Genomic DNA, 72,089 nt, shown 5'->3' with positions numbered 1-72,089 from the left:
TAGGCAAGTGGGCTGATGGCACTTGTACTGTGTGGTTATGTGTATGTTCAAAGTAATAACTTTGTTTCTTTACAAAAACAGAGAGGTTTTAGGTGATCTGATAGAGACAATTTTTTTTAGCTTTTGGTGAATGACAGTGAAGTACAGTAAACATGTCAGAATGAATACAATTAAAGGCTGTATAACCCTCTTAACCGCCTGGTTCCCATCCTGTCCCTTCCTCCAGACCAGCGGAGGGCCCTACTCCATGCGCATCTATGAGCGCCCCAACTTCCAAGGCCAGATGATGGAGTTCAGTGACGACTGCGAGTCTGTCCAGGACCGTTTCCGCAGCCGCGACATCTACTCCGCAAACGTCATGGAGGGCTACTGGACCTTCTACGAGCACCCCAACTACCGCGGCCGCCAGTACTTCATGAGGCCCGGCGAATACAGGAAGTTCAGTGACTGGGGGGCCACCTGCGCCACCACCGGCTCCTTCAAAAGAATCACCGATTTCTAAGAAACACCTTCTGCCTCTGAAGCATCTCCACGTGGCACTGGCTTGTCGATGGAAGAGTATGCCTAAAACACAAGGACTACAAGTGTCTAACTTGCTCACGCTCAAGAATTTGAAATAGACCTTGGGTCATTAAGTTGCAATGGTTTAAAGTGACTGAATAAATGAATCTATTGTGAATGTTTCCTCTTTCCTGTTGTTTTTGATGCATATTTTGGGGAATATTTAAATCTAATGATGCATATATTTTTGGGACTTTGAGCCTCAGGAGGTATTGAAGTATTAGGGCATTTTGTATTTCTATACCATCTGAAACAGCTTTTTCTTCCAATCTAGAGCCATAGTCCCTATGCCTAATAGCATGTCTAAAATAAGTATATTTTTATGCATCGGTTATCTAAGCATACCTCTTTGTTCAATGGTAATTTTAATTAATGATACATATTGATTCTTTAAGAACTTTTATGCCTTATGCATTTAATTGTTCCATTTATAATATCGTAACCCAAGAATTAAAGCTATTTTAGTCAATATGACCAGATGTTTTTCTAAATAATTATGATCATGAGCATAAACTTTAACATTAGAAACATGAAAAACAGGATAAATCTGAGGGGGGCATGATGCCTCTGTGATGTACAATATATTTAATACTGTAATGGTAAACAAATGCAGTTCCATGATCAGCCAGTAGAGCTGGGGACCAGTTTAGAACATGTTTGTTTAAATTGAGTTCACATAAAAAAAGGAAATAAAGAGCAAAACAAATATAGAGTACTTTGAATTTTTTTTTTTTTAACTTTATTATGAAAACTGACATGAGCTAGAGAATGCAGCCTACCATTATTTTCCATGCCAGTATCAAGTCTGTGTATTATATGATTATCTAATGACACAACATTACCACACAGAGATACAGAGTGGAGGATACAGGTCTCTGGGTGTGGCTATTGGACGCCTCGCTCCTATAGGTGAGGTCAGGTAGGGTTCGACATGATAGGACATTTGTATGGTAAGCTCAACAGCGCCACACAAAGCTTCATGGTAAAAACATGCCATAATGGCAATGTTCCCAATCAGAAAAGAGGCCACAAACAAATCCTGGCATTTCAGGTTTCAGTCGGAATTCTCTTATGAGTCTCTCTCTCACACACACACACACACACACACACACACACACACACACACACACACACACACACACACTATCGGTAGATTTCCATACAGAAAACTGTTTGCCATCTTATGCTCAGACTCATCAATCAGCCACAGACCCAATCAAACATGTAATATTGCAGACATACAAAAGATCTAGATGGTTGTAAAGCTTGAAATTAGGCTGTTAGTCGATTAAAAAAAGAAAAGAAAAGTTGATTAATTAACAGATTTATTTGATGGGGAAAACCTTATTTTTGACCTTGCTATTTAGGTAGTCAGCGGTTTTCTAAAGATTTCTTGATAAGAAACCAAAGTTATGGCTAAACAATGAGTGGGGGAGTAATAGGGCAATTAACTTAACAATGAAATGATGGCCTCCAAATGAAAAATGTGAATTGCCATTCCCATAGATTAAGACAAAAGGGTGCCAGTTGCTTGAACAAAGCTTCCTTGGTACAGCACTTTTGTTTACTCTGCTACATGTCACTCACTTTTGTCCTTGGTCTGATAAATAGAAATCTGGTTAATTGTTTTCAAAAAATTGTTGTCAACTAAAGCATTACTTGTTAATTAATTAATCTGTTCGATGAATCTACTATCTGTACAGCCCTACTTTAAATGGCTATAAAGAAACATACACTATGCTTAAGTTAAACACTATTTGACTTGGCATAATAACATTCAGTCGATCAATCAACTTATCGATGCCTCATATCAAGTGATTATGTCAAAGCTGTCCTACTGTATGTGTTCAACATAGAGGACACTCTATGATTAGAAATAACTTTGCTTCATGTACTTGTTTGCAAACAGGAGCCCAGTGAATGTGATATGTTCTTTGGTAATGACACTCATTCATTGTGTTTTCTAGTGCCCATCAATGCTGTATCTGGCTCTTGCTGGAAGCCATCACAGTGGGCATAAAAACAAGAGCTGCAAGACTCCTGTTGAGTTTCTGCTGACACGAGGCATGCAGATTTGAATAACAAAACATACGGTTGTACCTATCCCACCACGGAAATGTATATAAAGATGACCCCGTTTGCTAGCCAAAACACAGCGAGCAGCTCAACAAACAGCCAACATGGGCAAGGTTGGTCATTCATGCTTTTTCATGTATTCAAAACTAAATATATACAAACATTTCATATTTAATGATATGTCACATTTTCATCGATCTGCTGTACTGTGCTTGTCTTCTCTAAATGCCAACTGTCGCGTTTCTTCCATCAGATCATCTTCTACGAGGATAAGAACTTCGGTGGCCGTCACCATGAGTGCATGAGTGACTGTGCCGACCTGCACTCCATGTTCAACCGCTGTCAGTCCATCAGGGTGGAGAGTGGCATGTTCCAGATCTACGACAGGTCCAACTTCATGGGACACCAGCACTTCCTGAGGAGGGGAGAGTACTCTGACTACATGCGCCAGATGGGAATGAACGAGTGTGTCAGGTCCTGCCGTATGATCCCCATGGTAAAGGCCTATCACTAAGCCATTCAAAATCCTCCTACCGCATGCACATCTCAGACACATGCACACTTACATTATGACCATTTACTGAATGGTCATAATGTACTTATTAATGATGAGTACATTCATGGATCATGCAAGGGTTTACAAGTGGGAAATAAATTGATGTCTATGTAACCAATCATCACTTATATCGTTAGGTTGACCTTTTGCACCTAGCTGGCCCTACTGTGAGCAACAATGCATCTACTTTAAAGCTATAATGAGAGGAGAAGGGCATAGATGGGAGTTGTTTTGAGAAGACCGCAGACGATCATGAACGATGACTCAGTGTTCTCTTCTTCCGTCCCCTCCAGCACCGCGGCCAGTACAGGATGAGGCTGTACGAGCGTTCCGACATGGGAGGTCAGATGATGGAGCTGGACAACGACTGCCCCAACTGCATGGACCGCTTCCGCATGTCTGACTTCAACTCCTGCAACGTGATGGACGGCCACTGGCTGATGTACGACCAGCCCAACTACAAGGGAAAGCACTACTACGTGAGGCCCGGCGAGTACAGGAGGTTCAGCGACTGGGGTGGCATGAGCCCCAGGATCGGCTCCATCAGGCGCATCATGGACCTCTAATGAAGAAAGGATCCTCGTGAAATGTCTCCTCTATGCCTTGTTTCATACACTGAATAAAATGGTGTCAGTGCTCAAGTGTTTTCAGTTTAGTTCTTGCTCTCTGCGTCTGGTGGGAATGCTCCCCAGCGTGGTAGTCGGTGGTTCATGGCGTGACATCCTCGCTCTGATCAGAGGGCTAAATAAAGCAATAGCAGCACTGACCAAGCGTTATTCTATTACTGGTCCTCGCTGGACATTACAAACACAGCATAAGTACACAACTAAGATGCAAAACAAAAAACAGCCATGCAACTAAGTTTGCAAAGTTTATCTTTCCTAATCAACTTGACATAGTGTGCTACTGCGTTTACATGCATATAGCATGGACATAAAGTATGTATTGTACTGATGTAACAACATCAGTTGCATTTCAACTCAGTGAAATGAAATACCAATTACATGATTGCAGACAGGACATTTATTTTCAATGATTTCTCAAATCAATGGAAAAATTAGAAGCTTCTTAGATTAAATGTTTTTCAATTTTAATTTAATTCCGTTTGAATGTTCATTCAAATTACTTCCTGAGTTGACTGAATTGAATTTGAATTGACTCCAACTTTGATATGGAGTAACTTTGATTTGGCCTTACAGGCTGCAGAGGTCCTCCACCTCCACTAGAGGGCACATCCACTTGTGCGTAAATAACTGTGCTGTATGACTGTGGTCAGAGACAAAATGTTTTACAAAAGAGCCAGTCTAAATTCCCTAAAAACTGTCTGATTACATAATAGTTAGTTGTAAGCAGTGTTTCTGTTTGAAACATTGCATAATGTTCCCATTGCAGTAATATGACCAAATTATACTCAGAACATATGCAGTCAAGTGCCACTTTAGGGAATCTTTACAGTAAGGTTAAAACAAATTAAACAAAAATATAATTTTGTATAAACATTTTAAAGTGACAATTTGAATACAGACTATATAATTTCTAGTAGCAAATATAACTTAACTTAATGTCCTCCACCTCTCTCTTTAGGAAGAATTTGCAAGCTCACATAGTTAACAAAACACATGAAAACAATAAGGATTCAAGGATTCACATTACTTTGGGCAATTCACTTCATGTTCTGCTATTTTGTAAAAGAGATTCTTAATCTCAATGAGACTAACCTGGTAAGAACCATAGGGGGGTTCCTTAAATGGTTCTAAATAGGGCCATGTATGGTGCCATTTATGAATCATGGTATAGAACTTTTTTTATTTCTTAATAACCGTGGTTCTATTTTATAGTCTAAAGAACCTTAAATGGTTTTATTTTATAGTCCAAGGAACCTTAAGTGGTTCTATTTAGTTTTTAACTAGTATAAGTAGTAGCTTTAAGAAGCGTACAGGCAATTTCAAATTGGCAGACCACAACATATTTTAAATTATAAACTTCAAAATACCGCAAAGGTGAAAGGCCTCATGCAACACTTTTAATTATAACAAGTGAAGGGCTGGACTTCACCCTAATGGGTGCCGAACCAACCACCCAACAAAACACATGCATGAACATGATCACAGATGTAATACAGTTAGAATCAAACAAGAACCTTGGTTAGTGAGATAATGCAACACAATGAATGGAAATTCACAGTTACCCACAATTCCCTAGCAACAGGGGGAAGCCATGTAACAAGTTTGCTGGGGAATTGTGGGTAATTTTTAATTTATGTTATTTATGTTGTAATATCGAACTAACTGATGTAACTGTGATGTGTAGTTTTCTATATATTGAATGGTAAAGAATGACATTACACCAATGGACATTACTGAGTGAGACCAAGAAAGGAAATTAGGTCTTTTGTGAGTATCCCTTATTGTATTAAGCTCTAGCGATATTTCAGTCAATTATAGAATTAAATCCTTTAGTCTATTGTGGTTATATCTAATATTTAGAGAAATAAGTGTTAGAATCCTACGTTTTCTCAGTGTATTGTTTGTGATTGCAGGAAGGTGATAGGATTTTTTTTTTTTAACATATTTATAGATAAATTGAATATACTAACTTCAATTACATAACATTAGGCATTGCCATATGAGAAACTGTCTGGCACAAATCCAAATAAATCATACACAGATCTCTTTTAACCAAACCAACATTGTAACAAATGGAAACTCTTTGCCATGCTTGATTATGTTTGAGTTTATAAAAAGAGTGATTACACATAGGGAAATGAGATGTTCTTCAGAGCAAAGAAGCTCTACAACCTGTTACGAAGTGTCTCCAAACATTTTCTCAGCCCACCTTTAAAAACTTAACACATAGTTACCTCTTCAGGTGGTCACAATGACACAAGTGCAAAAGACCATTGGGTATTACAATATGAATGACACATGCAGAGTCTGCAGTTCACATCCCCTATATATGTCACAGGTGGAGTCTTCAAAGGGCTGGGCAGAGGGAGACCACGGGGAAGGCACCACCTCCCTGGCTACCATGGGGAAGGTAAACCTGAGCAAAACAGCTATGAATGAATGGAATAGGGACAAAGATGCTAATGGTGTTCCTTCAGGCATCTGTGTAAACCTATTCTTCCTTTGAATTCTTGGGAGCTTTAGATATTCTGGTATTCTGGTCAATATGATTCAATTGTATATGATTGAAAGGAACGTGTATACCTGCGTAATATATATAACTGTAGTAACAACATGTTGACATTGCTCGGCCTACATAATTAGGCAATTACATGGTACATGGAGCTGAGCGGAATTTTGTAGTAACACAAACCACTAAACTCCACTACTATGTAATTACAAATGTACAATGATAAATACAGTGTTGTTACTAGAGTAATTACAGAGTTAATAAACAGGTATAGTGGCAATTTAGTGTAAAATGCTCCCAAAATGCTGGTACTAGCATTGTTGAAATAACTACAGTACTGTTGCCATTGTTAAAGGTATTGTTTTTTCATGTGGAAAATCAGTTTCCCGTGAAAAAGGTAAGGGTTTTGCATAGCACCATGACAAGCACTAAAATGTGTCTATTTATTAATGTCTACAATATGATATAAACATTTCTAGATCACCTTCTACGAGGACAATAACTATGGCGGCCGCCATTTTGAATGCATCGGTGACTGCACAGACTTGCACTGCTACTTTGACCGCTGCAACTCCATCAGGGTGGAGAGCGGCTGCTTCATGGTCTACGAGCACTCCAACTACACCGGATACCAGTACTTCCTGAGTCGAGGGGAGTACCCTGACTACCATTGCTGGATGGGCATGAATGACTCCATCACCTCCTGCCACGTCATCCCCATTGTGAGCTCTGCTTACTCTATATGAGTGCTGTGATGCATCATAACTGAATAGATAAACATAATCAACATGAATGTTATTTTAATTATATGATATACTGTAGAAGGAAACTGACTTGAGACTTGGAGCAGGGGAGGCTAGTTGAGGGAGAAATCGGAGGATGGGCTCATTGTAATGCATGGAACGGAATGAGGAATGGCACATGTTTGATATTCATCCCATTCCATGCATTACAATAAGCCCCTCCCGTCCTCCTTTCTACCTCTACCAGCCTCCCCTGAGAGAAAGTACAAGACTGAGAAGGAAGGAACGATGACACTGCATAAGTGTCCCAGTTTACATAGAATCAGATTTGTGTATTTTACAGAAGTCGTAAGAAACCTTGTAATTTTTCCTTGATTTTTCTCTCATCCAAAACAGGTACCTGGCTCCTTCAACGTGCGTCTCTATGGGAGGTTAGAGTTTGGTGGTCAGATGATGGACCTGGTCAGTGACTGTCCCAGTGTAATGGACTGTTTCCACATGAATGACATCTTCTCCTGCAACGTCAAGGATGGCAATTGGCTGTTCTACGAACACCCCAACTACAGGGGCAGGATGTACCTTATAAGGCCTGGAGATTACACCAGATTCAGCGAATGGGGAGGCAGGAGCGCCCGAGTGGGTTCCATAAGACGCATCTTGGACTGCTAAATGGACAGCTCCCTTGTGGACAGCTCCTTTGCTCGGACCTGATGGTGGGACATTAACTCTTTGAATATCGCTATTCAATATGCGGTACCTCAAGCTCAATGATAAGAGAGACAGCTTAAGACAAGCAACGCTTTAGTTGTAAAACATGATTAGACATTCTAAGCTCTGTGAAATGCAACTGACAAAAATCTGAGAACAGTTACTGCTGTTCGGATCAAGAGAATGAACAATTAATTATGAGATGGAATAGCTTATGGAGGACAATTGATGATTTCACATTGACAAAATGTAACCTTTAAAAGTACAGTCTCTCTATCAACCTATCAACTCTGAGTACACAGCAAGGACTTATCACACTTAGATTTGGCACCTAAAAATTGTCTCTTGCAAACCATTCAGAATACAAACAGTAGCAATTCTCTGGCACGTTAAGTGAACGACTCATTACTACAATAAATTATTTGAAAAATTGATATGATACCATATGATATTCTACCAAATAAGAATTCCGCTGTGAGGGACCCTCCACAGTAATCAGATGGTATCAACCACAAATACAGCATCTGCCAGTTATAGTAGTAGAATTCTGAATTGACCTTTCTGTTGCAGTATAACCTCTAAGCAGTATAACCTTTCCTTTATGACACAGTGATTTCAATGGATGGGTTCCCAATATCAAGAAAAGGCAATGTCATGGTTACAAAGGTGGAGTTAATTAATGTAAAAGTGTGGGCCAGGTTCATTACTAGATGGCTGAAATTATTAGACCAGGGGTGGCTGGTGGAGGTTGAAATCAGAAGACGGGCTCATTGCATGGAATGGAATGAGCGTGTTTGATACCATTCCTCATTCCATTCCATGAATTACAATGAGCCCGTTCTCCGATTTCTACCTCCACCAGCCTCCTCTGGATTAGACATATCTATGATTCGATAAACTCGTGTTGGGTATCTAATTATACAACAGAGATTGGGTTAGGGTTAGGTCCTACTCTCACTGTAATGTAATCTAAAAAGGTAAACTAATCATATGATTTGTTCATTTTATGGCCTATGTGGTTACTACTGTACAGTATAATGAATATTGTGTCGATCAGTTCTGCTGATGCTGTGCAGTGTGTGTGTGTGTGTGTGTGTGTGTGTGTGTGTGTGTGTGTGTGTGTGTGTGTGTATGTGTGTGTGCGTGCGTGTGCGTGTGCATGTGTGTGTGTGTGTGTGTGTGTGTGTGTGTGTGTGTGGGTGTGTGCGCGCTATCAGTCTGGTGTACAGTAGCGTTTTCTGTAAATTGTGATGAACATGGGGGAAAGAACAATTACTCGTTACACATCAAGGGCCATCTATACATAAACAGATTTTTTCCACCCACCCCCCACCCCTGAAACATCATCACTATGAGAGGGATATATTTGAATGACAATACTTTATGCTGCGCAATCAAACTGCTGCCCTTTTTTTTCTTTTTATAAAAGACAGTGCTTGACTGAGGGACAGCATTGAGCAGTTACCCAGCCTGATGCCAACATGACTATGGGAAAGGTAAGGAATAAGGCCTTGCTAATTCTAATTCAACTTTCCCCACTTTTGGTACATTCAACAACTGTAAGCTATCGTATTTATTGATAGTTATAGCTAGTATTCATGATTAATCTTCCCCACTGGCTTTCCAAGATAGTTTCAACAAATTAAGTGATTTTAATCACCCTGTTTAATAGATAGATTAGACTACGATATGCAAGCAGTTGTACTGTAGTAGTACTAGATGGATGGAATGATGGTCTGTGATGTGTTTGTAGATCATCTTCTACGAGGACAGGAACTTCCAGGGTCGCTCTCATGAGTGCAGCAGCGACTCCCCAGACCTGCACTCCTACTTCAACCGCTGCAACTCCATCAGGGTGGAGAGCGGGTGCTTTATGGTCTACGAGCGCCCCAACTACATGGGAAACCAGTACTTTGTGAGGAGGGGCGAGTACCCTGACAACCAGCGCATGATTGGCATCAATGACTGTATCAGATCCTGCCGTATGATCCCCATGGTGAGTGACTAAGATTCCACACACACATACATACAATATAGATGCATTCCATGTACAGTGAATGGAAAGTAGTGATTTTCATAAGGAACGGTAGAGTACTGCAACCATATTGAGAATGGACTCATGATAGATTAGGTTGTACATAAATAAATGAGCTACCCACAATCCTCTTTATAACTTCTATTGCAGCTGCAGCATCAGATCATTCGGACATTTTGTTTAGTGACAGATAAATAATGGAGCTGTTTTATAATATGCATCTATGCAACAACAAATAAAGGTCCTGCAATATTGTTCTCCACATCGACCCATTTAGTATTTTGTTAGATATAAACAATACAGTGTATCGGAATATTAGTACTGTAACCTGAGGCCATGTAGTAACCGTGTAGTAACCATGTAGTGACCATGTAGTAAATGTGTAGTAACCATGTAGTAAATATGTAATAACCATGTAGTAACTGTGTAGTAACCATGTAGTAACTGTGAATTTGATCCTCTGCCACCAGCACCATGGCCAGTACAGGATGAGGCTGTACGATCGCTCTGACATGGGCGGCCAGATGCAGGAGCTGAGTGATGACTGCCCCAATGTCCAGGACCGCTTCCGTATGAACGACGTCAACTCCTGCAACGTGATGGACGGCCACTGGCTGATGTACGACCAGCCCAACTACAAGGGCAGGCAGTTCTACCTGAGGCCTGGCGAGTACAGGAGGCCCAGTGACTGGGGTGGCATGAGCCCCAGGGTCGGCTCTCTCAGGAGGATCACCGACTTCAACTAGAGCTCGGTTCTACACCAACTTGTCACCCTTGTCCCCAATAAACCATGATTAGTAATCAAAACAAACAAGATTCTCTGGTTATGATTTTTTTTATTTGGGAGGGCTTCTCGGTTCCTTCTTCCAGGAATAGACTCCTTAGTGTCGTATCTCCTTTAAGATTCATTATTCAACTTGCTCTATGATGTAGAAACCTACACGATATATTCTATCAGCACCGCACCACCAACTTACTGTCTATTCCTGACTACTATCCATCTTCAATTCTAGTTTGCGCTGTCAAAGCAGACATTAAAATGACCACTAAATTCCTCTGTACTCTACAGTATATTGGACATTGGCTAAAGAATGCCCGCAGTTATCTCTCCTGTACTATGAAGCAAACAAAGCATGAGCTGCTATGCCCCATTTAGTGCCCCTGGTGGAATTAACTGGCCCGATGTGTCTGATTTTATCCATACCATGATGGTCAAAGAAGTACACCGTATACAATACTGCAGTGCTGACTGGAGGACTTACTGAATTTCAGCCTTCACATTGACAATAATGGTGAATGCAGTGTTAATCCCACTATTACATTATTATTTGTAAAGTATGTAGAGTCAGTCACATTGGCCCACTATGACTAAGACTGACCCAAAGGATTCCAACAAATTCACGTTGCACTGATAAGTCACTTGCCTGTCCATTCCTTTGATTTTTCTTTTTAATTGATAAATAACAGAGTAGATGTTTCTAGGGGATATTGAATGAGTTTACATATGGCATATTGAAATGTAGAGTCACTTTTTCTAGAAAGCCCATATTAACTAAATAACAAACTGATAACACCAAGGGGAAGGAATTTTAGGCATACAGTACAAATAGTATATTAGGCAACTATAATCATCAATATTTCAAGGGGATGAGTTTGATAAAGCAAATGGTCAACCGTCTTAAGTCACATTTTCTGTTGGTCCAATTCACCCCACTGACTCTCAGCTCTCCCCCTGTCCTAATGCTTAACTGCTAGATGTTACAATTGATCACAATTGACCACTTACACTTCCAAACAAAAACATGTGTTACAAGTCATAGTCATCTTGAACTAACAGACAAATAATAAAGGAAAAAAAAGAAGTGTGTCAGCCCCCCCCCCCCCCCGCCCAAAAAAAAAAATGGCACGTTAAGTGACTTCTATCTAGAAGCTCAAAACTAGAAACTCTAGTGAAGTAATGGACAGGAAATGCAGATCACATGATCTGTGTAGGGTGTACTCCTCGTGTCCTGATGGGACCCTTTGGGAAATCTGTATTATGACACATAACTATACTGTACACCAGTTCTCTATAGATCTGTGGACTTAGAGCAGCTCTGGGCTCAAACCATGCATGGCCAATAAGTAGACATTACTACAGTCCATGGTGGCTGTGAAGTACAACTGGCCTCTTTACACTGAAACCACAAACATGTTGATATCCTAATGATATCCTATAACCTTTCACATAACAAGAGAGAGAGAGAGAGAGAGAAAGAGAGAAAGAGAGAGGGGGAAAGATTCTATAACAAAATGATAAGATACTAGGCTTTTTCTTTGGAGCAATAATGGACACCACAGACAATGAAATACCAGAGATGATTTAATGTTTCACGGGAACGTCACAGATGTTTTTCCTTGACCACCTGACCTGACCAGGAGAAAACCCCTACTAGAAAATAGCCTATAGGGTCCAGATTATTCATGGCCAGGTCACATGGTCAGGAAACACTCTAGGGCCTTATTATAAGGGAAATGCTTTCATTTAGTTTCCATCTGCCTACTTACAAAATGTATACATAGGAGCTAGTACATTCCATGATAGAATAATTTTGTTATAAAAATCACAAACAGTTTTACAGTAACATCAACCTCAGATGTAATAATACATGTAGGCTTACATGTACTGTTCTGTAGCTAACTACATTAGACTAAAACAATAATGTTATTTTCATGAAATGATCTTTGTCATCAACGTGGCGATGACATTTTGGGGGGTAAAGAAGTGAGAGAAGCTGATTCATTTATAAAAACTAATATTGGCCATGGATAGCCATGAGCAGAGCAAGACTAGGACTTGGACTGTCCTTCATAATTTATATACAGTAGATATCAGGACCTCAGATTCTGTGAAGAAGTGAGGAACAGCAAGAATGTGTCCAGAATGACTCAAAAGACACCTTTAAGTCTTAGTAGTAGTAGTAGTAGTAGTAGCAGTGGAAGTAGTAGTAGTAGTAGTAGTAGTAGTAGTAGTAGTAGTAGTAGTGGAAGTAGTAGTAGTAGTAGTAGTAGTAGTAGTATTAGTAATGGTTGTAGTAGTTGTGGTAGAGATTACAGGTGGGTGTGTGCTCACCACGAATTGTGGTGTTGTGATGCGTGTACAGTGTGACACATACTGTATATTCATATATCATGTAAAAAATCCAGTAAAATTCCATACGTTCAATGTACAGTACCATACAGTTTTCTGGCCTTCCCTATTTGCATAAAGTGGTTTGCTAATGCAGATGAGAGGGGAGGATGAAAGGCTGTTACGCAACATATTTAATGCTAAAGGGCTGTTCCATATTGTTCTGCACCTATTGTCCATTGGACCTGTGGATACCATACTAGTCTTTTCCTTTGTCCATGCATGTCAAAACACCAAACCGGTAATTATTTATCCTTTTTCAAATACAAATCCATATTTCTGACCCAATGTTGTGCTCCAACAAAAAGGTAAACATGTGCCACTACACCCTCAATTATAACTGTGGTGAGCATTTGAATAACAATACTTTGTTTGTCAAGAGGTAGTATAAAAAGCTCTGAAAACATGTGGAATCTCTCCAACGGAGACCATGGGCAAGGTAGGACTTTTTTTCTCTCTGGTAAAATGAACTGTATACTCTGCTTCCACACTGATCATGTACCCCCTCTGTGCAGAGACAATCACTCTCTAATCTGTTGAGTATTTCCCCCCTATATGTTTGCTCAATATTCTTAATTTTCCGCAGCTTATTTTTTACGAGGACAGGAACTTCCAAGGTCGCAGTTATGAGTGCAGCAATGACTGCACAGACCTACACTCCTACTTTAGCCGCTGCAACTCCATCAGGGTGGAGAGCGGGTGCTTCATGATCTACGAGCGGCCCAACTACATGGGCCACCAGTACTTCATGAGGAGGGGCGAGTATCCTGACTACCAGCGCTGGATGGGCTTCAGCAGCTGTATCCGGTCATGCCGTATGATCCCTATGGTAAGCACCAATCGTTTATCAATCTTCTAAAGAGCCAAAACTGAAGTGAGTATCAACATGAGACAACTTTGTATCTCTTCTGTAGACCGAGCAGCACCACACAATGCATAACATGAATTGTGACGTCTAATGACCGTGCCGTTAAAGAGTCTACATGGTCTATATGGTACTTGGAAGCCATTTTGATCTCTCTCTCTGTTGTCCCCCCAGTACCGAGGTTCATATAGGATGAGGATCTACGAGAAGGCCGACTTCAGTGGTCACATGATGGAGTTCATGGACGACTGCCCCTGTGTGTCTGACCGTTTCCATCACCGCCATGTCTACTCTTGTAATGTGATGAATGGCTTCTGGATCTTCTACGAGTACCCCAACTTCCGAGGCAGACAGTACTTCCTGAGACCTGGGGAGTACAGGAGATACCGGGAGTGGTGTGCCACCTGTGCCATCGTAGGCTCCTTTAGACGGGTCACTGATTTTTAGCCATCCTGCTAGCACTTGCTGTAAATACATGCTTAGTTATTAAAATGGTTGAATTTTTACCCCTTTGTGTATGAATTATCTTTGACTCGAAATATTAATTGGTTCCTTGTCTAGTTTTTCGTCTGCCTCTCGAATTACATCAAGATAGAATATATTTAGGGCATTGTTCAATAATGATCAAATAAGTAAGTTCAGGTCATTACTTGCGCAAACATTTTAAGCATTATATACAATATCATTATTTTTTCTTTGCACCCAGTATCTAATGTATTGACCAATCATAACACTTACTGTAGTGAACCAATCATTCCTCAGACTAAAAAAACACCACCTTATATTTTCAACATCACTATCTTCAGATATCCAGCGCAGTATGAAGCACACTACACATTAAAATACATGAACAGATGTTGTAGGTCCCAATAAACCACAGATTACTAGACTTGATACAAAAATCAAATGCCAGTCAGTGATTGCTGTTAACCGAGGAGGCTAGAATGACACTATAATACTCACATTGATCTTCAGATTTTGGGGGGTTTTGCTCATCAACTTAAACAGAGAAGCTGCTTAAAGTGTGTAGGTAGAATGGATCACTAAAATACTGTATTGCTATTTTAACATAGTTTTAACAACACTGTACATAATAATAAAAAACAAACATAAAAAAGAACATTACATCCATCAAGAAGAATCATAACTATTTTATTAATTCATAAGAAAATGTTGTCACATTTAGAAAAGTACCATGTTTATGGTACCTGTTATTACACCTATGATATAGTATGACTTTGTAAATTATTTGTGAATAATTATGTAGGCCCTATAAAGGATTTATGAAGGCTTCACTAAGTCTTTAATTATAATAATAATAATATAATAATAATAATAAACATTATAATTTGATTGAAGAAGGACTTTAGATTTACAGAGATGAAGACCCCTCTCATAGTGGAGATTAATCAAAAAAGGATCACAGATGTAATAGCTGCTAAATCTGCCTTAAATTATAAGGGGATGAATATTAATTCTATAACGTCCTTTTGCTTCACAAGTGTGAAGTACGTTTTGTAAATCAGTGCAGGGAAATAATATCATAATTGAATACATTTACATGTTAGAATCTGAGACAACAAGATGTGATAACCGGCCAATTGAAGAGTGTATATGTTCTATAGGCACTCTAGCTACCATATGTTTATTACCTCTACAGCTGCACATGCAGACTAAAATATCAAGTGTTGCCATGTTGAAAAAATCCTGAGGTATTTTGTATTGAATTGCAAGATAATACATAATACAATTATTAAATCATTGGTATCATCTTGGGAATGTATCAATAACATAATTTTTGATAACAAATTTGAATGTCAATTACTATTACTTATATGTGTTATAAGTCTTATGGGTTGTTTCAATCAATATGTTACTGATTTTTTGCTTGAATAAAGGTTGTCTCAAGGTTAAATGAAGTGGAGCATATGAATCAACGAATCACTTAATACAAAAATAATCATTTATTCTGTTGGAGAACTTATTTCACTAAAAGGGGAGAAGAATCTCAACAATGTTAACTGCCACTTACAAGAAGTTTAAACTATTTCCTAATTCTGCAGAGGATATCAATCTTTAGGCTCATTGCAAATCATAAGACTATGTCAAGTCAGTAAAATCATGGTCAAATCATGAAATCAGGGAAAGTATGACCATACAGTATACCTTACACTAGAACACTTTTTTTTATTATTCATTTACTGATTTTCCATAGTGCTATCTATGTGTTCAAAAGAGATGTATAAGTGACCTCATATCATGTACTTTCTGTTAGTAATTGCCGGACCATATGCAAAGAACTTTCTGAATGATAACCGTGCACAAAGGTTATGCTTATAATGTAACAGACAACACAGGCCATCCCTGCCAGAAATGTATGGATGAAAACCATTGTTACATTTTATAGGCCCTGTTCAGCAAAAGTCATACTGCTAATTCATCAGCTTTGGACATTTGAATAACAACACAACATAGCCCCAGGTTTTTGTATAAAATGAACCAGGAAACATGAGATGGTAGAGCAAGCTGAAGCATCACCACCACCACCAATCATGAACATGGGCAAGGTAATGTAGTGTGATCTCACTTACATTTTTACACACCTTTAACTTGATTTACTTAATTCACTTTAAATACATTCATTATTAAATGCTTTATCAAACATTACACATTATATATGCATCATATGATGAAATAAACACTTTACATTTCTGTAATAGTCGACAGAGTTACATTTAACTCTTTCAATATACTGTGTACTGTTACTGGTATATGTAAATGCAGGCTAGGTGGCATTTAGCGTTTTAGAAGTTTGTGTGCTAACATTTAAAAAATGTCTCCGTTTCCAATAGATTACCTTCTATGAGGAGAGGAACTTCCAGGGGCGCAACTATGAGTGCATGAGCGACTGCCCTGACATGTCCTCCTACATGCAGCGCTGCCAGTCCTGCAGGGTGGACAGCGGCTGCTTCATGGTGTACGAGCGCCCCAACTTCATGGGTCAACAGTTCTTCATGAAGAGGGGAGAGTACACCGACATGCAGCGCATGATGAGCATGGGCATGATGTTTGACAACATCAGGTCCTGCAGAATGATCCCCCACGTAAGAGACCTAATATGACATTTATATTATTAGACATTACATTAAGCTATGTCCCAGTTTTTAATTTAGAATAATTGGGGCACTAGCACATGTATTGGGTCAAAATAAACCCTCTGGGTTCATAGTTTAAACAATGCTTACAAAGATGTACCTCCAGTGCAGTGTTTCAATACATGGGATTTTGAATCACAGTAATGACTGTAGCCAACCTCACAGCCACATAGGGACAGTGAGCAACACATGGATTTACAACTCTAGAGGAGAGCTGTGAACCATGTCAATGATATTATTTAAAACACTGGGCATCCTGAAATAATCAATAATTTGATTGTATTACAGCACAGAGGATCCTTCAGGATGAGGATCTACGAGAGGGAGAGCTTCGGAGGTCAGATGCACGAGCTGATGGATGACTGTGACTCCATCATGGATCGTTACCGTATGTCTGACTGCCAGTCCTGCAACGTTATGGACGGCCACTGGCTGATGTATGAGCAGCCCCACTTCAGAGGCAGGATGATGTACATGAGGCCTGGCGAGTACAGGAGCTTCAGAGAGATGGGCATGGGCATGGGCCAGGGATCCATGAGGTTCATGAGCATGAGGCGTATCACTGATATGTGTTAGAAATATGAAACTGACCAAAGGAAATAAAAGTTATTTGTAATCCTTAACAGTGAAAGTGTGCAACATTATTTCTGCATTCAGTGCAAAACTGTAGATACAGGCATGTATTGCCCTTGTTGCTGGACACTGCATACCAACTGATGGTGGAATGGGAATGGGTGCCTTCATAATTCAGACAATCTGGACATAATTCAATAATGTAAATTATAAAATGATGTTGCCGGAAACACTTGTTTATTTTACCATTAAGACAGATATGGCCCAGAGAAATTCTTGACTTGGCCCAAGAATTTCACCGGGCCTTAAATATACATACTATCATACTATCTAGACAATGTGATATTATTAACCATTTTTATAATTTTGTACATAAAGTAATATACCCAGAAAACGTAAAGATATTTACGTATGACCTCTGTCTAAAATCTAAAAAAATCAGTCCACTGCCCTAGAACACACCTGGCCAATCGCCCTAGATACTCAATTTTAGAAAGCGCTTTTGGGACCAAAACAGCATTTGTAAATGAAATATTTCTTTGAGTGGTTAACGTAAGATTAAGATGTCAGGGCATTAGCAAACATTAGCATTGGCAACACAAATTAGCAAACAAAAACACTAAAAGCACTTTTGTCAAAATTGCCTCAAAGCCGTCTCGAACCAACGGAGACATGGTGGTACACATTTCCCATAGAGGTCAGTGCAAGATTAATGCAAATTTCTGAGTTACGCTGCGCACATATCTTGAGTTAATTCCATTTGCACATGGGGTTTCTGTATTTAATGACTAGGCAGAGCTAGTGTTTATATCACAATATGCAAGATGCCTGATAAGATGAATTCCAAATCGTGATAACGATAAATTGATTTATTACCGAAACCTACCCATTAGTATTTACAGTATGAGCAGAATTAATGTGATCGTTTAGTAATAAGTTAACAGGTATATTTTAACAGACGCATAAAATTGGGGACAGTAATACACTTTTACAAACAATGGTGGAGATTGTCATTGCTAAAAAAGCAAACCTTTTCTAAAAAGGTTAAATCATCATTGTGGTGCTGTAGTTAGATAAATATGGAAATGTTATTGAGCTATATCATATGGTACCTTGACTTAAAACAAAGTAGTGGAGTAAAACGCTCAGCTAAAAGCTAAGAAGACAAACATAGTACAACAAGATGTACTGTACGTATGAGTGGACTAGGCAGGTAGAGCTTAGGGCGCAAGGACGCTTTTAAAGAGCGAAGACTGTAACAAGGTGTATGAGTGGTGTAATGCCTACACAGACCATTGTGGCGCAGATGTTACAGCTTAGCATAGCATCTTACTTAGCATAGAATATATAGCTCCCAGAACAGCTACTCTAATCGCTAACACTATAGTAGCTATTTTACAGTTGTCAATGACCTCTTGCTAAAAACGTAGACCCATAAATTAGACATAGGTTGCTAGTTAACCCGCAGATATGACGGTATGTCAGCTTTAGTGAAATGTTAAGCTAAATTAGCTAAAACACTAGCGCATGCTAAACTAAATTAGCTAAAACCCCCCACAAAAACACTAGCGGCAGTAGTGGCATTGGGTCAAGATCATTCCAGGGCAGAATTTTGATGTGCTATATAGCAGTAAGAGGGCAGTAGGTTCGGCAGACACGAATAGACCAGCTTTTCAGACTTTACGTGTGACTGAGCACACAACATAAACGGAGAGATTTTACCAGGGCTGGTTCTACTGTAGGTATTGTTAAAAAGTCTATGGTTTGATGCTGGAAAAGTCGTTGATGATAAAAACAACATCACAATAACAACAGCACCAGCAATGACCCATGAATCAGAGCAGTCTTACCATGTGTGCCAGAAATAAGGAAAGATTCAATTATATCTACGGTTCAATTGGAGGCAAATGCCCATTATTCAAATATAATCAATAATAATAAATCATTATACTGTGTAAACTATACTGTGAGAGATATTAGATTAAATTAGTTAAAATTAAAATACTGTTATATGGTGAATAATTGTGCTTGATGTAGTACTGTACATGTCTTCATAGAGTGTGTCTTGGTGTTGTCTCTGTCACTTACATTCAGGCCTCTGATGTAAATAGTAAATAGTATTTTGCAGATGTGAAGTACAGTACAGTAAGATTAGATATTTTGTAATATGAAATGTAGTCCAAGTCCATATTCTTAAGGTACTGCATGTCAATTCAACCAAATATGTACTGTAATGTGTCTGACCCAACTTGTCAAAGAGTTTACTATCGATATCTACAACGGGCCATGCATTCTGCTTCATAACCACTCATAAAGTGAACACTAGAGAGAGAGAGAACATTTAAGGCTGGGTGGACCCTAGCTTTATTTCATTTTAACTCATTTTCAGACTCATTAATGATTTATTGCCTCTCAGTTTGAATGAGCAATACGTCTGATGGAGCCAATCCTGGAGTTGATGGCCCCCCAGTCACTGTATCTCCTGTACTCGCCAGGCTTGAGGAGGTACTGCCTGCCTCTGTAGTTGGGGTGCTCGTAGAAGAGCCAATGCCCGTCTGTAACATTGCAGGAGTGGATGTCGTTGTAATGGAAGCGATCGTAAAGGGAGGGACAGTCCTCAGTGAACTCCAACGCCTGACCTCCAAAGTCAGAGCGCTCGTAGATCTTCATCTTGTGAGATCCCTGGCTCTGTGAACAACGAGTAAAATATGAATTCATTTTATTTGATTTACTATTCCCATATATATATATATATATATATATATATATATATATAGAGAGAGAGAGAGAGAGAGAGAGAGAGAGAGAGAGAGAGAGAGAGAGAGAGAGAGAGAGATTTTTTGTTTTGGTTTATCTTGTGTTTTAACATTGTGAAACTATACATTCTGCCGTATTCAGTCTTTGTCGACTGCAAGCAAGAATGAAATAACATCAAAGTCAAATAAAGCCTTGATGGGGGTAAACCTGCAAATTAGGAGAGACAGAAGGGATATTAGCTCACTTGTGGGATCATGCGGCAAGACCTCACACAGTCATTGAAGCCCATCCATCTCTGGTAGTCAGGATACTCGCCCCTTTTCAGGAAGTACTGATACCCCATGTAGTTGGGGCGCTCATAGACCATCCAGCTCCCACTCTCCACCTGGATGGAGTTGCAGCGGCTGAAGTGGGAGTGCAGGTCAGCACAGTCGCTGCTGCACTCATGGGAGCGGCCCTGGAAGTTCCTGTCCTCAAAGAAGATTATCTACAAAAAAAATGGATGGAATAGACTTGAACATGACATGTTGATGAGTATTAAGCCAACCCTATTCAGTTTGTTACAGTATATACTAGAGGCGCAGACAACTGGATATCTCTATCACAGGTGCCATTGTTCCTGTGAAGCAAAACAATTTGGAAGAATATGTGGAGGGACAAAAGACCTCTCCAGCAAAACAACATGCTTTACCTTTCCCATTGTGTTGGCTAAATGTGGTCACACTGCAACACTGTCAGGCCAGCCAGGCCCTTTTATATCCTCTTGGAATACACACATTGTTATGGTAATCAATTGACTTTATATGTCAGCCTTTTTGAAAAGAAAGCACGGCTGCCAAATTACAAAAGATATTTGTTTTCCTTGTCAGCAGATCAAACTACCTTTTTGTCATGTACACAAAGGCTTTGGTGGTGCTAATTAACTCCTTATGTAAACATGTTTATCAGTGTAAAAACAATATCTGTAAACCCATAATAATACTAACTATAATACCCAATCAGTGTTAAACATATTACCCTCCAATTATGTGATCTTAAAAGTTCTGTATCACAACATACATTTACTGATCGCTATTGACTCTTCCCCCTGGCTTTTTACTGTGGTAAAACATGTTTTTAAAACATGAAACTCGCACAGGTTTGTGAACATCACAGAATAATTGGCTGATGTACACACAAACAGAAAGAAAAGTGACAGGGGATTCAGAATAAGCACGACTGTGTTCTTCAGGATTTTCACATCATGGTCTTAAAATACTGTACTCTAAATTAAATTTCTATCTTGAAACACAAAACATCCAACACAGCAAGCCATAAAAGAAGGTCCAAAAGTTGTATTTTTCAAGAAATTGACAGGTTTGACTCCTCTTGCCTGGTGGTTTCCATACTGTTTCAGAGACCAGGGTTTTGGAATATGTCCAGCCACACTGTGCTCGGGCCATCTGTGGTCTCATTTGATTCACAGCCAAGTGAGGTGTTGCTGGTGCCCCTAACAACCTCCTGTAGGTCATGTGATGAACTGTTTCAGCCTTTCACTCTGCCCCCTAGAGGTCAGTAAGAGAATAGCCATGATTTTTGAGGGGTAAAATATAAACATAACTAATTGAACTAACCCTAATTGAATATGTTTAAGCATTATTGGATAAGTGTATTTTCTATTTTTTCCTGTCTGAAAAATGTGATTTTTCAACAGTTCAGGTGTGAACTTTTGAAAAATCACATTTCTCAGGCATGGGTCAGCCTTATGAGTCACTATGAGTTTAATGGACCAGGCATTGAACCTGTTGTGACTCAGACATGTTAGCCTGCTTAGATGAAGCAAAGGCATTAGCACACACAGTCTCTGCAGGTGTCCATCAAAATTATTCATCACAAAATCTGAGTTTAGCAAACTACCTCCTCTACAATATACCCTACATTGAATAGACAGAAACTATGTGAGTCACATGCACCAGAAACACCACGTGCCCAAGTGTGCCAACCCTGTAACAAACTCAGGTCATTGGCTCGGGTCAGTTAGCCCGTGGAGTTAAAGCCATGGTACTGTATTCTTTTTCAGAGCTTACAGGTCTTAGGCAAGGTTAGGTTCCTTTGAAGCAAAATTAGACTTCTATTTATAATTATGCTCAATTACATTACTGTAGATGCTTGGGTAAAGTGTAGTTGTTAAATTATTAAATATACTGTCTTTGAATAATTTGATCCAATAACTGACATGAGAAGGAAAAATATGTTGGTTAATAGATGCTGAATAGATATAGATGTTGTGGTGGAAGAAATATGTCACTCAAAATATATTAACTGGTCTCTTTTTAGTTGTTGGTTAGTATTAGTCAACATATTGTTCAATACAAATATACTGTACAATCATAAGGTGGGCCTTCACAAGTGTGAAATTCTTAACGTTAAGTTTATAAACTTCTCACACTACATGTCTCCTCAGTTAATGCCCAAATGCTACATACTGTAGATACTGCTACCTGATACCTGAAGTGGTGCTGCCACCTTGTGGACTGTTGTGATTTTTTTTTACTGTAGAGTACAGTCATGGTCAGTGTAGTTTCTCATTTCAAGTCCTTCAATTTGATGCAATATTGCGTTATATAATTTGTGCAGTTATGAACTGATCTTTTAATGCACTGCATTTTGTTATGTAAATGTATCAAATACTTAAGATACAAAAAATTAGACAAGTATATATATATATAAATACAAAATGTTTTCTTTACCCTACAGTTGGAATTGTAGTAGAAAGTTGTTCGATTATATCAAAGCTTTTCTTTCAGCTCTAAGTGTGCAACACAAATGACCCCCTTGAAATACTATAGGAGTTTGTGGCACAGTAAGTTTAACAGTTAACAGCAAAACTGCCAAAATAAATGTGTAAAAATGTTCTAAAAAATGCATGATGTCCTTTCAATTCAAAATAGACAGTATTAAATAACTATAAACATCCCAGTTTCCTACTTCAGCTCCACCTGCAAGGGGATACTTGAAACTACAGATTTCTGTTAGAGTATCCCTTCAACCAAACCATAATCTAAAATAAAAAATATTGACTATGAAACTTCAACAATGAGAGGCAAACATGAGTTAAAAGGGAGTTAGATGATTTTATTCAAACTCGTCTTTTACATGTTGGTGCTCTAATAACAGGAATCCATGATGCGCCTCATGCTGTTGAACTTCATGTTGCTCATGCCCATGCCCATGTCCCTCTGGTTCCTGTACTCTCCAGGCCTCAGGTAGCTCATCCTGCCTCTGTACTGGGGCTGCTCGTACATCAGCCAGTGGCCGTCCATCACGTTGCAGGAGTGCATGTCGGACATGCGGAAACGATCGTTCATGGACTCACAGTCATCCATCAGCTCGTGCATCTGACCTCCGAAGTTCTCCTTCTCGTACATCCTCATCCTGAAGTTTCCCCTGTGCTGTTGAATGAAATGTGAAATTAAATTATTTCATGAACAACCTGTACTAGTCCAAAACTCACAGAGCCAACACAGTTTGTATCATTTTGGTGATTTTACTCTACACTGATATCTAGTAAACTGACATGATCGGAATGATCAACCACACATTATACACAAAGTACTGGCATATGACACATTAACAAATTAACTTTAACATTGCTATATGTTGTAATTAAATAGTTCACAACAATGAGTCTCTGCTAGCAGTCCTGCAGCTTTGCTGTAGTTTAAAGTATAGCCGTTAGCGTTTAGAGGTCAAAATTAACAGGTGAAATTGATTTACCATGGGAATCATACGGCAAGACCTGATGCAATCGCTCATGTTCATACGCTGGTAGTCAGAGTACTCGCCCCTCCTCACAAAGTACTGGTTTCCCATGAAGTTGGAGCGGTCGTAGACCATGAAGCAGCCGCTCTCCACCCTGCAGGAGTTGCATCGGCTCAGGTAGGAGGTCAGCTCAGGGCAGTCGCTGCTGGTCTCATAGGAACGTCCCTGGAAGTTCCTGTCCTCGTAGAAGATGATCTAAAAACAAAACCATGATTTACAGTACCTGAATACGCTAGCTCTTACTGCACTGCATAATCTGTTGTTTGCTTTAAACAAACTCTAATCAGGATCAAAACAGCTTTTAGGTACAATTAATCAAAGTTGCACACACCTTGCCCATGGTCATGATTGCGGTTATGGTTTTGGTCTCAGGATTGCACAATTTCCTCTTTGTCACCCTGTCTCTTTTATACCTGAGCTGACATCAAAAGAATATGTGGCTCCATTGTTCAAACCCCTGACAGAGCAACATGGCACAGAGGCCCCCCCCCCGTACTGTACTGTACATTCAAAGTGGCCTTCAAAGGGTCATTATTTGCGGTTGTTTGCATTTGTGAGGAGAGGCCCATCTCTATACTGTATATTGCTGCCGTTGAATAACAGTGAGAGGATGAGCTCTTTATATTTAGACTTTTCAGAGAAATTAGCAAATATAGTTTCGACCATAAAATAGGATCATAAAATGAAGCATCATACAGTAGGTACTTTACATGAAGGTACCCTTTATAATGGGTTATGAAGGGTTTGTAAGAAGACTATAGACAGTAAGTTATTACTTTATAAATCTGTAATTATTTATACAGTATGTCTTCAGTGGAAATTGTATGATACTGTACTAGTTTTGATGCTTGTGATTGCAGAAATGTGCAGAGATGGGACAGCCAATGTTTGGTACACACTCTGGTGTAGAATTGCTGCCTTGTTCTGGATTCAGAGGACAAAGTAAAGAATACAAATGTTTATCACCAATGGATAAACTACATTTAAAGTAATAATTATTAGTATAATTGCATTATGGTTTAAACATCAGTCAGTTAGAACATTATACTGTAACACATTACTGACAAACATGATTTCATAAAAGTGTAAAACCTAAATAAATAAATGAAAAACAATTTGCTAATGTTTGCAATAAATGTATGGTTTATTTTTGCTCTAAAAATCATATCATGAATTTTCTGTACATTTCTCAAACATCAATAATGCTATATAAGAACTCAATACCATACAAGCGAATATAATCCATTGTGGGGGACAACAACTCTACCTAGAATTAATCAGAACTGTAAAATGGTAAAATACCAGCTTGTCTTACATTTTGTTTATATAGGGCTTATGTAACAGAGAGCTTTCGAGATCACTCTCGCGTGGTGAGTAGCCTGAGACTCCCAGAGCGATTAATCCACATTTAGTGGATTAAAGCAGTGTTGCGGAACATAGAAGACCCAGGTTTGAATCTTATTACATTGGATGATTGTTGATGCTGTTTTCATGGGCTACAAACCCTTGAACAATGGAATTCCTGTTCGGAATTGGAAGATCTTACAGTGGATGTTGTTACAGGGGAGGCTGGTGGAAGTAGTAATTGGAGGACAGGCTCATTGTAATGCATGGCATGGAATGAGGAATGGTACAGTATGTCCTCCGATTTCTGCCTCCACCAGCCTCTCCTGGTGTTGTAAGACCCAAGGCTCAGGATGATGTGGCTTTGGAGAGTAAGCCCAATATGGACTAATTGAGGGCTTGAATACCACTGGAGAGTCTATCACCAGTGTTACATCTTGCTTTGTCTTGTCATCAAAAATGTTATGATTGCATAGATATGCAGAATGGTTAAGAAAGATCAACAATGATCCTTTGCTATGCCTGATCATTTCCATATCTAATGCATGGAATGGAATAAGGAATGGTATCAAACATGTGTGTTTGATATCATTCCTCATTCCATGCATTACAATGAGCCCGTCCTCCGATTTCAACCTCCACTAGCCTCCCCTGATTGAAATATGACCTCTGATTATTAACAATCAGTTATCTGTGGCTAAAATAGACAGGTTCCAAGTGCTCCCAATGGCCCAAAGACTTCACAGGCTTTAGAGTTAGCATAAAATAAGAGCTATGCAGCTAGCGTAGCCTCTTCTCATGTGGGGATGGTCTTGAAAATATCCAGAAATGTCGTTATAAAATGGGTTCATGAAAACCTAGAAGCGTTTGAAGCCGTGATTTAATAACGATAATGCCATGATTAAATCACCTATTATGATATTCCTACGCTGCAATAGATTTGTGTATCATGTTACCTTGAGAATGTTTGTAGTTTTGGGAACTATATTTCTCAGAGGAGGGGCGGAAACCACCACAATCTATCAGGAAGTAAATCCTTAAAGCTTTGTTTTCTTGTCACAATTTTCGGATTTGTTGTGTAACCGTTGTATAAAAGCAAAAATTATTGCTTAATTATACATGACTATTCATGAATGATTCAAAAGATTGATTAATTATTACAGTAAAAACAAGCTTGAATCTAGGAATTTGAGAGGATATGCCTTGAGCGGAACATCTCAGCTCACTTTTAAGGTCAGAGAGCTGATTGGTTAGATGAAATTGATTGATTGTTGCTGATGGGTATTTAACAATAATTGAGCAAAACAATCGCTGTATCGCTAGCGCTAGTTCCCTAGACAGAATGCTAGAAAGCTAGCCAGCAGTTTTTCCTCAACCTTTAATTTCTAATAACTTAGTTTATGCCAAGACATTAGATATTTTTGTCAGGATAAGTTGCTCATTGGTAGAGGAAAACCTACTTTTTGTGCTCTGTAACTCAAAAGTGCAGAAAGAGGAAACTGTCTTTTTTTTTTTACAGAATAAGGAGGCCTATTACTCCTTTGCCCAGGAACTTGCTTGCAACAGTCTAACAATAAATATAAATGCACTTGATTGTGACAGGTAATGTATGCATATGGAAGGAAATGCCTTTTTATTTCTAATATTTTAATGTATAATATGTTTCTCAATTGCACTATTTGTATGAAACTACAGTTCACATGCCCACAACAATACCACACAGTAACAATTTCAGCAAAATAATTAGTCTTTGCTTTCACTTAAAGCACTCAAAATGCAAATGTTAAACACCTTTTTTGCAAAACAGTTAACTCTGCATAAGACACAAACATTAATTCATGTAATGTTGACAAAAAAGTGAATTATTTACTTACAGCAAATAACTATTTCTCCCATTATAGTGAATCTCTACTCTATACAGTACATGTAAACACTCATTGCTCAACAGTTCAACTAACAGTCAGTCTGTAATCACAAATGAATTATGTTTTTGTTGGCACGTTTTGTGTTAAACAATAATGCATTTTTTGTTGTTCTGAAGATTTGAGATTAAAATCACAGTGTGTGATATTTTCACCTATGTGATTTTTTCACCTGTATTTTCACCTATGTGATTTTTTCACCAATTGAAAGTTATCCAACCTGCACAATGCATTTATGGTTCTAGTTGCTATTAAGTGTATCATTATGAAATGAGAGGTGGAATACAATTTTCATGAGATGACAAATGACACTGTTTTGACGCACTGATTTTCTGTATTCAAAGTTTTTAGAGTTGTAGTGCATTTTGCGAAACAAATGTGGAGTTTCAGCAAACGTGTTAACTGTTTAGTGGAACATGTTAACTGTTTTGAAAAGTTGAACACTGTTTCAAGAAATGTGCGCAAGCTATTGAGAAAACATGTTATAATCGTGAAAGTGGTCTACTGTACTTTGACACAATTGTGACCTACTAGAGGAGATCATACTGTCAAACCTTGAATAAAATGATCCTCAGAGAGTCCTGAATTTAAAGACGAATTAATGCAACCTCATGTCACAAGCTCATAAATGTTGTGACAAAAATACACTTGATTTTTGAAAAGTCTGTTCAGAAATGACAAAGAAAAATATTTTAAAGAAATGTTTTATTTAAAAATCATCTGTCTGCTTGAACAGATGAACCTGTGGATTTAACAGGAATCAGTGATCCTTCTGATAGAGCTGAATCTCATTCCGTCGTGTGCCATCTCCCTGAGGTTCCTGTACTCGCCGGGCCTCATGTACATGTGCCTGCCTCTGTAGTTGGGCTGCTCGTACATCAGCCAGTGGCCGTCCATAACGTTGCAGGACTGGCAGTCGGACATGCGGTAACGCTCCTGGAGGGAGTCACAGTCATCCATCAGCTCGTGCATCTGACCTCCGAAGTTCTCCCTCTCGTAGACCCTCATTCTGTAGTTTCCTCTGTGCTGTAAACAGAATGTTTGAACATGGCTTAATTTCAAGACAAATTATTGTGGTATCATATTGTGGAGATATACTGTAAAGGTGGCTCTTACCATGGGGATCATGCGGCAGGACCTGATGCAGTCATTGAAACCCTGCATACGCTGGTAGTCAGAGTACTCGCCCCTCTTCATGAAGTACTGGTTTCCCATGAAGTTGGAGCGGTCGTAGACCATGAAGCAGCCGCTCTCCACCCTGCAGGACTGGCAACGGCTCAGGTGGGAGGACATGTCAGGGCAGTCGCTGCTGGTCTCATAGGAGCGACCCTGGAAGTTCCTGTCCTCGTAGAAGATGATCTGGGAACATATAATGGTTTGTCAGTTCTGTTTTCAACAAGAGAGACCGATTGATCAGAGCAGCTGATCAATTGTTATGAACTACATTTGATCAATGGGGGGAATGCACAAATGTCCATAATGATGATACTAATATTGATTATTCTTGAAATATGTCTGCCATCATGAAAATGTATCTAGATTGTGTTAATTATGGTATGAAATACATCAAATGGTCTTAAAATCAGCCATCGCAAAGAGGAGGAGGTCACCAGAGTGCATTCAATGTATTATGCACCTAGGCTAGAACATTCATGTTTTGTGGTTTCAGTGCTACTGCATAGTAAACTGTGGACTGTTTGTACAGTCCTGGTCAATGTGTCACTTATAATAAGTTCTTCATCAATAGAGCCAAATCAAAGTGATAGATAATATGCACTCATATGCACATCTGTAGCAGACAGACGCTAAAAGCAGTAAGCCATCTATGCCTTGTTGTGACACTGTGAAGTATGAACTCAGGTCCTCTGTAGAGTTTACAGCACACCATAAAACCACCTCATTGCTGCAGAATGACCAATAATCGGATCGGACACACTGTAAACAAAATCTCTGCAATTACTGGGACTCACCTTGCCGTGCATGGTTACGTTTATTTTGAGCGATGCTATAACTATGCTGGTTCGCTGCCTTGTTTTATACCTGATGTGCCATCCACAGAATCTACAGTTCCATTGTATGAAATCCATGAGTCAGCAGCATGCAATGATTAGTCCCACTGTTTGTCACAACAGGCGGGAAAGGGTTATTATGTACAGCCTCATAGAGGAGAAAAGGAGAATTTTCTGCCTTAAAAGCAAATATGAAGTTAATGTGACAGATCCGTGGAGTGGTGTGTACTGTAACGCACTGTTGTAACAGAAATATATCAGGCCTAATGTCCTTTTTATTTTAGAAAAGGCACTTTCTAATGAGTGCTTATCATGTCTGTTTGAATTTGCAGTTGTAGTTTTTGACAGTTAGAATGTTTCATTAGTAGTTATCAAAATGCTGTACTTATGTGAAATGTATCAACATCCATCATGGTAGTGTTTTATCCAAAAGCATTTCCGAGCCTTCATTTCCTCTACCTTTGACACATCTCTTAATAAACCTATGAGCATTTTAATTTAACTGTATGTACAGTATAGTGGCTAAGCTCACAGCTTCTCACTGCCCACCTCTACCTGAAAAGGTGTAAAGTCAGGTCGCAGATGCATGAGGCCAAGGGTCACCTCAGAACTATTTGAACGACCTGTGGCAGTGTCTAGATTCAGAATATTCTCAGAAGAATACCTGTATTCAGACAAGGCATGCCTCCATTTGATTCTTGACCTGTCCATCAGTCACTCACAACCTATCAGCTTAGGTATCCTCTTGTGGGCGGAACTATGTTATGTCTTAAATTGATGTAATTTGCTTAAAAATGTACAGGAGCTTATATTGTAGCACTGAGTGACTCTCTTGATTGACAGCCTAATCCTAAAGTTGAGATGTGCATGGATATCACATTTTTGAAAGCAATACATGAGGGAAACTTATAAATACATGTACTTCTCACAAGTTATGATTTGGGACCAAATTAGTGGTAACAGTACAACATTACATTGCTTAATTTGTCCCACAATTGAGTATGGCCCACTCATATAACGTCAGTCATTATTTAGATAATGCTTAAGTCATGTCAGGTTGGATTAACATAAATGGCAACATGACCACAAATAGCACTCACAAGGGTAATGTCAAATTTCATTTTTATTTTGTATTGGATATCGTACAGAGGATGACATTTGTCTATCATTGTCCATATACAGTACAACTCACAATATTGAGCTACAATAGAAAGTACACAAATATTCTAGTAATCTTAGATCTTAAAATGCTGATATAAAAGTGGAGCTATTGTATATAATTGGACCATCACGACTCTTCATTATTGCCATTCGCTGCCTCACACTACATGAGAAAGGCAGAAGTTGTTTTCTAAAAATAAATGCTACATCTTCGAAATCCAGATCACAATCATTGCAAATCATATACACATTAAAGCTTGGTACATTTTGAAGGTCCAATATGTAGATTTAAACGTATGTTTAAAATAGTGCTACATAGTCATGATAAATTGGTAGTGATCAAGGAATGACATTGGTTGAAAAATACATTTGTTAGTATATTTACTATACTTTAGTATGTTTTTAATGACAAAGAATGTTCATTGGAGAACGCTGTTTTGTCCAGACAAGGTGCTTTCTAAAATCTGGTGCTGTGGCCAAGCACATGTGGGTATGCATACATTCGCCGCATATTGTACAAAAATGTTAATGGTAATTGTTCATATAAATAATATCTAGCTAGCCTGAATCAGTGAATACTAACACTGAAAGCCCTCCTGAACATTTTAAGACCAATTTATGAATTTATTCTTCATGATAGGCTCAGAGCCAGACTTATGACAGTACTCTATTGGCTTTATGATGTGACGTTTGAGTGTTACAAAAAAGGCAAACATTATAATAATTCTAATAAACCAATCATTTGAAAGAGAGATGATTGGAATCATTTCTATGAGAGCATCAATGCCATGTCTAGTGACGGGGGTGACATCAGATGTAGATCTATTGGAAAAGCAACAAAACACCCAAATGTGAAAATATTGTAGCCCACTTCATTGTTTTGTGATTAAAAATCGCTTTTATTTTCTTTGATCAGTTTCAGATGTTTAGCACATATCAGTGATACGCCTCATGCTCATGAACCTCATGCCCATGGATCCCTGGCCCATGCCCATGCCCATCTCTCTGAAGTTCCTGTACTCTCCAGGCCTCATGTACATCATCCTGCCTCTGTAGTGGGGCTGCTCATACATCAGCCAGTGGCCATCCATAACGTTGCAGGACTGGCAGTCGGACATACGGTAACGATCCATGATGGAGTCACAGTCATCCATCATCTCGTGCATCTGACCTCCGAAGTTCTCCCTCTCGTAGATCCTCATCCTGAAGGATCCTCTGTGCTGTAGAATGAAATGTGAAATGAAATTATTTCCTGAACAACTAGTCCAAAACTCACAGAGCTGTGGTGACTACTGTATCTTGCAGGGCTATAGCAGAAGCCACGATGAATATCATCATTGTTAGGCTTACCATGGGGATCATGCGGCAGGACCTGACACCATCGTTCATTCCCATGAAGCGCTGGTAGTCAGAGTACTCGCCCCTCTTCATGAAGTACTGGTTTCCCATGTAGTTGGTGCGGTCATAGACCATGAAGCAGCCGCTCTCCACCCTGCAGGAGTGGCAGCGGCTCATGTAAGAGGACATGTCAGGGCAGTCGCTGCTGCACTCATAAGAGCGACCCTGGAAGTTCCTGTCCTCGTAGAAGGTAGCCTGAAAACAATACATTGTATTCATTATCTGTCTAGTTTAACATTTAACAAATTAAACCAATACATGTATTTATTTTGTTAGGTAGTTTAGGTTGTTTTGTATTAACTGTACATTTATTATCATTAATTAATTCAGTTATTCATTCATATTATGTTTAGTTGTTTTTATAATGCTTACCCTGCCCATGTTCATGCTGGTGGTGGTCATTTTGGTTGACTGAGCTGCTGCTGCTGCTGCTGCTACTGCTGCACTGATGTCCTTTCTGTTTAACCCTTACTTTTATACCTGATCAAACCTAAAGAATCTGTTGCCTCCATTGTGTAAAACCCTGACCCAGCAACATGGTATAGTGGCCTATAGAGTGAGTGCTGGAGTGGCATTGGCATATTCCCACGTGACTGGGTCCTTAGACATTAGAAAGGCTTTTTTATTTATGAACCAGGTTATACAAAACCTTTTTGTGAAAGTGAATGTTGTGTAGCTGAAGCTAGTTTAGAAAGTATTAGCAATCAGACACAGAAGCAGAGGAACAGGGGAACATGTACTTTAGTAGCCATACTGTACATCTCAACAACCACAATGCATTGCATGTAGCATATATATAGATGTATACATTCCTTATGTTAGAGAGCGCCCTCTAGGATGCAATTACAGCAGGTAAACCACATTAATGCATTATACAATAATCCAATGTAATAATGAAATAATGAATGCAATGCAATATAATGAATGTATAAAGGTATGGACACAACATCTTCCCTTTTCTAACAAAGAATACTTTCTCTTAGTACCTTAGAACATCACAGTATTATACCCTCTGTATAATGTATGTAAACACAATAACACAATGACATTTTATATTTTTTTCCTACTCATTCACATGACAAAGTCTTTAGCTCAGCTAGGTGGGTTTCTAGACCTGGTAGGTCTGGGTAGGTTATCAGAGTCAGAGTCAGGCGGTTTATCAGTCTCTGGCTCAGTATTGTCCAGTGCTCTGTCAGAGTCAGTATCGGGGTCAACTCTGGCAGTGCAGATAGGCGTGAGGCATTCCAGGTCCTTCCATCATCAAAGCAAGTAAGTGTTTGAACTTTTCTTTGTCACAACAGTCCTTGGTTTTGTGAACTTGAGTTCTCCTTTCCTTACTTTCCATGGCTTCGCACTCTTGCACTCTGCAACATGATGGCGAATATTGTACCAATGTTTGTTGGAGAACAGCTCTTATTGGAGATTAATGTGTATACAGTAGGCTGATTGTTAAGTAGCAAACCCTGTTGCGTTTAGCTAGGTTTGCAACAGTTTCTCTACAAATGGACTCATGCAACTAGCCTGCCTAGCTAGCCTGAATCAGTGAATACTAACACTGAAAGCCCTCCTGAACCTCTTAAGACCAATTTATGAATTTATTCTTCATGATAGGCTCAGAGCCAGACTTATGACAGTACTCTATTGGCTTTATGATGTGACGTTTGAGTGTTACAAAAAAGGCAAACATTATAATAATTCTAATAAACCAATCATTTGAAAGAGAGATGATTGGAATCATTTCTATGAGAGCATCAATGCCATGTCTAGTGACGGGGGTGACATCAGATGTAGATCTATTGGAAAAGCAACAAAACACCCAAATGTGAAAATATTGTAGCCCACTTCATTGTTTTGTGATTAAAAATCGCTTTTATTTTCTTTGATCAGTTTCAGATGTTTAGCACATATCAGTGATACGCCTCATGCTCATGAACCTCATGCCCATGGATCCCTGGCCCATGCCCATGCCCATCTCTCTGAAGCTCCTGTACTCGCCGGGCCTCATGTACATCATCCTGCCTCTGTAGTGGGGCTGCTCATACATCAGCCAGTGGCCGTCCATAACGTTGCAGGACTGGCAGTCGGACATACGGTAACGATCCATGATGGAGTCACAGTCATCCATCATCTCGTGCATCTGGCCTCCGAAGCTCTCCCTCTCGTAGATCCTCATCCTGAAGGATCCTTTGTGCTGTAGAATGAAATGTGAAATGAAATTATTTCCTGAACAACTAGTCCAAAACTCACAGAGCCGTGGTGACTACTGTATCTTGCAGGGCTATAGCAGAAGCCACGATGAATATCATCATTATTAGGCTTACCATGGGGATCATGCGGCAGGACCTGATACCATCGTTCATTCCCATGAAGCGCTGGTAGTCAGAGTACTCGCCCCTCTTCATGAAGTACTGGTTTCCCATGAAGTTGGAGCGGTCGTAGACCATGAAGCAGCCGCTCTCCACCCTGCAGGAGTGGCAGCGGCTCAGGTAAGAGGACATGTCAGGGCAGTCGCTGCTGCACTCATAAGAGCGACCCTGGAAGTTCCTGTCCTCGTAGAAGGTAGCCTGAAAACAATACATTGTATTCATTATCTGTCTAGTTTAACATTTAACAAATTAAACCAATACATGTATTTATTTAGTTAGGTAGTTTAGGTTGTTTTGTATTAACTGTACATTTATTATCATTAATTAATTCAGTTATTCATTCATATTATGTTTAGTTGTTTTTATAATGCTTACCCTGCCCATGTTCATGCCGGTGGTGGTCATTTTTGTTGACTGAGCTGCTGCTGCTGCTGATGCTACTGCTGCACTGATGTCCTTTCTGTTTAACCCTTACTTTTATACCTGACCAAACCGAAAGAATCTGTTGCCTCCATTGTGTAAAACCCTGACCCAGCAACATGGTATAGTGGCCTATAAAGCGAATGCTGGAGTGGCATAGGCATATTCCCACGTGATTGGGTCCTTAGACTTTAGAAAGGCTTTTTTTTATTTATGAACCAGGTTATACAAAACCTTTTTGTGAAAGTGAATGTTGTGTAGCTGAAGCTAGTTTAGAAAGTATTAGCAATCAGTCACAGAAGCAGAGGAACAGGGGAACAGGTACTTTCGTAGCCATACTGTACATCTCAACAACCACAATGCATTGCATGTAGCATATATATAGATGTCTACATTTCTTATGTTAGAGAGCGCCCTCTAGGATGCAATTATAGCAGGTAAACCACATTAATGCATTATACAGTAATCCAGTGTAATAATGAAATAATTAATGCAATAGAATGAATGTATAAAGGTATGGACACAACAGTGATCAGTGGCAGTTACACCTTTGCATGCTATGCATTGATAATGCATGTTAAGGGGTGGTGCCAGTTTCACATTTTGAAGTCAATTCTAACATATGGCAAATTCTTGTTCTACATTATATCTAATCCACTGAAGTCAATACAATTTCACCGTTTTAATTGAAGCTTTTTTTCCTGAAATTGAAATTGCTATAGTGAAGTCAGCCAATGCCCAGTGAATCATGTTATTCAGGGAAAAAAGTGTTATGTAGAAATAACTCAGACGATTTCAAATGAGAATATTCTGAAGGCAGATTTGTTTACATTTTACATTTTAAGATTAATGTTTTTATGAGAGAGGACTTAATATTTAACCTTGATGTCTGTCACATTATATTAAGTTAGCTACTGATTCTGTAACCTTAACCAATATGTTTTTTGTTGTTGTTTTTTAACAACATATTACAGCATTTTGTTAAAGAATTTGACATTGTCACAGAAGGTGGGACACATCCATAGATGTTACTCAGTGGATATGAAATTGCAGGAACTAATACTGGGCCAACCTGAATACTACACAAGGGTTAATCAAAACATACTGTACAGACACATGAAGTGACTTCAAAATGCCCATCAGGGCTGTTTTATTCATATTTACCACATCAATACAATACATTGGATTAGACCACACATAAAGGTATCAATATCAATAATGTATTGAGTTGCATATGCAGGTCATTAAGAAGAGATCCACTATTTTGCAAGGACAACTACACAGGTGTCTCAACCAAATTAGCCCTTGAGATTTGTTCCATAATAACTGGACTAGGCTGACAGACCCTTCCACAACAGAGCTGTGACATGCCCAGTGTAGTTTGGGGGTAAAAGCCCTGCAGAAGCAGGTTGAAACCGGTAACACCAGTTTTATAATAATCACTGTATACAGTATACCAATCCGGGCCTAAAAAAGTAAACATTTTAATTCTGTGCTGTGGTAACTGTGACAAACTCTTATTGCAGGGTGACAATAGCACACCTACTGGTGCAGTAACTGTGGAGCAATTGTTTGGATAGCAGCACATTTTTACACCGCAGTGCAGAGTAACATTTTTAGGGCTGATGTTATGCCAAAAAGTGGTATTGCCAAAAAATATTCCTGTCGCCAATCTTTGGCACCTTATAAGGTGCATAACTGACCTTGGCACGAGTTGATGCTACGCTGTAATGCACAGGTTATTAAACCTAGATGGCTTTTATCTTTTGTAATTTGTAATTACACCCAACTAACTAATCTCAGAATCCAGAATCTGAGCTCTCGATTGAGATTCTGGGGGTGAAGGAAGTGAAAAGTGGGGACAGGAAGTTGTCAGCAAGTCTCAACCCCCCTAAACTTTTCACTGTAGCTCCACTTGAGTCTCTCCCGGTGACCCTCCTCTTCCGCGCGTGCTCTTTTATGTAACGGGTAGGGCCTGAAAAGGTCCATACTACCAGCAGCCATATAAGACCCTATATAAGTCAGCTCCAATCAGGCAAAGCAACGGTCTACCATGTATGGGTCCTGTGTGTAAACATTGATTGTGTGACCATGTGCTCATGTAAAGGTAGGTACCCTGGGTTCTCATGATGCTTAAAATAATGTTTTAGTGTTTAAACTAATTTGTATTTCAACAACATTGCTAATGTATGCATTTCATTGTCCAGGTGTAACAAAAAGGCTGTGGCCAGGCCTGAAATGGATTTGCGAGGGTATCGGGTGGAACAAACTTGCATACTGTACTGTAGCTAGATTGTCTACTGTTGAGCAAATGTTAGCTAACTACAGCTTCACATAGGTTAGCTTAGCTGTAATTAAAAGTGCATTTAATGACTTTCTGGCTAGCCAACCTTTTAGCCAAAATAGCAGTAATAAAGTTGATACTATAGCTCACTTTTTTTTTCTATACTTTTTGAGTATATCAGTAACTCACATCAGCTAGCTATAAAGCCAGTTTCTGATGTCATCTAATTGGTAGCTTAGCAAACAATATGCCTCACTCTTAACTTCAACAATATTCTTATTTTAATGGTATTTAATGCAGTACCAGTACCAGAATTCGGCAGCATCACTTTGGTCATGTGAGTATGCTTAATCTAAATTCCCAGTTTTTCTGCACTGCCAGTTCTCTTAGTAATTAACAATAAATTATAAAACCCAGGAGAGGTCAAATTAACCCTTATTTACCCATACATGCACAAGTAGTCATATTGCCAATCAACCACCTTGTTACATCTGCATCTTGTAAGTGGTCTGAGAGTCATATGAAAATACCCTTCATTAAACTTGTAAACAAGCAAATAAGCAGGCTAAAATGATGTTTATGGGAAAGTAAACTATTTTATTCAATGGCTTTTCTTACATCGCTAAACAAGCAATATTTAGTACCAGGAGTCCATAATACGCCTCATGCTCATCCACTTCATGGATCCCTGGCCCATGCCCATGTCTCTGAAGCTCCTGTACTCTCCAGGCCTCATGTACATCATCCTGCCTCTGTAGTTGGGCTGCTCATACATCAGCCAGTGGCCGTCCATAACGTTGCAGGACTGGCAATCAGACATACGGTAACGATCCATGATGGAGTCACAGTCATCCATCATCTCGTGCATCTGACCTCCAAAGCTCTCCCTCTCGTAGATCCTCATCCTGTAGGATCCTCTGTGCTGTTATAGGAAAACACAAAAAATCATTATTCATACTAAGAGTAAAAAGAAGTGAAGAATACCTTCACTTAAAGCCATTTGAACTCACCATGGGGATCATGCGGCAGGACCTGATGCAGTCATTGAAACCCATCATACGCTGGTAGTCAGAGTACTCTCCCCTCTTCATGAAGTACTGGTTTCCCATGAAGTTGGTGCGGTCATAGACCATGAAGCAGCCGCTCTCCACCCTGCAGGAGTTGCAGTGGCTCATGTAAGAGGACATGTCAGCACAGTCGCTCATGCACTCATAAGAGCGACCCTGGAAGTTCTTGTCCTCGTAGAAGATAATCTGAAAATAAACAGAAATAACATCCGTTACCTATCAAATTATACAGGAGAATTCTAAAATGTAACACAATTTTTAGGGATAGTGGGCTCTAACACCATATAGGTAACCAGTTATATTGATATTATTGTTGATACACTGTGAAGCCCCAAAACACCTTGCTCATCATGTTCATGCCGGTGGTGGTCATTTTGGCTCACTGTGCTGTTGCTGCTGCTATAGCTAATGAACTGCCTTCCTACCTGTTAACCCTTACTTTTATACCTGACCCAACCTAAAGAATATGTGGCCCCCATTGTGTAAAGCCCTGACCCAGCAACATGCTATAGAGGCCTATACAGTGCTGAAGTTATGTCCACATTTCCAGGGACTGGGTACCCCACAGTCCTGAGAGAGGCGACATATAGTACAGTAAAGCCTTTTTAAAAGAGAAACATACAATATACAGGTTTAGACACACAATGTAAATCCAGCATATAGTGCATCATATACTGTATTTCATTGTTAAGCTTGTTTGAATGTTTCATTTGTTCAACATTTTACTGTATTGGCCACATAAAGAATCTTACATTGCATGTGGACGTTGTATTCTTTCACATTGTCAGGTGTGCCTCATGTTGTAGATTTATATATATATATATATATATATATATATATATATATATATATATATATATATATATATATATATATGTGTGTATATGTGTATATGTATATATATATTTTAAAAATCAACTTGTATTTTGTGAACATTAGCACACATTTAATTCATTTGAAAATACATTATATTTGTATGTAATTAAATATAACCGTCTGATTTTAGAAATGTACCCTCTATCCAAAATTACCTTAAGAGTGACACACCAGGGTATTAAATGAAGTTACTATCCATCTTTTTTATATAGTTTGCTGTAGCATTCTTAACCAGTGAATGTAATTGATGATATTAGTTGAGTTGAATTACTTACATACATATATACATACATTCAGCATATACATACATTCAGCATATACATACATACATACATACATACATACATACATACATACATACATACACATACATACATACATACATACATACATACATACATACATACATACATACATACATACATACATACATACATACATACAGACATACATACATTAAAATGCAAAGAATATTTTGCATATTTTGCATATTTTGCTCCAGTTATATTTAACTACAACATACAATATCAGAACATACACTTGTAAGCAGGCCTCTTGAACATATGAGATACAAAATAATATAATAAAAGTACACATACATAGAATAGAAAATAGAGATAGTATGATATATTCTAATATATTTAGTACATAACATAACATCCACAGAAGTTATATTAATACATTTCAAAATAATATAATTTAAGTGCATATCCTCACATCATTCCTTGTGCGATAGATACTGTACAAAAATAGCCCCCTATTTAACTATTTGTCCATAATCTATTAATCATGAAATTCAATCAGGTTTGCATGCACAAAGTAATTATATTTTGGGACCACATCAATGGTCGGCTATTGAGAAAGATTTGAATATATTCCGTAAAATATTTGCTTTGTACAATTTCGATGAATAAACAATGAGGAGTATAAATATAAGTAAACAAATTAAATGCTCACTATAACAAATCTACATTTTAGGTGTGAAGAAAATACATGCTCTACAGTATTTCACAACGATAAAATGGATTGTCAACTTCAAATGTTTTGGATTAGGTCATTATCTTCTGTTCTCTAACAGAGATTAATTGACACAACATATGCTTTGGCATTGAATTCTAAGACTTCAGGGCCTGTAGCAAGTCATTACTTTACTGCACTGCACTTCCATATACAGTATGGGATTGATTACTACACCTTGTCATCATAAGACTATTCCAGAAAGTAAATATAAGCGGTTAGGATAAGTATGAGGCTGTTGAGGACAATAAGGACATCAATGGGATATCTCTATGTCAATATGTTTTTGTAAAATTTTGGCTTTAAAGTTTATTCAAAGTGGGACTGAGCAAATATTTTACACAGGTATCTTTGAATACAGACACATTTTACAATGTATTCTGTTCTGAATTTTACTTTTTCTATCAATATTTTTTTTAGATTATTATTTCATTATTTAGATAATTATATAGAGATGATTTAACTTTTTATATGTGATATTCACTTCTTTAATATTACCTTTTACATTGTATTGCATTTGACATACACTCACTTGCATTTGACACACACTTTATTAGGTACACCTTGCTAGTACTGGGTTGGACCCCCTTTTGTAGCCCATCTGCTTCAAGGTTCGACGTGTTGTGCGTTCAGAGATGGTCTTCTGCATACCTTGGTTGTAACGAGTGGTTATTTGAGTTACTGTTGCCTTTCTATCATCTCGAACCAGTCTGGCCATTCTCCTCTGACCTCTGGCATCAACAAGGCATTTTCGCCCAGAGAACTGCCGCTCACTGGATATTTTCTCTTTTTTGGACCATTCTCTGTAAACTCTAGAGATGGTTGCGTGTGAAAATCCCAGTAGATCAGCAGTTTCTGAAATACTCAGACCAGCCCGTCTGGCACCAACAACCATGCCACGTTCAAAGTCACTTAAATCACCTTTCTTCCTCATTCTGATGCTCGGTTTGAACTTCAGCAGGTCGTCTTGACCATGTCTACATGCCTAAATGCATTGAGTTGCTGCCATGTGATTGGCTGATTAGATATTTGCGTTACTGAGCAGTTGAAGAGGTGTACCTAATAAAGTGGCCGGTGAGTGTATATGACAAGTGCAATATTATAGGATGAGAGAAATAACCCAGAAAATCCATTTTGTTTAACAATGTAGACTTTTAGCATGCCTCAAACTCTGTTACCTGAAAAATCCTTCATTTAAAAAAAAAAAAAAAAACATTTTATTTGACCTGTATCTCTTCATAAAATGTTTTTTTTCCCATTTGGATTTAAGGTGTCATACCATCATCTAAAAAGGAGGATTCAATTACAGGAGAAGTAGTGTGCTTATCTTATGTAGATATGAATGCTTTACATTTTTATTTGATGAGTTGATATTCAACTGCTTCATATGAGAATGCTTGAAATGTAAACAAACATTTTTTAAAGATAGCTCACTCTTTATCAAAATCAGTAGATATTACTGTATGCCAGTGTACTGAATCTTACCTGAATTACCTTGATATAATAATGAAACAGTGAAGCAATCTTTAACGCTTTGTCTACTACTGTAGAAATTTTTTGAGTAAACAAATCAGAAAAAACAAGACAAAAAACAATACTGAATTCGGCAAAAAAGGTTTTAATAATCTTTTTCTACATCATTTTATTAATTTACATGGACATGTTGTCCATGATACGCCTCATGCTCATGAACCTCATACCTCCCATACCCCCCATGCCCATGCCCATCTCTCTGAAGTTCCTGTACTCTCCAGGCCTCATGTACATCATCCTGCCTCTGTAGTTGGGCTGCTCGTACATCAGCCAGTGGCCATCCATAACGTTGCAGGACTGGCAGTCGGACATACGGTAACGATCCATGATGGAGTCACAGTCATCCATCATCTCGTGCATCTGACCTCCGAAGTTCTCCCTCTCGTAGATCCTCATTCTGTAGTTTCCCCTGTGCTGTAGAAGAAAATGTTATTCGTTACTGATCTTAGAAATTATATGCAAATTGACCTCACATTATATCATTGGATGTTTTTTTTTTTTAAAGAAAAAGTTAGATTTTTAGAAGATATTTTCCTCCTACCATGGGGATCATACGGCAGGACCTGATACAGTCCCTCATTCCCATCATGCTCATGTAGTCAGAGTACTCGCCCCTCTTCATGAAGTACTGGTTTCCCATGAAGTTGGAGCGGTCGTAGACCATGAAGTTGCCGCTCTCCACCCTGCAGGAGTGGCAGCGGCTCAGGTAGGAGGTCATGTCAGGGCAGTCATTGCTGGTCTCGTAGGAACGACCCTGGAAGTTCCTGTCCTCGTAGAAGATAATCTGAAAACACCAAAATAACATAAACCATGTTATTGCCAAATCTTTCCTTTTTTAAAGATATAGAAATTGTGAAATGTTATTGTCTGCCAATATGTAAGAACTGATTAAAAAACTGAAAGTGTCAAATTAAAGACAACTGCTACAATGCTGACCTTGCCCATGGTCATGATGGCGGTGGTTGTTGTTCCTCAGAGCTGAACTGCTGATACACTGATGTCCTGTTGGTTTTAACCCTTACTTTTATACCTGACCAAATGCAAAGAATCTGTGGCCCCCATTGTGTAAAGCCCTGACCCAGCAACATGGTATAGAGGCCTATACAGTACTGAAGTGCGTTCGTCACATTTCCATGTGACTGGATCCCTAGAAGACTTTAGACTTTTCCATTGAGAAGTCAATACAACTGAGCTTTTTGCAGTAGTATACAATGGTTTGTTTTACATATTTCAAAACTACCACTACGTGGTATTTAGGGAACATGTTGAAAAGGATTCTACTTCGTTGCTTTGTTTTAGTGTAAAAGCAATGATGTAATCCAAAAATCCTATAGAATAACATTTATGCTTGTATGTTGAGCAAGGTTTAAGTTGACAGGTTACAATTGAGATAATTGAGAATTAAACATTTTGACAGGTATAGCATTTATGTTGGTCAGGATTTTAGTAAATAGAGAGAGGGGAATAGCGGGCTCAACTCATAAAAAAATAGGGTCGCTAGGACATATATAAAAAGATACCCTGCACTCACTAGAATTACTTTTAATAATTTAATGTATTGCAGCAGCAGTCAAACAAATGCATTTCTGCCTTCTTTAGTGTTTTGGAAGAAGGTGAACGCTGAATCAGGATTTTAGTACCATTAAAAATATTTAGTTAAATTAGAATTGTAGAGATCCAAACAATTAATCTCCAGAATAGGGGCGGGTGTATTCAGCTTTTTCGTTCTTGGCTTCACCAATTTACGGCACACTGTCTGGTTTTCCCACTATCACCACTTTTCCTACAGAGGTGTAGTGAGGTGTATTTGATAAATAACTCAATACATGATTACTTCAATCATCAACAATCATCACACTTCACATTGCGTTTCTCTCATGCCTCTGTAGTAATACTGTAGATATACTAGTAGCTACAGTTTGTTTTTTCATAGAAACGTAGTAACTCATTTGTAATTGCACTGTTATGGATGTAAGCACTTTTTGCAGTTACACACGTGGACTGTTCTTATTTACGATTGTGTAGTAACAAAACTGCTCTAGTCTAGTATCATGTAATCTCTACTGCAAGAGACAACATACAGTTTTAATGCTGTTGATACAACAGTTGTTACAGCATTACTACTAATGTACAGAGCAACATAATAACATGTCATAAAGAGTTAACAATTCATTAATTTTAACTATTAACTATTATTTAACTATTTAACTATTAACTATTCCCTTTGTTTTATCACAGAGATTTGTGCACTAATGAGGTAAGTAAAGGTATTTCAGGATTAGACCGCTTAGTGTAAAAACAACTTTATTCCTGTAAACCATGTTACAATTGTGTTTTTTTGCCTTTTGTTATAGACTTTAATGGCGAAGATCATGATGTTTTTGATGACAACTCACAACATTCTCAATGACAGTTACTTAAAGGTGCAGCATGTCGTTTTTGCACTTTGCTGCAATCTCTCGCCACACTGAACATTTGAAAACGTACATATGCTATGTTTTCTAATAGCAGTGATTCTGTGCATATACTTGTAAACAATCAAAACGTTAAATAGGTATGTAATGGCCAGGGCTTGACAACGACACCAGATTTTAGACAGCACTTTGTTTGGACCAAAACAGCACTCTTCACTGAATGTTCTCTATCATGTGATCCCATTCATTGATCGCTACAGATTTATCATGGCCATTTAGCACTATTCAAAACTGAAGTCTACATACTGGACCTTTAAGAGCAATTTGGCCATATAATACATTTCTATCCTAAAAAAAAACATTTTTTTCATTCCTATTGTTAAACAGCTTATAGTGATATGTAATGACACCTTGCTTGTATAGCAATTCGAAAAAACGTTCAGTGAAAGATATTTCAATAATAAATAATTGTAACACAAAAGAATGAATGTCTGGGACCTTTATCTATAGACTTTTTGTCTTACTATTCAACAATAATGTCACATATAACATACTGCACCATACAGATTGAATAAATGCTCTGTACTGTAGATAAATGTTTTTACAGTCTTCATAAATGTGTAATAAATGCTTTATGTAAAGTAAATTGTTTGCTGTAGCTAAAGTTGAAAGACATCTGTTATGACTTACGTGGCACATAATTATGCCATATGGATTACCATGGCATTAACATCTGGGGTCTCAGAAAAGGCACAGTTCAACGGACGATTTGATCTTTAAACTGTCGGAAAGTATTCAGATCCCTTCAGTTTTTCCACATTTATTCTTAAATGGATTACATTCATTTTTCCCCTCATCAATCTACACACAATACCCCATAATGACAAAGCCAAAACAGGTTTTTAGAAATTTTTGCTAATTTATTAAAAATAAAAAACTGAAATATCACATTTACATAAGTATTCAGACCCTTTATTCAGTACTTTGTTGAAGCACCTTTGGCATTGATTACAGCCTCAAGTCTTCTTGGGTATGACACTACAAGCTTGGCATTTGGGGAGTTTCTCCTATTCTTCTCTGCAGATCCTCTCAAGCTCTGTCAGGTTGGATGGGGAGCGTCGGTGCACAGCTATTTTCAGGTCTCTCCAGAGATGTTCGATCGGGTTCAAGTCGGGGCTCTGGCTGGGCCACTCAAGGACATACAGAGACATTCCCGAAGCCACTTCTACGTTGTCTTGGCTGTGTGCTTAGGGTCGTTGTCCTGTTGGAAGGTGAACCTTCGCCCCAGTCTGAGGTCCTGAGCACTCTGGAGCAGTTTTTCCTCAAGGATCTCTCTGTACTTTGCTCCATTCATCTTTTCCTCGACCCTGACTAGTCTCCCAGTCCCTGCCGCTGAAAAACATCCCCACAGCATGATGCTGCCACCACCATGCTTCACCGTAGGGATGGTATTGGCCAGATGATGAGCAGTGCCTGGTTTCCTCCAGACATGACGCTTGGCATTCAGGCCAAAGAGTTCAATCTTGGTTTCATCAGAGAATCTTGTTTCTCATGGTCTGAGAGTCCTTTAGGTGCCTTTTGGCAAACTCCAAGCAGGCTGTCATGTGCTTTTTACTGTAGAGTGGCTCCCGTCTGGCCACTCTACCATATAGGCCTGATTGGTGGAGCGCTGCAGAGATTGTTGTCCTTCTGGAAGGTTCCCCCATCTCCACAGAGGAACTCTGGAGCTCTGTCAGAGTGACAATTTGGTTATTGGTCACCTCCCTGACGATGGCCCTTCTCCCCCTATTGCTCAGTTTGGCCGGGCAGCCAGGTCTAGGAAGAGCCTTGGTGGTTCCAAACTTCTTCCATTTATGAATGATGGAGGCTACTGTGTTCTTGGAGACCTTCAATACTGCAGAAATGTTTTTGTCCCCTTCCCCAGATCTATGCCTCGACACAATCCTGTCTCTGCGGTCTACGGACAATTCCTTCGACCTCATGGCCTGGTTTTTGCTCTGATATGCACTGTCAACTGTGGGACCTTATATAGACAGGTGTGTGCCATTCCAAATCATGTCCAATCAATTGACTTTACCACAGGTGGACTCCAATCAAGTCGTAGAAACATCTCAAGGATGATCAATGAACAGCATGCACCTCAGCTCAATTTCGAGTGTCATAGCAAAGTGTCTGAATACTTATGTAAATGTGATATTTCAGTTTTTTATTTTTAATAAATTAGCAAATATTTCTAAAAACCTCGTTTGACTTTGTCATTATGGGGTATTGTGTGTAGTTTGATGAGGAAAAAAATAATTGAATCCATCTTAGAATAAAGCTGTAACATAACAAAATGTGGAAAAAGTGAAGAGGTCTGAATACTTTCCGAATGCACTGTAAGCCTGGAATACTCAAACCTGGTCTTAGTGGGAGTGAATTTACTGAGTAAACTACTTGTTATTATTTGATTTCAGCTAATCACACGAATGTGAGGCATTGCTTGCAGTCAAAAACCTGTGGTGTGCAAGCACTGGGGGGAAGTGCTGTGGGGGATGATTGATGCAAGGTAAAGCTAATGGCTATGCGCCGTCCGTTTTTCACGCTCTTTCTATGGGCTTAATTAATTAAGTTTGATGTGTTGGTTCACCAGTCCTTTCGCACATTTGGGCAGAAGTATCTGGGAACAAAACTACATTAGTTGTAATGATGTCATGATAGGTCAAGTTAATAAGCCAAAAGTCAATATCATATCTGTTGAAGTGTGACCCATTTATCATTTAAAGTGGTGTTACCAAATGCACTAGATTAGATTAGATTAGATTCAACTTTATTGTCATTGTGCAGAGTACAAGTACAGAGACAACGAAATGCAGATAATCAGTTCCAGCCAATTACTAAGTCATATGATGTTGAATTTGATCTGCTATGAACCAATGTGATGTACATTTTAAATCAAAGCAGCAACCATTAAATGCAATGAATCACATGATCATTAGTATTTCATGAGTTCATGTTTTATTGATATTTACTGATACATAAAATAAACAGATATTTAGCACATATCAGTGATACGCCTCATGCTCATGAACCTCATGGATCCCTGGCCCATGCCCATGCCCATCTCTCTGAAGTTCCTGTACTCTCCAGGCCTCATGTACATCATCCTGCCTCTGAAGTGGGGCTGCTCATACATCAGCCAGTGGCCATCCATAACGTTGCAGGACTGGCAGTCGGACATACGGTAACGATCCATGATGGAGTCACAGTCATCCATCATCTCGTGCATCTGACCTCCGAAGTTCTCCCTCTCGTAGATCCTCATCCTGAAGGATCCTCTGTGCTGTACAATGAAATGTGAAATTAAATTATTTCCTGAACAACCTGTACTAGTCCAAAACTCATAGAGCCAACACATTTTGGTGACTTTACACTGTTATCTAGCAGGGCGAAAAAAGAAGCCACTATGAATATCATCATTATTAGGCTTACCATGGGGATCATGCGGCAGGACCTGATACCGTCGTTCATTCCCATGAAGCGCTGGTAGTCAGGGTACTCTCCCCTGTTCATGAAGAACTGGTTTCCCATGTAGTTGGTGCGGTCATAGCCCATGAAGCAGCCGCTCTCCACCCTGCAGGAGTGGCAGTGGCTCATGTAAGAGGACATGTCATTGCAGTCGCTGCTGCACTCATAAGAGCGACCCTGGAAGTTCCTGTCCTCGTAGAAGGTAATCTGAAAATAAACAATGGCTAATGTTAATAATGGCTTGTATTTATAATACTTATGAATTAAAATAATAACCATATGAACCTAACCATATGAATACACTATCAAAATGTAAAACTTTCAATATTTGTCACCCTGCCCATGGTGATGGTTGTGATTGTTTCTCAGAACAAAAAATCTGAAAGTGTGGAATTAAAGACAACTGCTACAAAGTTTACCTTGCCCATCATGATGGCTGTGGTGGTTGTTCACTACACTGATGTCCTGTTGGGTTTAACCCTTACTTTTATAACTGACTGAACTGAAAGACTTTATGGCCCCCATTGTAAAAAACCCTGAGCCAGCACCATGATACAGGTACAGAGGCCTATACAGTATTGAGGTGCTTAGTCATATTTTAAAAGGGGTGGATCCCCAAGTGACTTTAGAAAATGGAATATTCTGATGATGAGAAGTCTCAAAAGACATTATAGCATTTCAGCTGTTAATAGGGAAGGCTTCTCAACAAGCATACCTTAAGCACCTGATTGTAATAGACTGATTGAATATACCTGTGATGTTCCTATGTCTACCTGCCATTGTATCTCTCGCACTGATGATGACAGTTACCGCCTAAGCGTGTATCCATGCATGCATCAGGCGATGACAGCCGGCAGGGAGCTACAAAAGAAATAATGCTTGGCTAGGAGGGAGGTTGGGTGTGACCCAAATGTCATGGGTTCGAATTGGCTTTGGGCCAATCTTTTACAAAAGTGCTCTTGATTTGCTACTTTTACTTTAAGAGGAACTGAAATGAAACACCAACTTTTCCTGTTGAAAACGGTCTACAGTGTGTAGCATCAGTAGTAGTCATATACATCATACATCAGTAGTAGTCATATATATCATACATCAGTAGTAGTCATATACATCATACATCAGTAGTAGTCATATATATCATACATCAGTAGTAGTCATATACATCATACATCAGTAGTAGTCATATACATCATACATCAGTAGTAGTCATATATATCATACATCAGTAGTAGTCATATACATCATACATCAGTAGTAGTCATATACATCATACATCAGTAGTAGTCATATATATCATACATCAGTAGTAGTCATATACATAATACATCAGTAGTAGTCATATATATCATACATCAGTAGTAGTCATATACATCATACATCAGTAGTAGTCATATACATCATACATCAGTAGTAGTCATATACATCATACATCAGTAGTCGTCATATACATCATACATCAGTAGTAGTCATATATATCTTAGATCAGTAGTAGTCATATACATCAATTCTTGCCCCAACATTGACTAAAAAGTGTAAAAACTATAACTTTGGACATAAACACAGTATTTTCATGGTCAGTCTAAACTGAGTGAGTCTGAGAACAGACCGTGATTTGCGGAGAGTTATGACGCCTGTCCTCTACGACAATTTGAAAGTGGGGTTTTGGATGGTACATCGAAACAGGCCAAGAAACAAGTAGAATTTCTTTTAAATAAGGAAGAGGAAAATCAAGGCGGAATCAGTCAGTGCAGTCCATCTTAACCACTCAAAGTTAATGCCGAATACTGCCTAACCGCCATGCAAGTTGAAGTACTACGTAGTTGCGTTGGTAACATAGTGCTTCATTGTTGTTTATTTTGTATTATTATTAAATGTTTTGCTGTGCTTTGTGGAAGCCTGCCGATTTCACGCTATAGTAAAGTGCAGATGTGCACATTATAGTTACTTTGACTGTCAAAGTCAGATTTGAGATATTGACATTGTTGTGTTGTTGTAACAAGGTATAACACAATTTGAGGCGAGAACGATGTTGAGCATCTTTTTTGTTTTGAAAAGCCATCAGGTTGATGTATGCATATGTTAACTGCCCGGCTGGTACCCCTTTCTCAGCTGTATAATTGTCAGAGATTAATGCATGGCTTGGAACACAGTTTTAGCAGAAATTGTATTGTAACGACCCTGTATAAGGCCCTTTACCAGCTCCGCCAAGAGAGTTAATGCTCTTGGTGTTGTAGCTAGCGTGCCCGGTTTGTAAGCGGAAAGGTCGCGAGTTTGATACCCGTTTAGGGCAAGCTACTCCTACCCACCGTTCGCTACAGTATATACAGAGGAACTCCTAATCTGGCAACGCATTCTATTTTGTACCAGCAGGGTTGCTAAATATGTAAGGGAAAATACACAGGCTCTAATAGAGATTTTCCAAAAAATGGTTTTTGAAAATTATTTTAGATATTAAAAGACAATCTGATTTATTCCCTGTTGAAAAGCTAAGAATCTCAGCTTTCTAACCATGCCAAATGTGTCTCAACTCACAATAATGAGTGAGAAAGAGCCGCTACATTCAGAGTATTACTGGACACTGATTTGGAGAAATCCACTCTTGACGTTTACTCTATTTTTGAGGTAACGGCTACGACATTCCACTAACAGCACTGTGGACACTCACACTGCGGCTCAAATTAAGACTTTTTGTCTGACATAAAGCAAATCACATAGCTAGCTAGCAGCTAATGAGTTTGTCAGCTTGACTTTAGTTAAACTGTATTGCAAGACATAGTGATAGCAGGTTTTACAATCAAAAGTGTAGTCTATACCAAAATCTGTTAGTATGACATTTTCTATATTTCATTATCAGTGGAAAGATAATTTAGGAAAATTCAAGATTAGGTAAGTCACACGGTTTTCAAATACATTTTGGAGATAGATTGTTTTTATTTTTTTAGCCGCTTTACTTGTTAACTGTTAACTGTCCTTCAATGTCAACTGTGCCCTCTGCTGCCAATGACATAAGAACTGCATGTTTTACTCACTTGAATAGAAAAATGGGGCTGTTCATAGATTCATTTTGATCTGCTATTAGTCAATGTGGTGAACATACTAAGAAGCAACAATTCAATTAAATGAATCCCATGATCAAAAGTATTTCATTAAATCATGTTTTATTGATATTTATTGATTAATGAAGAGAAAACATATTTAGCACATATCAGTGATACGCCTCATGCTCATGAACCTCATGCCCATGGATCCCTGGCCCATGCCCATGCCCATCTCTCTGAAGTTCCTGTACTCTCCAGGCCTCATGTACATCATCTTGCCTCTGTAGTGGGGCTGCTCATACATCAGCCAGTGGCCGTCCATAACGTTGCAGGACTGGCAGTCGGACATACGGTAACGATCCATGACGGAGTCACAGTCATCCATCATCTCGTGCATCTGACCTCCGAAGTTCTCCCTCTCGTAGATCCTCATCCTGAAGGATCCTCTGTGCTGTACAATGAAATGTGAAATTAAATTATTTCCTGAACAACCTGTACTAGTCCAAAACTCATAGAGCCAACACATTTTGGTGACTTTACACTGTTATCTAGCAGGGCGAAAAGAGAAACCACTATGAATATCATCATTATTAGGCTTACCATGGGGATCATGCGGCAGGACCTGACACCGTCGTTCATTCCCATGAAGCGCTGGTAGTCAGGGTACTCTCCCCTCTTCATGAAGTACTGGTTTCCCATGAAGTTGGTGCGGTCATAGACCATGAAGCAGCCGCTCTCCACCCTGCAGGAGTGGCAGCGGCTCATGTAAGAGGACATGTCATTGCAGTCGCTGCTGCACTCATAAGAGCGACCCTGGAAGTTCCTGTCCTCGTAGAAGGTAACCTGAAAATAAACAATGGCTAATGTTAATAATGTTAATAATATTTTGTACAATATAATTAATGTATATTTAAATTATATGAATACACTATCATAATTCATAACTTTCAACATTTGTCACCCTGCCCATGGTGATGGTTGTGATTGTTTCTCAGAACAAAAAATCGGAAAGTGTGGAATTAAAGACAACTGCTACAAAGTTTACCTTGCCCATCATGATGGCTGTGGTGGTTGTTCACTACACTGATGTCCTGTTGGGTTTAAGCCTTACTTTTATAACTGACTGAACTGAAAGACTGCATGGCCCCCATTGTAAAAAACCCTGAGCTGGCAACATGATACAGGTATAGAGGCCTATAGTATAGTATAGGCCCTATACAGTATTGAGGTGCTTAGTCATATTTTAAAAGGGGTGGATCCCCAAGGGACTTTAGAAAATGGAATGTTCTGGTGATGAGAAGTCTCAAAAGAGATTATAGCATTGTAGCACTTCATAGGGGATGCTTTTCGACAAGCCCAATATTAATTTATATATTTGTCTTTCCTCTTTGTTAATGTGTGTGCAAGTTAATAAATGAAATACAATATAAACATTTCAAAAGAGCCTTGATTCTGATTTCTGGGTCTGTAGGCATACACCTATGCTTGACTCCGCTCACTACATTAACTCTATTTTCAATTATCATGATCAGTTACTGTAGATGACATAGATGTTAAGATATAGATTAAGATAAATTGATAGTAATTCTCTATATATGATAGTATTTGTTTTTACAGATGAATCAGAAAATAATTGACGACCTGACCATTTCCATATATTTCCGGGACAAATGAATGGTAAAAAGGAAATCGATAAAAACTCAATAGAAAGCCATAATTTTCATAAAGGATGATATTCTCAATCAATGGCAATTGGTGTTTGGGAAATCACACAAACATTTTGGCACTATTTCATAGAAGGTGAATCTAAGAATCATTCTGGAGTTAAACTTGGAATAACATCTGTATGTCTATTAAAAAAACATCACAGACAAAAAAAAAAAAAAAGACATCAGTAAGTATAATAGACAGTGATTTGTGCTTAAACAACTGTAGTGGATGAAAATGAAGTGGATACTGAATGTAGACAGAGAATGCATGACATTATCACTGTAAAATGTTTATTACATCAATAGATGATTGGCTTGCAACCATGGAGCTTTCATCATCTTCAAGTTTATCTTTATTTTTTCTGTTTTAGAGGTGATATCAATACAGTTCTAGGGCCAATATAGGCCGGGGGATGAATCCCATGGTTCATCCACAAGTGATGATAAAAGTTTTCTGACAGAGGTTATCAACTTAGAATCAACTGATCATGATAATTGAAAATAGAGTTAATGCAGTGAGCGGAGTCAAGCATGGGTGTATGTCTACAGACCCAGAAATCAGAATCAAGGCCCTTTTGAAATTGTTCTAATGTATTTCATTCATTGATTTGCACAGACATTAACAAAGAGGAAAGACAACATGAAGAGATGAAGGCATTGTGCAGTGGAGGTTAGGAAACCTTGCTGGGTTTGCAGAGAAGCCTCCCCTAAAACTAAGTTGGTTTGATGTGTGTCGCTTAAAAGGTGAACGAACAGCAGCGTTCCAACAATAGCATAGTTTGGTCACCATAGACCTCAATGTTAAAATGTGCACTTTTAAATGGCAATACTGTATTTTAAAAAGTATAATGGGTATCAAAAAGTTGAATACAAGCAACTCAAGTTAGGCCTCCCTGCATGTTATAAAGTTTAAATGGTATGTTTTGCATAAAAGCTGTAGGAGGAATAGTAGTGAGAAGAAAATAGAATAATAAAAATGAAAAACAAAACAAAAGTTACATCAATAGATGATTTGGGTGCAGCCATGCAGCTTTCATCATCTTCAAGTTTATCTTTCTTCTTTCTGTTTTAGAGTTGATGTCAATACAGACCAAGGGCCAATGGCATAGAACCCCCTATTATCAGGCGCAAATATGCATTTTAGGAAAGATTCATGCCACACAATTTTTTTCAATTAACATTGTGAGTTTATTGAGTTCAGAAGAATGCTAGCTAACATATTAAAAACACACCAGTTTGATACAAACAGTAATTTTCTTGTTTTATCAGTCAATGTTGGTCACGGTACAGCCAAAAAAAGGACCCCCTATTATCGGTCACCCAGTCTCCTATCATCGGTCACTTTAACTTTTTCACTTAAATCATACTATTACCCGTTTTTTTTTTTTTGTAAAATGTTTTTAGGGCATTTCTGCTTTATTGAGACAGTAGTGATTGACAGGAAGGATGACATGCAAGACGTGTCGAGGGTCGGAATCGAACCAGGAACCTTGTGATTATGTGGTATGCGCATTAGTGTGCTACGCCACTAAGCGCCCCTTCCTGTTTGTTTTTACCCGAAAAACAACCGATGCCTTCCCCACAGTGTTGCCTGGCTAGCTGGCTACATACCGAGCCGATTCAACTTTCAAAAAACTGCTTGTTTCTGGACTTCAGTTGCCTTGGCGCTGTCCTGTGCACACCAAAAACTTGGCACTGCAACGACAAGAGGCGCCTCTCGATAGAGCTGCTTGATAACATTTTGTGGTTTCATGAAACGGATTATACAGTGGCTTCAGAAAGTATTTAAACCCCTTCACTTTTTCCACATTTTGTTGTGTTTAGAGTCAATTTAAAATGTATTACATTTATTTATTTTTTTGCCATCAATCTACACACAATACCCTATAATGACAAAGTGAAAACACGTTAGACATTTCTGCAAATTTATTAAAATTGAAATACAGAACTTTTCAAATAACTTTGGATAAATTTGGTTACTTTCATAACAATTACTTTAATTACTTTTATAACAATTCATCCACATTTAGCTTAGTTGTGATAGACACATTAAAAAAAAAAACAAAAAAAAAAAACATATTGTCTTTAAGCGATGTGGGACCTGCCGTGAATCTTAAAATACGACATTCGCGACAACCCAGACAATTTTAGTACCATGGTTTTAATATCTGAAATATCACTAATGTAAGTGTTAATTCAGCTAACATTGTTGGTAAAGGCGTATAGGACTGCCTAGCTTGGCAACTACAGTAGCAGGAGGGAAAATAATATACAGTGGCTTCAGAAAGTATTCAGACCCCTCTGACCCCACATTTTGTTGTGTTATAGACTAAATTTAAAATGGATAAAAAAATTATCATTGCCATCAATCCACATACGATACCCCATAATGAAAAAGCAAAAACAAATTTTTCGATGTTTGCAAATGTATCAAAATTGAAATACCTCATGTCCATAAGTATTCAGACCCTTTGCTCTGACACTCTTAAAATGTGTTCAAATACAAAAATGTCTTTAACAAGTCACTCAACAAGTTGAATTGAGTCCATCTGAGTGCAAGGATCATAGTTAATGTGATTTCAGAATTAATATCTTTTGTTTTTATAGTCTCTGGTTTGCATAGGAATCAATTAAACACTGTGTGGATCAGGAAGTCACTACCAACGTAGCAAATTTAATAATTTTCTCTTGATCCTGACAAACTCCCCAGTCCCTGCCGATGGCAAACATACCCATAATATGATGCAGCTACCACTATTCTTCACACAAAGGATGGATCGGAAACTGCATTGCATGTGCTGGATTTGCACTAAACTTAATGCTTTGTAGTAAAACCAAATAAACACATTTCCAGCCGCTTTCTTTGCTGTATCACTTGAATGAATTGCTGCAAACACAATTATGGATATGAGATTGATTATTTTCCATTAAGGGATTATTTTTGGCCACTTGGTTATAGACCAATTATGTAGAGTGACTGAGATGATCCCATCAACTGTGCTTTTTCCTCTCCACCATTTAACTTTGTAGACTTTTGTAAGAATCCCCAGGCCTCAGAGCAGTTTTGTTCCTCTCCATTTGCTCAGTTTGTATTGACAACCTGATCCAAACAGTGTGTAATTGATTCCTATGCAAATCAGAGACCCTATAAATACAAATATATTAATTCCAAAATCACATTAACTATTATCCTGCATTAACATGGACAGTTCAACTTATTGAGTGATTTGATGATGAAATGTTTGCATTTGAGCTAATTCTAAGGGTCTGAATACTTTTGTAAATGAGGTAGTTCTGTATTTCAATTTTAATAAATTTGCAGAAATGTCTAACGTGTTTTCACTTTGTCATTATAGGGTATTGTGTGTAGATTGATGGCAAAAAAATAAATAAATGTAATACATTTTAAATTGACTCTAAACACAACAAAATATGGAAAAAGTGAAGGGGTTTAAATACTTTCTGAAGCCACTGTATAATCCGTTTCATGAAACCATAAAATGTTATCAAGCAGCTCTATCGAGAGGCGCCTCTTGTCGTTGCAGTGCCAAGTTTTTGGTGTGCACAGGACAGCGCCAAGGCAACTGAAGTCCAGAAACAAGCAGTTTTTTGAAAGTTGAATCGGCTCGGTATGTAGCCAGCTAGCCAGGCAACACTGTGGGGAAGGCATCGGTTGTTTTTCGGGTAAAAACAAACAGGAAGGGGCGCTTAGTGGCGTAGCACACTAATGCGCATACCACATAATCACAAGGTTCCTGGTTCGATTCCGACCCTCGACACGTCTTGCATGTCATCCTTCCTGTCAATCACTACTGTCTCAATAAAGCAGAAATGCCCTAAAAACATTTTACAAAAAAAACAAACGGGTAATAGTATGATTTAAGTGAAAAAGTTAAAGTGACCGATAATAGGAGACTGGGTGACCGATAATAGGGGGTCCTTTTTTTGGCTGTACCGTGACCAACATTGACTGATAAAACAAGAAAATTACTGTTTGTATCAAACTGGTGTGTTTTTAATATGTTAGCTAGCATTCTTCTGATAGCATAAAACAAACAAGCATGCAATTTGAATTGATGTTAAATTAATGTTGAAACTGTGGAGGAATTGTATTTATTTTTCTGATTATTTTAAGTGGTAGTGTGCTATCATCAGGACTCAATTTGGAAAATAATTCCCAAAAAATATGAAATGCCACTTAGAATGACCCAGACTCTCAGGATGTTATACATGTAAAGACTATTTTTGCAAACCCTCCAGGATTTTCCCAATAGAGACTCATTAGAAAGACACCTAGCACATTTCAGTCATATGCCTCATGCTCATGAACCTCATAGCCATCAAACCCATACCCATGCCCATCTCTCGGAATCTGCATTTTTCTCACACATGAGAAATACAAGACAAATGTCCAATACTGAATTTGGCAAAAAGGTTTTATTTAAAAAAATGTTTTAATTTTTTTTTACATCATCTAAGTGATTTACATGGACATGTTCTCCATGATACGCCTCATGCTCATGAACCTCATACCCCCCATACCTCCCATACCCCCCATGCCCATGCCCATCTCTCTGAAGTTCCTGTACTCTCCAGGCCTCATGTACATCATCCTGCCTCTGTAGTGGGGCTGCTCATACATCAGCCAGTGGCCATCCATAATGTTGCAGGACTGGCAGTCGGACATACGGTAACGATCCATGATGGAGTCACAGTCATCCATCATCTCGTGCATCTGACCTCCGAAGTTGTCCCTCTCGTAGATCCTCATCCTGAAGGATCCTCTGTGCTGTTACAGGAAAATACAAAAAAATCAACCTTCATACTCAGAGTAAAGGGAAGTAAAGTGTATGCCTTCACTTAAAGCCATTTGAACTCACCATGGGGATCATGCGGCAGGACCTGATACCATCGTTCATTCCCATGAAGCGCTGGTAATCAGGGTACTCTCCCCTCCTCATGAAGAACTGGTTTCCCATGTAGTTGGTGCGGTCATAGACCATGAAGAAGCCGCTCTCCACCCTGCAGGAGTGGCAGTGGCTCATGTAAGAGGACATGTCATTGCAGTCGCTGCTGCAGTCATAAGAGCGACCCTGGAAGTTCCTCTCCTCGTAGAAGGTAATCTGAAAATAAATATGACTTGTATTTATAATATTTATACATTCAAATAATATTTAGCACAATATAATGAATTTACATTTAACCCAGTAACCATATGAATACACTATCAATATAAATAACTTTCAACATTTTTCACCCTGCCCATGGCGATGGTTGCGATTGTTTCTCAGAACATCAAATCTGAAGGTTTGAAATGAAAGACAACTGCTACAGTGCTTACCTTGCCCATCATGATGGTGGTGGTGGTTGTTCCTCAGAGCTGAACTGCTGCTCCACTGATGTCCTGTCTGTTTTAACCCCTTACTTTTATACCTGACTGAACTGAAAGACTGCATGGCCCCCCATTGTAAAAACCCCTGAGCCGGCAACATGCTACAGGTATAGAGGCCTTTCAAGTGTTGAGGTGCATAGTCATATTTTAAAAGGGGTGGATCCCCAAGGGACTTTAACAAGTAGAATGTTCTAGTGATTCTGGCATGTGAGCACTTTATTGGGGAGGCTTCTCGACAAGCCCAGCATTTATTTCTTAATTTGTCTTTCCTCTTTGTTAATGTGTGTGCAAATCAGTAAATAAAATACAGAAGAATTTAAAAAAGTTAAAGTGCCTTCTGATTTCTGGGTCTGTAGGCATACACCTGTGCCTGACTACTGTAGATGACACATTTCCATTAACAAGACATTAACAAAGAGGACAGACAAAATGAAGAGATAAAGACATTGTCCTGGGCTTGTTGAGAAGCCTCCACTATAAACTGCTAAAATGCTACAATGTCTTTTGAGATTTCTCATCACCAGAACCTTCCATTTTTTTTGTCTCTTGGGGATCCACCCCTTTTAAAATGCGACTAAGCACCTCAACACTCTATAGGCTTCTGTACCTGTAGCATGTTGCCGGCTCAGGGTTTTTTACAATGGGGGCCATGCAGTCTTTCGGTTCAGTCAGGTATAAAAGTAAGCGGTTAAAACAGACAGGACATCAGTGGAGCAGCAGTTCAGCTTTGAGGAACAACCACCACCATCATGATGGGCAAGGTAAGCATTGTAGCAGTTATCTTTAACTTGAAACCTTCAGATTTTATGTTCTGACAAACAATTGCAACCATCGCCATGGGCAGGGTGAGAAATGTTGAAAGTTATTTATATTAATAGTGTATTCATATGGTTACTGTCGACTGGGTTAAATGTAAATTAATTATATTGTGCTAATTATTAAGTCATATTTATTTTCAGATTACCTTCTACGAGGACAGGAACTTCCAGGGTCGTTCTTATGAGTGCAGCAGTGACTGCAATGACATGTCCTCTTACATGAGCCGCTGCCACTCCTGCAGGGTGGAGAGCGGCTGCTTCATGGTCTATGACCGCACCAACTTCATGGGAAACCAGTACTTCATGAGGAGGGGAGAGTACCCTGACTACCAGCGCTTCATGGGAATGAACGACGGTATCAGGTCCTGCCGCATGATCCCCATGGTGAGTTCAAATGGCTTTAAGTGAAGACATACACTTTACTTCCTCTTACTCTTAGTATGAATAATTATTTGTTTGTGTTTTCCTATAACAGCACAGAGGATCCTTCAGGATGAGGATCTATGAGAGGGAAAGCTTTGGAGGTCAGATGCACGAGATGATGGATGACTGTGACTCCATCATGGATCGTTACCGTATGTCCGACTGCCAGTCCTGCAACGTTATGGACGGCCACTGGCTGATGTATGAGCAGCCCAACTACAGAGGCAGGATGATGTACATGAGGCCTGGAGAGTACAGGAACTTCAGAGAGATGGGCATGGGCATGGGGGGTATGGGAGGTATGGGGGGTATGAGGTTCATGAGCATGAGGCGTATCATGGAGAACATGTCCATGTAAAAACACTAAGATGATGTATAAAAAAACATTTTAAATAAAACCCTTTTTGCCAAATTCAGTATTGCACATTTGTCTTGTTATTTTGAAGTGTGAGAAAAATACAGATTCCGAGAGATGGGCATGCATATGGGTTTGATGGGTCTATGGTTCATGAGTATGAGGTATATTACTGAAATGTCTTTCTAATGAGTCTTTATTGGGAAAATCATGGAAGGTTTACAAAAAATCTTTAAACATATATAACGCCCTGAGAGTCTGGGTCATTTTAAGTGCCATTTCATATTTTCCTGGAATTATTTTCCAAATTGAATTCAGTCCTGATGATAGCTCACTACCACTCCGCAAACTAATTAATATTCCTCCACAGTTTCAACATTAATTTAACACCACCAAATGTCATGTTTTCTTGTTTTATTTTGGTAGCTTTTCAAAGAACTTTAAAAAGAAGTTGTGGGGGGACATGCAGCGTTCGGCCTGTAGAGGGAGCTACAGGACCGTGGCAAGGGTTACGCAAGCGAGGCTTCGTTGCGCATCTGTTGCGGGGTAAACGGGGTTTGTCCCATATCACCACCACCGAGTCCGCCTCTGTGCCCCTCGTTGGGCGCCACTGTAACAAGGTCCTTAACACAGAGGCGGACTCGGTGGTGGTGATATGGGACAAACCCCGTTTATTTAGAATGTTTCTGTTTTGGCTCTCGGTCGACTTTCCAGTTATGGCTTTTCAGCCCTGCTCTCCAAAGCAGAGGCACACACATCTTAAACCATTTCGTTAAGGAGGCTTCATTTGCAACAGGTACGCAACGAAGCCTCGCTTCCGTAACCCTTGCCACGGTCCTGTAGCTCCCTCTACAGGCCGAACGCTGCATGTCCCCCCACAGAAGTAAAATGTATTACCTTTGGATAAAGTTAATGAAGCATCTCCAGACGTGGTGGTATACTCTCTGGTGCCAGCACTTACTTACCTGATCGGATATAGAGCAATCATCAGTAAGCGGCTAATGAAAATCTCCCAGAAAAGGTTGATTCCAAGAGAACCCCAGTCAGAACATGGCAAAGTACTTCTGTTTTCATTGCTTGTAGATGAAGTGGGGCAATTTGGGCAAAAAGACCCATTAGTTTTGAATGGAGTTAAAAATAAAACTTAACTGAGATCGGAATTGAGCAATTTACAGGGAGTTCAGGGTGGCCATTAAATCGCTTTAGTTAAAGACATTGGTATTATAAAATGAATTGATCAAATGTTGTCAAAATACCACTTGTAAATTCAATACGTCATGTTGCCTTTAGTCCTACAAATGTCTTTTCACTGATTAAAACAGCCATACTGTATGAAAGATAGCTAAAATTACATTATTGCTCACGAAAAAGTAGCTAGTTAGCTATCTTGCTGGCAAGCAAGTTTTTTTTTATGTCTCTAGCTATCTGGTGCTGTATTTTACAAATAGTCAGACTAGACAGCATGCCACCCTTCAATTTAATCTAGAAATATAACTACACTATGTAACTAGCAAGACAGGAATACCAGCTCCATTTTTGCTGTGGGACACTAGAAAACATTTTTACAACACCATTTTGGTGGATGTTATCTCAATCCGCCTTCTGAGATCTGAGATTCAAGATCTCTCTGTGGCTTAATGGTTATGACAATGCTTTCCAGGCCTATACACATATTATTCTATATCAGATCAAGTAAGTGTGTGCTAGCACCAGAGAAATGTAATCGGAGAGACCCAACCATTTCACATTTGCTGCTTTACTCCACTATTGGCCACATGAGGCCGTGCTTAAACTGAATTGGACGCTGGCACAGACTTAATTCGTCTTGGTATTCCCGGATGCTGTTTGAAGTACTTACTTTTTGAGCCTCTCCGCTTTACATGTCTGTGGTGCTGGCACACACCTCAACGGATATACTGGAGAGTGAGAGTCGTAAAGCAGCTATATCTCATTGTCAACATTTTATCTTCCTTTAATTGGGATATACAGTATTTCAGACAGCGTTCATAAAATAGATGGTTATTTTACAGGCAAACTTCCCTTTTATAGCCTGCTGCTTTCATGATCAGTATTACCAGTTAAAAAATGTTCTTATGGGATTCTGAGTTGGAAATTAATAATAGATAGTGACAAATTAGTTTGACAGGTTTCTATGGTTTCTAAGTAAGAATAACCTAATTTCTCAAGAGCATGTGATGGTATCACTATACCACCACCACGTCTGGAGATACTAAATATACAACAAGCAAGCATGCAATTTGGTTTGATGTTAAATGAATGTTGAAACTGGAGGAATACTATTTAATTTGCTAATTATTTTAAGTGGTAGTGGGCTATCGTTAGGGTTAGGGTTAGAAAATAATTGCATGAAAATATGAAATGACCCAGACTCTCAGGACTTTTTACAAGATAAAAAAGATTCATCTTGTAACCCCTCATGATTTTTCCATTAAACTTGTTAGAAAGATACTTTGCACATTTCAGTAATATGCCTCATGCTCATGAACCTCATACCCATCGAACCCATGTCATAGAAAAACAAGACAAATGTGCAATTGAACAGAAAAAAAAGTTCAAAACGTTTTTTTTTGCAAACCCTCCATGATTTTCCCAATAAAGACTCATTAGAAACTTAGCACATTTCAGTAATATGCCTCATACTCATGAACCGCACACCCATCAAACCCATACCCATGCCCATCTCTCAGAATCTGGATTTTTGTCACACTTCAGAATAACAAGACAAATATGCAATACTGAATTTGGCAAAAAGGTTTTATTTAAAATGTTTAGCTTTTTTGTACATCATTTTAGTGTTTTTACATGGACATGTTCTCCATGATACGCCTCATGCTCATGAACCTCATACCCCCCATACCTCCCATACCCCCCATGCCCATGCCCATCTCTCTGAAGTTCCTGTACTCTCCAGGCCTCATGTACATCATCCTGCCTCTGTAGTTGGGCTGCTCATACATCAGCCAGTGGCCGTCCATAATGTTGCAGGACATGCAGTCGGACATACGGTAACGATCCATGATGGAGTCACAGTCATCCATCATCTCGTGCATCTGACCTCCGAAGTTCTCCCTCTCGTAGATTCTCATCCTGAAGGATCCTTTGTGCTGTTACAAGAAAAAAAAAATCAACCTTCGTACTCAGAGTAAAGGGAAGTAAAGTGTATGCCTTCACTTAAAGCCATTCGAACTCACCATGGGGATCATGCGACAGGACCTGATGCCGTCAGTCATTCCCATTCCCATACGCTGACAGTCAGAGTACTCTCCCCTCCTCATGAAGAACTGGTTTCCCATGTAGTTGGTGCGGTCATAGACCATGAAGCAGCCGCTCTCCACCCTGCAGGAGTGGCAGTGGCTCATGTAAGAGGACATGTCATTGCAGTCGCTCATGCACTCATAAGAGCGACCCTGGAAGTTCCTGTCCTCGTAGAAGGTAATCTGAAAATAAACAATGGCTAATGTTAATAAACATAATCTTAATAATTTAAAATTCAAATCATATTAAGCACAATTAATTTGTTTAAATTATAATTTAAACCATTCTAACCATATGAATACACTATCAATATCAATTGAACATTAAACATTTTTCACCAACATTAAACATTTCTCACCAACATTAAACATTTCTCACCTTGCCCATCATGATTGCTGCGATTTGTTTCTCAGAACACTCAAAGAACTGCTGCTCCACTGATGTCCTGTCTGTTTTAACCCCTTACTTTTATACCTGACTGAACCGAAAGACTACATGGCCCCCATTGTAAAAACCCCTGAGCTGGCAACATGCTACATGTCCTGTATAGAGGCCTATAGAGTGTTGAGGTGCTTAGTCATATTTTAAAAGGGGTGGATCCCCAAGAGACATTAAAACATGGAATGTTCTGTTCTGATGAGAAGAAGACATTATAGCATTTTAGCACTTTATTGGGGAGGCTTCTTGACAAGCCCAGCATTTATTTCTTCATTTTGTCTTTCCTCTTTGTTAATAATGTATGTGCGCAACTCGATAAATTAAATTCATTATAACAATTTCAAAAGTGCCTTGATTCTGATTTCTGGGTCTGTAGGCATACACCAACGCCTGACTCAGACTCTATTTTCTCTATGAACAGTTCCTATAGATGACATAGAGGTTAAGATATAGATAAATAGATCTATAGATATAGATAAATTGATAATACATTTTTTACAAATGTATGAGAAAATAATTGACAACCTAACCATTTCCTGTGCTCAGAATAGAACAACACATAAATTACTGGGGCATATGGATGGTAAAAAGGAAGTAGATAAAAACTAGCGTCATATTAAAAAAGGCGTCATATTAATAAAGTGGATATTCTCAATCAATGGCAATTGGTGTTATAGTATGCTTGGGTGGTAAAAATTTTTTGGCACAAGTTGAATCGAAGAATCATTCTGAAATAAGATGTTAATGTCTAAATTGAGTCAGCAAGTTTAATAGAGAGTGATTTGTGTTTAATCAACCCCATGGGCATTTTACATTGTGTTACAGTTGAGCAATAGTTAAAAACTAACCGAACTGACTTTGTACAACATAGAGTACTGTTTTTTTTCATGTTTTTTAAACGTCAAAATGCAAACGCTAGACTGCTGTAACTTTTGCAATGGTGGATTGACATTGTTTTTGATGGTTGTTGGTTCGTCACGTGTTGGTTGGAATTAACTGTTCATTAGAAGTTGTCATGTGACAGTAATTTTTCAACGCTAACTTAAAGTTGCAATTTGATGGTCATCATCTAATGTTGCTACATGATTGCACATGTGTTGAAAATGAATCGTAAATGTTAAGAAGTTTAAAAAATGAACATGATACATAGCCTACATCAATAATGGGTTAATGTAATGATGCTAGACACTCCATGCACATGAGGTTAAAAACAAAACTAGAATGAAAACAGAAAAAAAAAAATAGATATATTTATTTCAAAAGTGATAGTAGTAAAGTAGTAAAAGAGGAGAAAGTTTAGACCATGCTGAAAAGTCTTACAACAAGAAGACCTTTTTTTTTTTTTTTTTTTTTTTTTTTTTACAAATGTTCAACATGTCCAAATCCTCTCTGTGTTATGGAATGTTTTTACAACCTCAGTGAAAGTCTTTCCCCAACTTTCTAATTTCTCTGATGCACAATCTGAACCCCATTATTACTCTTGTGTTTCAACAGTAGACTTGAGGGCATTGTGGACAGAAACATGTACGAAAAACCTAACGGTTGTTGGCTCAATTCCCAAACTTAAAGAACAGTATGTATTCAATCATATTGCATGGAAAAGTACTCAAATACTGTAGATGATGTCATGTTAAGTAAAGAGGTTCTATTAATGAAATACATTTTTTCACTTCCATTTGGTTAGGAATCAATGGGCAACCTTGTTACAATGTTGGATCATGACTGTCAAATAAAGACATGTAGAAAATGTTCCTTTACAGTCCACATACAACCATGTCACAATGTTGTATAATGACTGGATTATCCCACTTTTCTAATTTCTCTGATGCACAATCTGAACCCCATTAGTACTCTTGTTTTGCAACAGTGGACTCGTGACGTTGTGGACAGAACAATGTGCTATAAATCAAAAGGTTGTTTGTTCAATTCCCTAACTGGGTCATAAAGAACAGTAGTTATTCAGTCGCAGTGCATGGAGGAAGTACTCATATACTGTACTGTAGATGATGTCACGTTATGTAAATTATTCAAGTTCTGTTAATGAAATAAAATGTTTCACTTTCCTTTGGTTTGAAATCAATGGGCAACCTTATTACAATGTTGGATCATGACTGTCAAATAATGACATGTAGAAAATGTTCCTTTACAGTCCACATGCAACCATGTCACAATGTTGTATAATGACTGTCATTTCAGTCATATGCCTCATGCTCATGAATCTCAAAGCCATCAAACCCATACCAATGGAACATCTCTCGAAATCTGGATGTTTCTCACATGGGAAATACCAAACAAATGTGCAATGCTGAATTTGGCAAAAAGGTTTTAATCAAAATGTTTGGCTTGTTTGTACATCATCTAAGTGATTTACATGGACATGTTCTCCATGATACGCCTCATGCTCATGAACCTCATACCCCCCATACCTCCCATACCCCCCATGCCCATGCCCATCTCTCTGAAGTTCCTGTACTCTCCAGGCCTCATGTACATCATCCTGCCTCTGAAGTGGGGCTGCTCATACATCAGCCAGTGGCCGTCCATAACGTTGCAGGACATGCAGTCGGACATACGGTAACGATCCATGATGGAGTCACAGTCATCCATCATCTCGTGCATCTGACCTCCGAAGCTCTCCTTCTCGTAGATCCTCATCCTGAAGGATCCTCTGTGCTGTTACAGAAAAAAAATGAAAAAAACAATTATTGGTACTAAGAGTAAAGGGAAGTAAAGTGTATGCCTTCACTTAAAGTCATTTGAACTCACCATGGGGATCATGCGGCAGGACCTGATACCATTGTTCATTCCCATGAAGCGCTGGTAGTCAGGGTACTCTCCCCTGCCCATGAAGAACTGGTTTCCCATGTAGTTGGTGCGGTCATAGCCCATGAAGCAGCCGCTCTCCACCCTGCAGGAGTGGCAGCGGCTCATGTAAGAGGACATGTCATTGCAGTCGCTGCTGCACTCATAGGAGCGACCCTGGAAGTTCCTCTCCTCGTAGAAGGTAGCCTGAAAATTAAACAATGACTAATGTTAATAAATATTTCTTAATAATGTTTCTCAATTCAAGTTACATTCAACATAATAGCATTAATTTACATTTAACCATATGAATACACTATCAATATCAATAACTTTCAACATTTCTCACCCTGCCCATCATGATTGCTGCGATTTTGTTTCTCAGAACACTCAAAGAACTGCTGCTAGACTGATGTCCTGTCTGTTTTAACCCCTTACTTTTATACCTGACTGAACCGAAAGACTGCATGGCCCCCATTGTAAAAACCCCTGAGCCGGCAACATGCTATAGGTACAGAGGCCTATAGAGTGTTGAGGTGCTTAGTCGCATTTTAAAAGGGGTGGATCCCCAAGAGACTTTAAAAAATGGAATGTTCTTGTGAAGGGAAATCTCAAAAGACTTTATAGCATTTTAGCAGATTATAGGGGAGGCTTCACAACAAGCCAAGCAGGTTTTCCTAACCTCCCCAGCACAATGCCTTTATCTCTTCATTTTGTCTATGTGCCTACAAATCAATAAATGAAATACATTATGAACATTTCAAAAGAGTTTTGATTCTGATTTCTGGGTCTGTAGGCATACACCCACGCCTGGCTGTGCTCATTAAATTAAGTCTGTTTTCAATTGTCATTATCAATTACTGTAGATGACAGAGATGTTAAGATATAGATTAGGATAAATTGATAGAAATTTGAAAAGAAAACACATCAGAGTATAATTGACAACCTGACATTTCCTGTGCTCAGTATAGAAAACCACTGACACTCCTGGGGTATATGGATGGTAAAAAGGAAGTAGATAAAACTCAAGAGAAAGCTCAACATATTTATGAAGGGGGATATTCTCAATCTATGGCAATTGGTGTTACTTTATGCTTGGCTGGGACATCACGCAAACGTTTTGTCACTATTTCAGTGAAGTTGAATCTAAGAATCATTCTTGAATGACATGTGAATGTCAATGAAAAAACTTCACATAAGGAGGCAAGTTTAATAGAGAGTGATTTGCGCTGAAACAACCCCATGGACATTGTACATTGTGTCACAGTTGAGCAAATGTCAAAAAACAAAACAAACTGACGTTGTACAACAGAGAGTATTTTTTTTAAAAATGTTTTTTAAATGTCAAAATGAAAACTCTGGAGTGCTGTAGCTCCTGCAATGTTGGATTGACATTGTTTTTTGATAGTTGTTGGCCAGTTAAATGTTGGTTGGAATTAACCGTTCATGAGACGTTGTTAAGTGATGGTTATTTTTCAACGTTGACTTAAGGTTGTCATTTGATGCTTATCATCTGATGTTATTGCATAACTGCACGTGGGTTGAAAATGAATGTTTTCTTAACATGGCCAGGTGATGGCCATCTCACAGTTGAAAATAATCATTTTTAAAATGCTGCTTATTTTTACATTAATACAATGTTAAAAGTCTAATATTGATCTTTACATGAACTTCCTAACCAAATTTATACTTTTATCTAGAATGTGTAAATGTTCCAGTCCCCCCTGTAATTCATCTATCTGACCAATGGTGTCATTGATTTGATGGCATCTTTTCCAATCAGGATTACATTTAGCATTTCACAATGGGGATTACATTTTACATTTGAATTCACTGTACTCAATTTTTGATGTGTCCTCACTTGGGATTCAAACTTATAACCTCTTGTAAGACATGGTAATGCCTTACTTTCAACATCTCAGTGCAGATTATAAACTACGCTCTCAATACTATATTTTGGGAAGACCACACATCTGCATTTGCTATAAATTGGCCTGAGCTCTGTTTTCTAATGTTTCTGTTAATCTACACACCACTGATCTGATTGACTTTTACAGATATATTTTAACAGCTTCAGTGTTTTCTGCAAAGTTGTGTCATGTTGGTGGGGCATGATTCTGTTGTTTTACATACTGAGGATTTCTTAATCCTCAAAGTGTGATGAGAATGGTGAGATAAAAGAATAATACATTTCTATTTCAAACGATAAAGTAGTAAAGGCAGTAAAAGAGGATAAAGTTCAGACCATGCTGAAAAGGCTATTACAACAAGAAAACCTTGTATTCTTACAAATGTTCAACGTGTCCAAATATTCTTTGTGTTTTACGGAATGTCTTTACAACCTTTAGGAAAGTATATCCCCACATTTCTAATTTCTCTGATGCACAATCTGAACCCCATTAGTATTCTTGTGTTGCAACAGTGGACTCGTGACATTGTGGACAGAACAATGTGCTATAAACCAAAAGGTTGTTTGTTCAATTCCCTAACTGGGTCATAAAGAACAGTAGTTATTCAGTCGCAGTGCATGGAGGAAGTACTCATATGCTGTATTGTAGATGATGTCATGTTATGTAAATAATTCAATTTCTGTTAATGAAATAAAATGTTTTACTTTCCTTTGGTTTGGAATCAATGGGCAACCTTATTACAATGTTGGATCATGACTGTCAAATAATGACATTTACAGTCCACATGCAACCATGTCACAGTGTTGTATAATGACTGTCAAATGCTTATTTTCAGAAAACCTGTGTTTTCAACCCATGATAAACAATGTAACAACGTTGAATGATGACCATCAAATAATAACCATAAACCAACATGGTATGATGGTGTTACCACATTCTACTGTACTGTAACATTTGGTTATAACATTGTCCCACAGTTATTTTGCATTGTCTCTGTATGGCTGTCACAAGACAGTGAATCAAAATGTTTACATACTGTATGTTCATACAATGTTTGAATTTAAACATTTACTTATTGCAGGTCACTTTGGATAAAAGCATCTGCTAAATGACTGAAATTTACAATGTAAATGTAGACATTGCTGCACCATACCATTTTCCATCATGTCTTCGGTATAACAAGACTGATGTCCTGTCTGTTTTAACCCCTTACTTTTATACCTGACTGAACCGAAAGACTGCATGGCCCCCATTGTAAAAACCCCTGAGCCGGCAACATGCTATAGGTACAGAGGCCTATAGAGTGTTGAGGTGCTTAGTCGCATTTTAAAAGGGGTGGATCCCCAAGAGACTTTAAAAAATGGAATGTTCTTGTGAAGGGAAATCTCAAAAGACTTTATAGCATTTTAGCAGATTATAGGGGAGGCTTCACAACAAGCCAAGCAGGTTTTCCTAACCTCCCCAGCACAATGCCTTTATCTCTTCATTTTGTCTATGTGCCTACAAATCAATAAATGAAATACCTTATGAACATTTCAAAAGAGTTTTGATTCTGATTTCTGGGTCTGTAGGCATACACCCACGCCTGGCTGTGCTCATTAAATTAAGTCTGTTTTCAATTGTCATTATCAATTACTGTAGATGACAGAGATGTTAAGATATAGATTAGGATAAATTGATAGAAATTTGAAAAGAAAACACATCAGAGTATAATTGACAACCTGACATTTCCTGTGCTCAGTACAGAAAACCACTGACACTACTGGGGCATATGGATGGTAAAAAGGAAGTAGATAAAATTCAAGAGAAAGCTCATCATATTTATGAAGGGGGATATTCTCAATCAATGGCAATTGGTGTTACTTTATGCTTGGCTGGGACATCACGCAAACGTTTTGTCACTATTTCAGTGAAGTTGAACCTAAGAATCATTCTTGAATGATATGTGAATGTCAATGAAAAAACTTCACATAAGTAATTAAGTTTAATAGAGAGTGATTTGTGCCGAAACAACCCCATGGACATTGTACATTGTGTCACAGTTGAGCAAATGTCAAAAAACAAACCAAACTGATGTTGTACAAAAGAGAGTATTTTTTTTTTAAATGTCAAAATGAAAACTCTGGAGTGCTGTAGCTTATGCAATGTTGGATTGACATTGTTTTTTGATAGTTGTTGGCCAGTTAAATGTTGGTTGGAATTAACCGTTCATGAGACGTTATACCGTTCATGACCGATATATCATTGAAACAACCGAAACATAATCTTAATACACCATTGTTTTTCTAAAATGCCCACAGTGTTTTTGAAATAGATGGCTATTTTACAGACAAGTTTCCCTTTTATGGGCTGCTGCTTTCCAGATCAGTAGTACCAGTTAAAATTATTTATTTTGGGATTCTGAGTTGGGACATAATAATAGGTACATTAGGAAGACACAAAATTAGTTTGACAGGTTTGTATCGTTTCTAAGTAAGAAGAACCTGATTTCTGAGGAGCATGTATTGGTATCACTATACCACCACCACATCTGGAGATACTTCATTACATTAACCAAAGGTTATATGTTTTACAAGTTCTTTGAAAAGCTACCATAATAAAACAAGCATGTGTGATCATCAGGACTGAAATGAATTTGGAAAAGAACTCCATAAATAATGAAATGGTTCTCTTCGTGACCCAGACTCTCAGCGCTTTCTACGTGTAGAGATCTTTTTGTAAACTCTTCATGATTTTCCCAATAAATACTCTTTGGAAAGGCACTGAGCACATTTCAGTCATATACCTCATGCTCATGAACCTCAAAGCCATCAAACCCATACCAATGGCCATCTCTCGGAATCTGGATGTTTCTCACATGGGAAATACCAAACAAATGTGCAATGCTGAATTTGGCAAAAAGGTTTTAATCAAAATGTTTGGCTTGTTTGTACATCATCTTAGTGATTTACATGGACATGTTCTCCATGATACGCCTCATGCTCATGAACCTCATACCCCCCATTCCTCCCATACCCCCCATGCCCATGCCCATCTCTCTGAAGTTCCTGTACTCTCCAGGCCTCATGTACATCATCCTGCCTCTGAAGTGGGGCTGCTCATACATCAGCCAGTGGCCGTCCATAACGTTGCAGGACATGCAGTCGGACATACGGTAACGATCCATGATGGAGTCACAGTCATCCATCATCTCGTGCATCTGACCTCCGAAGCTCTCCCTCTCGTAGATCCTCATCCTGAAGGATCCTCTGTGCTGTTACAGAAAAAAAATGAAAAAAAACAATTATTGGTACTAAGAGTAAAGGGAAGTAAAGTGTATGCCTTCACTTAAAGTCATTTGAACTCACCATGGGGATCATGCGGCAGGACCTGATACCATTGTTCATTCCCATGAAGCGCTGGTAGTCAGGGTACTCTCCCCTGCCCATGAAGAACTGGTTTCCCATGTAGTTGGTGCGGTCATAGCCCATGAAGCAGCCGCTCTCCACCCTGCAGGAGTGGCAGCGGCTCATGTAAGAGGACATGTCATTGCAGTCGCTGCTGCACTCATAGGAGCGACCCTGGAAGTTCCTCTCCTCATAGAAGGTAGCCTGAAAATTAAACAATGACTAATGTTAATAAACATTTCTTAATAATGTTTCTCAATTCAAGTTACATTCAACATAATAGCATTAATTTACATTTAACCATATGAATACACTATCAATATCAATAACTTTCAACATTTCTCACCCTGCCCATCATGATTGCTGCGATTTTGTTTCTCAGAACACTCAAAGAACTGCTGCTAGACTGATGTCCTGTCTGTTTTAACCCCTTACTTTTATACCTGACTGAACCGAAAGACTGCATGGCCCCCATTGTAAAAACCCCTGAGCCGGCAACATGCTATAGGTACAGAGGCCTATAGAGTGTTGAGGTGCTTAGTCGCATTTTAAAAGGGGTGGATCCCCAAGAGACTTTAAAAAATGGAATGTTCTTGTGAAGGGAAATCTCAAAAGACTTTATAGCATTTTAGCAGATTATAGGGGAGGCTTCACAACAAGCCAAGCAGGTTTTCCTAACCTCCCCAGCACAATGCCTTTATCTCTTCATTTTGTCTATGTGCCTACAAATCAATAAATGAAATACATTATGAACATTTCAAAAGAGTTTTGATTCTGATTTCTGGGTCTGTAGGCATACACCCACGCCTGGCTGTGCTCATTAAATTAAGTCTGTTTTCAATTGTCATTATCAATTACTGTAGATGACAGAGATGTTAAGATATAGATTAGGATAAATTGATAGAAATTTGAAAAGAAAACACATCAGAGTATAATTGACAACCTGACATTTCCTGTGCTCAGTATAGAAAACCACTGACACTCCTGGGGTATATGGATGGTAAAAAGGAAGTAGATAAAACTCAAGAGAAAGCTCAACATATTTATGAAGGGGGATATTCTCAATCTATGGCAATTGGTGTTACTTTAT

General features: G+C 38.7%; 13 protein-coding genes across 22 annotated transcripts in view; 5 read left to right on the top strand and 8 right to left on the bottom strand.

The window, feature by feature from the left end:
- LOC310813605 (gamma-crystallin M2-like) overlaps positions 1-502 on the top strand; it is a gene marked incomplete at both ends in the record, with an annotated part of 1,587 nt that extends 1,085 nt beyond the window's left edge. Inside the window, one exon of the mRNA XM_083682665.1 lies at positions 227-502. Coding sequence (XP_083538791.1) covers positions 227-502 — 276 coding nt within the window. The remainder of the gene's footprint in view (positions 1-226) is intronic.
- A 2,239-nt stretch (positions 503-2,741) lies between these two features.
- LOC310813604 (gamma-crystallin M2-like) lies at positions 2,742-3,759 on the top strand (the record flags this gene model as incomplete). The annotated part of the gene is made up of 3 exons (XM_083682664.1): positions 2,742-2,750; positions 2,891-3,133; positions 3,487-3,759. 3 exons carry the CDS (start codon positions 2,742-2,744, stop codon positions 3,757-3,759), a joined length of 525 nt encoding a protein of 174 aa, XP_083538790.1.
- Positions 3,760-6,148: 2,389 nt separating this feature from the next.
- LOC310813603 (gamma-crystallin S-1-like) lies at positions 6,149-7,740 on the top strand (the record flags this gene model as incomplete). The annotated part of the gene is made up of 3 exons (XM_083682663.1): positions 6,149-6,229; positions 6,808-7,050; positions 7,468-7,740. The coding sequence occupies 3 exons, from the start codon at positions 6,149-6,151 to the stop codon at positions 7,738-7,740; spliced, it is 597 nt and encodes a 198-aa protein (XP_083538789.1).
- A 1,520-nt stretch (positions 7,741-9,260) lies between these two features.
- Positions 9,261-17,579, top strand: LOC310812715 (gamma-crystallin M3-like; the record flags this gene model as incomplete). The annotated part of the gene is made up of 4 exons (XM_083681391.1): positions 9,261-9,275; positions 9,533-9,775; positions 13,570-13,812; positions 17,292-17,579. The coding sequence occupies 4 exons, from the start codon at positions 9,261-9,263 to the stop codon at positions 17,577-17,579; spliced, it is 789 nt and encodes a 262-aa protein (XP_083537517.1).
- Positions 17,580-19,988: 2,409 nt separating this feature from the next.
- On the bottom strand, positions 19,989-21,033 carry LOC310812724 (gamma-crystallin S-1-like; the record flags this gene model as incomplete). Its single annotated transcript, XM_083681409.1, has 3 exons — positions 19,989-20,264; positions 20,578-20,820; positions 21,025-21,033. The coding sequence occupies 3 exons, from the start codon at positions 21,031-21,033 to the stop codon at positions 19,989-19,991; spliced, it is 528 nt and encodes a 175-aa protein (XP_083537535.1).
- Positions 21,034-23,479: 2,446 nt separating this feature from the next.
- On the bottom strand, positions 23,480-29,382 carry LOC310812723 (gamma-crystallin M3-like; the record flags this gene model as incomplete). Of its 3 annotated transcripts, none has more annotated exons than XM_083681407.1 (3): positions 23,480-23,764; positions 24,090-24,329; positions 29,371-29,382. In XM_083681407.1, the coding sequence occupies 3 exons, from the start codon at positions 29,380-29,382 to the stop codon at positions 23,480-23,482; spliced, it is 537 nt and encodes a 178-aa protein (XP_083537533.1). The 3 variants fall into 3 exon arrangements, with proteins under 3 accessions (XP_083537533.1, XP_083537534.1, XP_083537532.1); XM_083681408.1 differs by lacking the exon at positions 29,371-29,382 and adding an exon at positions 28,517-28,651; XM_083681406.1 differs by lacking the exon at positions 29,371-29,382 and adding an exon at positions 24,466-24,592.
- A 2,114-nt stretch (positions 29,383-31,496) lies between these two features.
- Positions 31,497-42,336, bottom strand: LOC310812719 (gamma-crystallin M3-like; the record flags this gene model as incomplete). 8 transcript variants are annotated; one of them, XM_083681398.1, is made up of 3 exons in its annotated part: positions 31,497-31,790; positions 31,921-32,163; positions 38,446-38,478. In XM_083681398.1, the coding sequence occupies 3 exons, from the start codon at positions 38,476-38,478 to the stop codon at positions 31,497-31,499; spliced, it is 570 nt and encodes a 189-aa protein (XP_083537524.1). The 8 variants fall into 8 exon arrangements, with proteins under 8 accessions (XP_083537524.1, XP_083537521.1, XP_083537526.1 ...); XM_083681395.1 differs by lacking the exon at positions 38,446-38,478 and adding an exon at positions 34,290-34,412; XM_083681400.1 differs by lacking the exon at positions 38,446-38,478 and adding an exon at positions 32,341-32,370.
- Positions 42,337-46,979: 4,643 nt separating this feature from the next.
- LOC310812721 (gamma-crystallin M3-like) lies at positions 46,980-51,213 on the bottom strand (the record flags this gene model as incomplete). Its single annotated transcript, XM_083681404.1, has 3 exons — positions 46,980-47,267; positions 47,417-47,659; positions 51,091-51,213. The coding sequence occupies 3 exons, from the start codon at positions 51,211-51,213 to the stop codon at positions 46,980-46,982; spliced, it is 654 nt and encodes a 217-aa protein (XP_083537530.1).
- Positions 51,214-56,682: 5,469 nt separating this feature from the next.
- LOC310813601 (gamma-crystallin M3-like) lies at positions 56,683-57,552 on the bottom strand (the record flags this gene model as incomplete). Its single annotated transcript, XM_083682661.1, has 3 exons — positions 56,683-56,988; positions 57,080-57,322; positions 57,541-57,552. The coding sequence occupies 3 exons, from the start codon at positions 57,550-57,552 to the stop codon at positions 56,683-56,685; spliced, it is 561 nt and encodes a 186-aa protein (XP_083538787.1).
- Positions 57,553-58,231: 679 nt separating this feature from the next.
- Positions 58,232-59,190, top strand: LOC310813600 (gamma-crystallin M3-like; the record flags this gene model as incomplete). The annotated part of the gene is made up of 3 exons (XM_083682660.1): positions 58,232-58,263; positions 58,535-58,793; positions 58,885-59,190. 3 exons carry the CDS (start codon positions 58,232-58,234, stop codon positions 59,188-59,190), a joined length of 597 nt encoding a protein of 198 aa, XP_083538786.1.
- Positions 59,191-62,006: 2,816 nt separating this feature from the next.
- Positions 62,007-62,648, bottom strand: LOC310812726 (gamma-crystallin M3-like; the record flags this gene model as incomplete). Its single annotated transcript, XM_083681413.1, has 2 exons — positions 62,400-62,648; positions 62,007-62,312 (listed from the first exon to the last, which is right to left on the bottom strand). Exons 1-2 carry the CDS (start codon positions 62,595-62,597, stop codon positions 62,007-62,009), a joined length of 504 nt encoding a protein of 167 aa, XP_083537539.1. The 5' UTR covers positions 62,598-62,648.
- Positions 62,649-65,268: 2,620 nt separating this feature from the next.
- Positions 65,269-66,064, bottom strand: LOC310813599 (gamma-crystallin M3-like; the record flags this gene model as incomplete). The annotated part of the gene is made up of 3 exons (XM_083682659.1): positions 65,269-65,574; positions 65,668-65,910; positions 66,053-66,064. 3 exons carry the CDS (start codon positions 66,062-66,064, stop codon positions 65,269-65,271), a joined length of 561 nt encoding a protein of 186 aa, XP_083538785.1.
- A 4,496-nt stretch (positions 66,065-70,560) lies between these two features.
- Positions 70,561-71,357, bottom strand: LOC310813598 (gamma-crystallin M3-like; the record flags this gene model as incomplete). The annotated part of the gene is made up of 3 exons (XM_083682658.1): positions 70,561-70,866; positions 70,961-71,221; positions 71,346-71,357. 3 exons carry the CDS (start codon positions 71,355-71,357, stop codon positions 70,561-70,563), a joined length of 579 nt encoding a protein of 192 aa, XP_083538784.1.
- Positions 71,358-72,089: the final 732 nt, after the last annotated feature.

Source organism: Argentina silus (assembly GCF_951799395.1).
Source record: "Argentina silus genome assembly, chromosome: 12".
NCBI classification, from domain to species: domain Eukaryota; kingdom Metazoa; phylum Chordata; class Actinopteri; order Argentiniformes; family Argentinidae; genus Argentina; species Argentina silus.
This window is presented reverse-complemented; position numbering and strand designations above follow the sequence as displayed.